This window comes from Notolepis coatsorum, assembly GCF_963971535.1.
Source record: "Notolepis coatsorum genome assembly, chromosome: 2".
NCBI lineage: Eukaryota > Metazoa > Chordata > Actinopteri > Aulopiformes > Paralepididae > Notolepis > Notolepis coatsorum.
The window spans coordinates 110,101,200-110,173,288 of NC_140166.1; the positions used below are offsets into that span (position 1 = coordinate 110,101,200).

Genomic DNA, 72,089 nt, shown 5'->3' on the forward strand with positions numbered 1-72,089 from the left:
GAACTGTTACTGAAATTACCACAGTCGACCAATCGTACCATTCAGGTTACTGAGATGACCAACCGTACCATTCAGGTTACTGACATGACCACACGACTGACATGTTACCGACATGACCACACAACTAATGTTACTGAAATCACCAGAATTTCTGAATTTGTCCGAATTTATTTCCTTATTCTTTTAAATTTTTCTTTTCATGATTTGTATTTTATTACTCCCCCCCCCCCCCCCCCCCCAGAGGAGATACAGGTAGGCCTATGGACATGGTAATAGTTGAAAGACATAAATATAGGCAATACAATTATAGTACAGTAGAACACTTAAAAAATAAGCAGTGTAAACAATATAATTAACTCTGAATATAAGTATATGAGCAAGTAGGCAGTGTAATCAAAGGTGCAGATGAGGGTCTGTCAGTGATATTATATGTTACAATAAATATGGTCTTATAATCTGAATATATACTATGAGTAAGTCACTTATACAGTATATATAAGGTACCCTAACTGGCCTGATATACATCATACGTTATATGTTGTAGTCCATGCAGTTTAGGTGAGAGTCAGACTGATCAGACATTCCTAGTATGAATGAATGAATGAATGAATGAATGAATGAATGAATGAATGAATGAATGAATGAATGAATGAATGAATGAATGAATGAATGAATGAATGAATGAATGAATGAATGAATGGATGACTTTTATTTATATAGCACAGTTCACAGCATGAATGCACAGGGTGCTTTACACTACAGCTTAGTATATAAAAAAAACACAACAAAATAAAATCAGAAATAAATAACAACAACAGACAGCAGTTTAAAAAAAACAGTGAAACCAGATAAAGAAAAGTAGAATAAAATAATTTGGATAAAATCATGAGTCACTAATAAAAAAACAAAACTATAGGAACAGTGAGGACAAGAAAGAGTGCCTATGTATGACCAAAGGCCTGTCTAAACAAATGTGTTTTTAGTTGTTTTTTAAAAGAGTTTTCAGAGGGGGCAGTTCGCAGGTCCAGGGGGAGAGCGTTCCAGAGCCTTGGTGCTGTCACCTCGAAGGCGCGATTACCCATTGTTTTTAGCCTGGACCTGGGGACCACCAGGAGGTGCTGATCGGCAGATCTGAGTGAGCAGGTGTTGGTGTAGGGATGGATGAGTCCAGTGATGTAGATAGGGGCCTGACCGTGGAGTGCTCTGAAAGTAAAAGTGAGGACTTTGAAGTGAATTCTATAGTGTACCAGGAGGAGTAGTTCTCCGTGAGTTCTGCTGCCGTTTCTTCTCCGGTTGCTGGCAGTGCACATCTAACAGAAAAAAAATCGAAATAATAATAATATATATATATATAATCAACATATTAGGTAAACAAACTCCAAACAGCTAACGTTGACGCTGCTATTGTGGTTGCGGGTGATTTTAATAGCGCTAATCTGAGAAAAGTGTTGCCGAATTTCTATCAGCATGTGACTTGTCCGACCAGAGGCGGGAATATTTTAGACCATTGCTACTTGCAATTTAAGAACGGGTACAAGTCTCAAGCTGCTAGCGCCTTCGGCAAATCAGACTGTATACCACAGTATAAACAAAGTCTCAAGCGTATTCCTGTAGTAACGCGAGAGGTTAAGCGTAGGACTGTGAAATCAGAGGAGACGCTCCAGGCTGCACTTTAATGTACAGACTGGGACGTGTTCCGAGATAACACAGACAATATTAATGACTACACTGAAACAGTGCTAGACTTTGTTTGTACTTTGGTAGAAGAAACAATCCCCTCTACCACAATTAGAGTTTACCCAAACCAAAATCCCTGGGTAGACAAATCCGTCCGTGAGGCTCTGAAAGCGCGCACCTCAGCATACAATGCCGGGCTTGTGACAGGCAACATGAATGAACACAAGGCGGCAAGATACAACGTAAGGAGGACAGTAATAGAGGCAAAACGGCGCTACAGAGATATGGTTGAACTTCAGTTCGAACAGGCTGACTCTAGAGGTATGTGGCAGGGCCTCAGAACGATGACAGATTACAAAGGCACCTCCCTCAAGCTGAACAGTGACATCTCATTGGCAAATTATCTCTATCTCAATACCTTCTATGCGAGGTTTGAGGCTGTGAATAACAACACCAGCCTACAAACCACTGCAATGGAGGGGGGCACCACTGCCGATGGAGACTCAGTGTTCAGGATAACAGAACATGAGGTGAGGAGGACCTTTAAGAAAGTGAATATCAGGAAGGCAGCAGAACCGGACGGTATCCCCGGCTGCATCCTAAAAGTCTGTGCCGACCAACTGGCCCCGGTATTCACTGACATATTTAACCTGTCTTTGGAACTGGCTGTCATCCCCACCTGTAGAGGAGGTCCACCATTATCCCTGTACCCAAAGGATCCAAGCCTGCTTGCCTCAACGACTACCGCCCTGTAGCTCTCACCTCCATAGCCATGAAGTGCTTTGAGAAGCTAGTGAAGGGCTACATCTGTTCCTCCCTCCCCATCAACCTGGACCCCCTGCAATTTGCATATCGCCCCAACAGGTCCACGGAGGACGCCATAGCCCATGTGCTGCACACAGCAGCATCACACCTGGACAAGAGGCAGGGGAACTATGTGAGAATGCTATTCATCGACTACAGCTCAGCATTCAATACCATAGTCCCCTCCAAACTCATAGCCAAGCTCAGGGACCTGGGCTTGAACTATGACCTCTGCCAGTGGGTCTTGGACTTCCTGACGGGCAGATCCCAGGTGGTGAGAGCAGGCAACTGCATCTCCTCATCCATCACTCTCAACATAGGGGCCCCCCAGGGCTGTGTTCTGAGTCCCCTCCTCTACTCCCTGTACACACACGACTGTGTGGCACAGCGGAACAACAACACAATCATCAAATTTGCTAACGACACAGTAGTGGTGGGCCTGATCTCTGCAAACGACGAGAGGGCCTACCTGGAAGAGGTAGACATTCTGGCGGGATGGTGTCAGGAGAACAGCCTCTCCCTGAATGTTGTAGTGCTGAGAGACGGGAGTCTGAGGCGATGTCCTGACGTCGAAGGTAACTCCTTTAATATTCATCAGCACAACTACAAGATACAATACATTACTAAAAAGCTAAACAGAATGCCCCCTGCCACCACTTAAATAGGAATGCTAGAAGTTCTAGAAGGTTCTACTATGACATCATCACCAACGTTCCAGCATGTTCTACTATGCCATCATCACGAACGTTCCAGAATGATCGGGCAGAATGTACTGCCATGACATCATCACAAACGTTCCAGAATGTTCGGGCGGCACTAATGTTCTAGAATGTTCCTAACAATAGTTCCGTGGGGGAATTATGTACCATTACCACCACTACACAAGCCCCCCCAGAGTTCACCGATAGTCAAAATCCCCCTGGCGGGGGGGAACAACTGCCCGGCCTCGGCGCGTGCGCAAAACCGGGGGCGGGGAGGGAGGAGCGGCGTAAGTGCTCTCGCCCTCCCCGACACCCGGGGGCACTGACATCGGTGAGGTCGCCGGTGACTCCGTGGGAGGCAGATCCCGGAGTAACGGCGGACGGCCTCTGCGGGGGGGGTAGGGCCAACTCTACGGGTTGGGAAACGTCCACGTGTGCGGGCTTGATCCTGTCTACTGACACGGTCTCCTTCCTACCGCCCATGTCGATCATCAGGTCCTTGTCACCGTGCTGCAGGACCCTAAACAGGCCATCGTAAGGGGGGCGTCGTGGCGAACAAAAACATACTCCGCCTTGTGCAGGCCGCGCGGCATCCGGGAAACAGGGGTACCATGCTGCGACGTGGGGATCGGGGCGAAGGTCTGCACGGCTTCCCGCAGGGAGGCGCGTTGGCTGACCGCGGACCAGGGGGTCGTCGCATCCGGAATAAAATCCCCTGGGACGCGCAATGTCTGGCCATATACCAGTTCCGCGGACGAGGACTGCAGGTCTTCCTTGGGGGCACTCCTAAGCCCGAGCATGACCCACGGCAGTTTGTCCACCCAATTGCTGTCTGTCAGGCCTGCATGCAGCGCTCTCTTCATGGACCGGTGGAAGCGTTCGCATAGCCCGTTGGCCTGAGGGTGGTACGCGGTGGTACGGTGCAGCTTAACCCCCAGGCTGCTGGCGACTGCGTTCCAGAGCTCAGAGGTAAATTGTGAGCTCCGGTCGGAGCAGAGGTCGGACGGGGTCCCAAAACGTGCGACCCACGTGCTGATAAAGGTGCGGGCCACGTCGGAAGAAGATGTTGAGGCGAGGGGAACGGCTTCCGACCATAGTAAACAGGTAGGTAAACCCGTGAGAGGAGGGAAGCGGGCCCACGAGGTCAACGTTGACATGATCGAATCTTCTCTCGGGGACTTCGAATGCCGCCAGCGGGGCCTTAGTATGTCGGTGCACTTTAGCCTGTTGGCAGGCCACACATGCGTCGACCCAGGTCGTCACGTCTTTCTTGAGCCCTCGCCACACGAATTTCTGTGAAACCAACCTGCTCGAAGCCTTCCTACCGGCGTGAGACAAGCCGTGCACCGCCTACGCCAGCTTTTAGGGACTAGCGGGCGGGGGTGTCCGGTGGAGAGGTCACAGAGCAGGGACGCGCCTTAGCCGCCAATCGTGACGTCCCTGAGGCACAGACTGGTATCCGCTGTCTTGAGGGCTTGGATGTCGTGGTCGGAGGTCTGTTCCGAGCTCATGCTGACGTAGTCGAGGCCCAGTTGCACAGCTCCGATGACGACCCTGGATAGGCAGTCTGCGACCACGTTGGCCTTCCCGGCGATATGTCGTATATCCGTGGTGTATATGCGAGTTGGCGCTGCTGCCGCACGGACCACGGCTCGGCCACCTTGGACATGGAGAATGTGAGGGGTTTGTGGTCCACGAAGGCCATAAACTCCCGGCCCTCCAGCATGAACCGGAAATGGTGCACCGCCAACCAGAGACCTAGGAGTTCTCTGTCAAATGTGCTGTACTTGCGCTCCCTAGGGGTCAGTTGACGGCTGAAAAATGCCAGCGGTTGCCAGGCGCCGTCCACATACTGTTCATGTACGGCTCCCACCACGTAGTCTGACACATCGGTGGTAATGGCGACCGGGGCCCAAAGCGCCGGGTGAGCCAACATAGCGGCATCACCCAGGGCCGTCTTGGTGGCCGCGAAGGCGGTCGTCCTCTCGGTCGTCCAGTCGACAGGCTGGTTGGGGGACTTGCCCTTCAGAGCCTCGTAAAGTGGCCGCATGATGTGGGCTGCCCGGGGGATGAACCGGTGATAAAACGTCACCATCCCGAGGAACTCCCTGAGTGCTCGGGCCGTCGGGGGTCGGGGGAAAACGGAAATGGCAGCCACCTTCGCCGGGAGGGGGCGGCCTCCCTCTTGTCGATGAGGTGTCCGAGGAATTGTATGGCGGTCAACCCGAACTGGCACTTAGCCGGGTTGAGGATTATGCCGTGTTGGCCAAGCCTCGTAAAGAGGCACCGGAGGTGTGCCAGGTGATCCTCGGGCGAGGAGCTGGCCACGAGGATGTCGTCCAGGTAAACAAAAATAAACGGCATGTCCCTGAGCGTCGAGTCCATTAGCCTCTGAAAAGACTGTGCCGCGTTCTTAAGTCCGAACGGCATCCGCAGGAATTCGAATAGTCCGAAGGGTGTTACCACCGTTGTCTTCGGCACATCTGAGGGGTGTACCGGCACCTGGTGGTAACCACGTACCAGGTCCACCTTTGAAAAGACCAGCTTACCCGCCAGGTGCACTGAGAAGTCCTGGATGTGGGGGACTGGGTAGCGGTCTGGCGTCGTAGCGTCGTTGAGGCGTCTGTAGTCACCGCACGGCCTCCATCCGCCATCCGGCTTAGGAACGATGTGCAGCGGCGAGGCCCAGGGACTGTCCGAGCGCCGGATAATCCCCAACATCTCCATGTTGGCGAACTCTGACCTAGCGACTGCTAGTCTGTCAGGGTTGAGCCGGCGGGCCCTCGCGTACACGGGAGCGCCTTCGGTCTCGATGTGGTGCTCGACCCCGTGTTTGGTGGTCGCGGCAGAGAACGTAGGCTGTGTTAAGCTGGGAAACTCCCGTAGTAGGCGTTGGTACACGTCCCCTTCTGCGAGCGAGCTGGCTAGCCTGTGGTATGCCCCTTCATCGCGCATGCATGTCAATGAAGCATATGTCCGGGTGTCTACTAGGCGGCCGTGCCTAACGTCCATGAGGAGCCCATGTGCACAAAGGAAATCCGCCCGAGTAGCGGGAACTCAATGTCGGCAGTGACGAAGTCCCACGTGAACCGCTGGCCCCCAAAACACAATTCCACAGTCCTCGTACCGTAGGTGCGGATAGGGCTACCTTTGGCGGTCGTCAGTCGTGGACCTCCCTCCCCGTCGGCGGTGTTAAATGTGTTATTACCACTCGCGTTTCGGCGCGAGGGCAACAAAGTGCCGCCCACCTTGCACTTTCATCAGAGCGGGAAACGCCAACACCCGTGCCCAGTAGCGGCTGTGGGCGCGGGCACGTCAAACAGGATGCTGTTTATCAAGGACACACTCTCCGGGCGGAAATTTCTCTGCAACACCGGGGCGCAGAGGAGCGTCCTACCCGCGACGGTGGGTAAATACATTTCCGCCCGGAGAGTGTGTCCTTGATAAACAGCAGCCTGTTTGACGTGCCCGCGCCCACAGCCTCTACTGGGCGCAGGTGTTGGCGTTTCCCGCTCTGATGAAAGTGCAAGGTGGGCGGCACTTTGTTGCCCTCGCGCCGAAACATGTGTGGTAATAACACAGGCCTGTGTCTTTAATGCCGTCGGCCGCGGCAGTGGCGCCTCTCTCTCTCTTCATCCCTCCCTCTCTGGGCTTGTGCGCTCGTGTCGGGGCCAGCATCTCTGGGGCTAAGCGCTGAGTGGCTAGGTAGAAGCGGTCCGCCTCTTCTGCCAAGGCACGCGGCTCCGTAATTTCCGTATTGGCGAGTGCCGTTTGCACCTGCGGCGGCATGTGCCTGAGGAACAGCTCCATAAACAAACAGTTAGGCTGTTCGGCGCCCAGTAGGTTCAGCATCCTTTCCATGTGCTCCGACGGCTTGCTGTCCCCCAAGCCTTGTATGGCTAACAAGCGTCGGGACCGCTCTGGTCACGACAGCTAGAACATTCTGAGCAGGTGCGTCTTAAAGGCCTCATATTTATCCTGGGCCGGTGGAGCTGTGATGAAACCTACCGTCCTCGCCGCCGTAGTGCTGTTAAGGCTCGAGACGACGTGGAAATATTTTGCGGCATCATCCACAATTGCCCGCAGGGTGAATTGCGCCTCCGTTTGGGCAAACCATACTGCTGCTGACTGCTCCCAAAAGTCTGAGGAACCCGGCGTTTGCCATGTTCGGTTTGGTCTCTGAAACTTCAGCGAGAAGTTTGTCGGGGTCACCAGTGTAGTGCTGAGAGACGGTAGTCTGAGGCGATGTCCTGAAGTCGAAGGTAACTCCTTTTAATATTCATCAGCACAACTACAAGATACAATACATTACTAGAAAGCTAAACAGAATGCAGGTGGCAGGAGCTGCCACCGCTTAAATAGGAATGCTAGAGGTTTTAGAAGGTTCTACTATGACATCATCACCAACATTCCAGCATGTTCTACTATAATAATAATAATAGATTCCATTTGTAATGCGCTTTACAGTTGCGGGGAAAATCTCAAAGCGCTACAGTTAAAAGAACTTAAAAACTAGCGAGAATAAAGGAAAGAAAGAATATAAAAATAGGCAAGACTAAAACATAGAATAACATAGAGAAACATAGAATAAATAAAACTGATAAAAGAAATTGGTAAAAGAACATAAAATGTGTGGAGCAAAACATTTGATAAAAAGTCAACAGAAGGCTCTACTAAAAAGGTGAGTTTTGAGGCCTTTCTTAAAAACATCCACAGTCTGTGGTGCTCTCAAGTTCAAGTTTCTTTAATAGTTGTCATACAGAAGTACAGAATACTTTTGTACAAAATGCTTCTTACTGTTGCGCTCCAGAGACTGTGCAAGACAAGATACTGTAAGTATGAAATAAAAACATAGTAAAATTAGAAGTAAAAAAAAAAGAGGTCACAGTGTTCAGTTTAGACATATGTACAATGTTCGATGCAGAATAGACGTAGTTACCATACAATATACAATACTGTGCAGTGTACTAATATACAATACTATATAGTGCAAGGCAGAAATGGAGAAATGGGACGAGGTGCAATTTAGGTACAATTCACAGTAGGTGTACGAGTTGTAGTGCAAATCCTTTATCAATAAATATAAAGTGTAAGTGTGTTTGTGTGATCTAAAGTGTGGAGAGTGGGTGCTGCAGTGTGTTGTTTGTTTGAGTGAGTGTGTGCGTGTGGGTGTGTGTGCTGTGTGCATTTGATGGTTGTTGCATAGTGATTATTGTTCGTTTAGCGATTATTGTTCGTTTAGCAGCCTGATGGCCTGGGGATAGAAGCTTCTTCTGAGTCTTTCTGGTAGTCAGAGAGAGCATTCCACAGACTGGGAGCGGAAGAGCAAAAAGCCAGATCTCCCATAGTGCAGAGATTTGTCCTTGGGCGCTGGAGGAGGTTTTCCTGGCCAGAGCGGAGATGTCGAGAGGAGGAGTGAGGGGTGATGAGTTCTTTGAGGTATAGGGGGGGGCGTTTCCGTAGAGGCATTTGTGGGTGAGCAGGGAGACTTTGAACTCAATCCTGAGTGAGACAGGGAGCCAGTGAAGGGACTTGAGGATGGGAGTGATGTGGTGGTATTTCCGCACTCTCATCAGGATCCTAGCAGCGCTGTTTTGGATACATTGTAGCCTTTGGATGTTCTTGCTAGGGATCCTGATGAGGAGTGTGTTGCAGTAATCCAGCCTGGAGGAAACAAAGGCGTGGATGAGCTTTTCGGCATCTGACAGAGTGAGTGAGGGGCGAAGTTTGGCGATGTTCCTAAGGTGGTAGAAAGAGTTTTTGTATAGTTGATTTATGTGTGCCTCAAAGGTCAGGTGAGGGTCCATTTTTACCCCTATGTTGGTGATTGTTGGTGACAGGGTGATGTTTTGGCCGGAAAAGGTGATGGTGGTGATGGTGGATGAGCGAACCTGGTGTGGGGTGCCAATAATAATGGCTTCAGTTTTAGAACTGTTTAACTGTAAGAAGTTGTGCTTCATCCACGCCTTGGTCTCCTCCAGGCATGTGGTCAGAGTGGAAGATGGCAGAACTGTGGATGGGGTAGGGTTTATTTTTAGGTAGAGTTGGGTGTCATCAGCGTAGCAGTGGAATGATATTCCATGCCGGCTGATGACAGAGCCAAGGGGGAGCATGTAGAGGGTGAATAGGGTGGGGCCGAGGACTGATCCTTGTGAGACACCACAGGTGACATGATGGGTGTCAGACCCTGCCTCTCCCAAGGAGACATACTCTGTTTTTCCGGTGAGATAGGATCTGAACCAATCAAGGACAGAGTCTGAAAGTCTGATGGTGGACTGGAGCCGGTGAAGGAGGATGTCATGATCGACAGTGTCGAAGGCTGCTGTGAGGTGAAGGAGGATGAGGATGGAAGGAGAGCCAGCACATCCGTCATCAGTAGGTCGTTGGTGACCCTGACCAGGGCAATTTCTGTGCTGTGGCCAGAGCGGAAACCAGACTGGAACTTCTCGAGAAGTTGGTTCGAGTTTAGGTGATCTTGAAGCTGAGCGGCAACTACCTTCTCCAGCACCTTAGACAGGAATGGGAGGTTGGATATAGGTCTGTAGTTGGCCAAGATTTCCGGGTCTAGGGAGGATTTTTTAATTAGTGGCTTTATGACTGCAGTTTTAAGGGCAGAGGGGACATGGCCAGCCTGGAGAGAGAGGTTTATGACCTTGGTGATGAGAGGGCTCATAGCGACAATATTGGATTTCACCAGGGCTGAGGGAAAGGGGTCCAGGATACAAGTGGAAGGCTACATTTTCCTGACGATTTCCTCAACCTCTCGCTGTGTGATGATTGAAAAGCAGCAGAGAGGTTGAGTAGTCGCCGGCTGTGGTTCAACTGTTTGGACTGGAGGGGCAGAGGGGCTAGAGAGGAGGGAGCGGATGGTGTCAACTTTGGTCCTGAAGAAGGTGGCAAAGTTGCTACACTGTTCCTCAGAAGAGTCAGAGTGAGGTGATATTTGGGGTTTGAGGAGGTGGTTGATGGTGGAGAATAGTTGCTTGGAGTTTCCAGGACTGTCATTTATGATGGAAAAGTAGTACTGGGGCCGTGCCAGACTGAGGGATTTTGAGTAGGCCTTCTGGTGTTCACAATAGGCCAATTTGTGTACAGTGAGTCCTGAGACCTTGAGTCGCCGCTCAAGGACACGCCCAGCAGTCTTCATACTCCGCAGCTCGCTGGTGTACCAGGGGGCTGAGCGTGCGAAGGTGACTGTTTTGGATTTGACAGGGGCATGGAGATCCAGAAGACTGTTCAGGGATTTATTGTAGAAGTCCACTGACTCAGTTGCTGATGAGAAGTGACTACTATGACATCATCACGAACGTTCAAGAATGATCGGGCAGAACTAAGGTTCTAGAATGTTCTGCCATGACATCATCACAAACGTTCCAGAATGTTCGGGCGGCACTAATGTTAGAATGTTCCTAACAATAGTTCCGTGGGTGAAATATGTATCATTACTAGGGGTGGGAATCACCAGTTTCATCACGATACGATATCGATTCTTTGGACAACGATGCGATATTTGCCGATATCACAAAGTCTGCCACGATACGATACGATACGATTCGATTCAGGTGCCTGCGATCGATATGAGGCGATATTATGTGCCCATTTAACACAATCAGTCACATTTAGATCAACTAAAAAAAGGCTACGGAAATATCAATTGATGTTTTTATTTTTGAGCTCTTCCAGACATTTAAATGAAAAACAATCTATTGTTTTTAATACAAATAGACCTCCTGTTAACTTTTTATATATTGAGCTTTAAACTTTAAAGGCCAACCTCTAGGTTAAACCCTACTGATCAATTATGGGTAGTTTACATCATTGGTATATAATTTCATTATTTATTTATTTCCATTTGACACCGGAAATGCCACTCTGAAAGAGTTAAAAAGGTCCACGCACGAATAACATGCACGCGCGAATCAAAAAAGCTTATCAAAACGCCGACGTCACAACAGGTGTGGCTTGCATATTAATGAGCCGAATCTAATGTTGCTTTTCCACTAAAATAAAGTACTCAGTTTGTCTCCGTGTGGGGAGGCGGGGCTGCTGGTGATCAGCATGAGAGCTCCAGAAATGACACGTGAAAAACTGCAGACCACTGATTGGTCAGAAGAGAGACGCGTGACGTCACTGTTTGGGGAGTCTGAACGAAAACAGAATGTCCGCGCCGCCATCTTTAATGTCTCGCGTAGGATATCTTTTGTGTTTGCAGCAAGAAACGAGTGCAATAAAAAAGGATACAGTCACTGTGTATTCTGCCTCATTTATTGATGAAACAAAACCGACATCAACACAATTTGCCACCGAGCGGAGAGTTTAGTCTGACAAAAAGATCGCTGATTAGTTACGCTTGTTGTTGGGGGTTAGGGACGTAACGTTAGTTAGCCTAATGCTAACGTTAGCAGATAGACACGAGAGGCTATCTGTGTAGAATAGACACAATGAGGTAACGTTAGCGTTAGCATAATAGACACAACGAGAGTCTGGTTAATGTTGTGATTGATTGAATGAAAACTGTGTTTTACTCTGGCTTGCCAAGCTCATCATAGCCCCTTTCGTGACTGATGCACCGAGTGAAGCTTGTGGACTCGACAACAGCGGCGGCCGCAGGGCGCCGGAGCCCGCAGCGCTAGTTAGCTCATAGCTATCGTGTAACACTAGCCTTTGCGGGCTCGGGCGCCCTGCGGCTGCCGCCGCCGTCGCGTCCATGGCCCCCCGGCAGGGCACCCGTGGGGTCGGGTCGGGGTGTACAGAGAGGAGAGAACCATTTTGGGTCGGCCGTTCATGCCGGCCAGCGAGCCGGATGTCGGGATATGTTGTTAGCACAATAGCTACCAAGCTAAGCTATGTTATCTACTAACGTTATAAACACAATGTGTACAACGACACAATGATTTACATTATTACAAATATGGTAACGTGGTTAGCTTTAGAGATGGATGGATGGCTATAATCACGGAGCAATAGTGAGGTGAAACAGATACATTTCCATTCGGCTAGTAGTAGCAAGCATATATCTATGGTAGCAAGGCTCTCTGCCTGCCACTAGCTGTGTGACTCTCAGCGCCCCCTGGTGATACCCCTGGTGACCAATACCTGTTGTGACGACATTACACGTGCACGTTATAAACCATTGATTAAAATATGCAAGTGCATGTTGATTGTGTTGGGCAGACAAAATGTTTTGATAAAAACGCTAAAACTGGGTCAATTTCAATACTTTTTTTTACAATTCTTCATGAAAGTCACTGTTGGCCTAGTCCACATTGTTTATTGAACAAAAATACAACGTGGAGGTTGACCTTTAAGTAAAATGTTTTGGAACTCACAACACGCAAGCTAAAACCCTTTCCTCTCCCAAACTTCCTACAATTGTTTTATGTTGCATGATGATCATGAATACATAATATATCAACATTATCTGTCCATCCTCAGTAACACACACACACACACAGAATGCCTCTCAACCCAGTCCCCCACAGAAAGGTAGACTGCCCAGTGCCCCCACCCTTGCTCTTTCCCAAGTCCCCTCTCCTCTCTCCTCTCCTGGTTAGCTACTTAGCATAGTTAGCTCACGCTAACGCAACGTTCATTTCAGTATTTAACGCGACATGTGCATAAAGGAATGGAGAGGATGGAAAGCATGTTAGATGCATTTAACCCCTTGCAGGGAAAAAAACAACAGGCACTTATTTCGGGCAAAATAGGCGGACTCTGAAGCAATACTATCTAACGTCTACACACGGAGCTGCGCTGAGCTATGTTGTTGGTCCGGCCGGGCGGATATGCTCACGAGGGGATTTTCAAAATAAGAGTATCGCAATATGAATCGATCTTTTTACGTTGCATCGATCCTATTTGATTATTGATAATAGATCGATATATCGATCTGGATCGATGTATCGTCCCACCCCTAATCATTACCATCACTACAATGTCAGCAAAACAAAAGAGATGATTGTGGACTTTAGGAGGTCGGGGGTCAGGGACTACAGCCCCCTCAGCATCGACGGGGCACCGGTCGAGAGAGTGAACAGTTTTAAGTACCTCGGAGTCCACATATCCGAGGACTTGACATGGACCACACACATTGACAGTGTAGTCAAGAAAGCACGACAACGCCTCTACTTCCTTAGGCGCCTAAGGAAGTTCAACGTGAGTCAGAAGATCCTTAAGAACTTCTACTCATTCACAATAGAGAGCATCCTGACTGGCAGTATCACCTCCTGGTTGGGGAATAGCACCGCACAAGACCGTAGCAGACTGCAAAGAGTGGCCTGTTCAGCCGAACGCACAATTGGAGGTGGGCTTCCCACTCTCCAAGACATTTACAACAAGTGTTGTAAGAATAAGGCCAAGAGAATAATAAAAGACTCTAGCCACCCAAACAACTGCCTCTTTGAACTGCTGCGGTCAGGCAAGCGATACCTGAGTCTCATGGCAAGCACAGAGAGACTCAGAAAGAGCTTCTATCCCCAGGCCATCAGGATGCTCAATGACAATTAACACTATGTAACAAACCATCAAACACACTCACAGCACACACACCCACACGTACACACCCACCTTAAATGGACAACTCACTGTAGCACCCACTTTATACACTTTAGACACTAACACACTTTATATTTATATATTATTGGCAACTCATTGCACATAGCCAAGCCTTGCACCTTACCTTACCACCACAATGTGGCACTAAAAGCTACCTCATCCCATTTACCTCATCCCATTTATACTGTATTGTAACCTCTGCATTGTATATTGCACCACAAGCTACCTCATCCCATTTACCTCATCCCATTTATATTGTATTGTAACTACTCTGCATTGTATATTGTACATATGTATATTGAAAATGTTTGTCTTGTTTACACTTGTTTAAGTACTTGACTTTCTATTTTATACTTATTATACTTTTTATAATTATCTATTTTTACCTAGCACACTCTCAGGAGCAAAACAGAAAGAAGCATTTCATACAAAAGTATCCTGTATTTCTGTATGACAACTAATAAAGAAACTTGAACTTGAAACTATTATCAAACTTCCCATCCGATCCTCGGTTCTCAAGAATGTAATGAGTTAGGAAGGCTCAACCATCTATTTAGATCTTGGTGTATTTTATTATGTGCCTGTGAAGTTCTATTTAGTTGTCTGATTTAGTGTGGGGAAAATCTCTATGCCTAAGTATTTAAAGTGTTATGGTAATGTCAGCCGGTAGTTGCACTGCTTTGGCCAACTCAAGCTAAACAAGCTGATTTGGACCAATTCATTTTGAAGCCTGATAGTTTACCGAATTCATCAATTATCCTAAGTAAATTTGTGGCTGATTGGGAGGGGTCTTTCATAAAAATTAGTAAGTTGTCCGCATAAAGAGCAATTTTGTATGGTGTATCATTGATTGTTATGTTACTGTTGTCAATTACATGCAATAATCTTCTGTGGTTATCTGCAGCTAAGCGACCCAGAATAAATCCGGTTTGATCACTATGTACCAGCATAATATACTTCTGTAGACGTCGGGCCGCGTCTATATTAATCCCAGCCGAAGAGTGCTTCGTGTTTCTCTGATTGGCCACGACGCCCATGTGACCGCGGTGCGCGGCAGAGCGGTAGAGCGGAAATAGGCTGCTGCCTCCGCGTCAAGAAAGACGGACAGGCATTATATTGCCATGCTCTGCGACAAACTCTAACCTTAACCAACTCCGAAAGAATGCCTAAACTTAACCCTAACCTTAACCAACTCCGAAAGAATGCCTAAACTTAACCCTAACCTTAACCAACTCCGAAAGAATGCCTATTAACCCTAACCTTAACCAACTCCGAAAGAATGCCTAAACTTAACCGGCGAAAGAATGCACGTTTATAGCGAGAGATGATAAATTAAACGTAAAAAAAAGAAAAAAAAAAAATTTAAGTGATTCAAACTTGTCACCAACGCACCGCAGGCTCCACAGCAAGGCGGCAAACGAGTTGAGCTAACCGTTGATGGCAAAACAGGGGCGTGTCGCCGCAGGGCGTGTCGCGGCCAATCAGGGAAAATGCGGAAGCACTCGGCAGCACTCTTCGGCTGGGATTAAAGAATAGGCCGTCGGGCCAGTACTTTGGCAAACATTTTATGATCGGCCAGAGAAGACTCAAGGGCCTATAGCTGCCACAGTCATTGGGGTCCTTTTTGAGTAGTAAAGAAATTAAAGCCATAATTACCATCACTCGAGAATACCCCCTGTTCAATGGCGTGTTCAATCATCTCAAGCAAAAATGGGCCCAACTGGTCCCAGAATGCTAAGTATAATTCAGGTGGAATCCCATCCCATCCGGGTGCCTTACCCCTCTGCATCTCAACAATTGTCTCTCTGAGTTCTATAAGAGTGATTGGTCTCCCCAATTCCCCGGCCTCTTCCTCTGATAACTTTGGTATTTTAAGCCCCTTAGTAAATGCCTCAAATTTAGAATGATAAAAGTTGACCTCTGAGCTATACAGTTGTGAATAAAATTCTCTAAACGTTTCATTGATATTTTTTTAATCCTACTACTCCTTGTTGAGGGGATATCTGAAAATGTATCATTCATGCAAATTCTCATTGATAGTAAATGGCTGGGTCTAGAACCATGAAAGTAATAATTTTGTCTCGTCCTATGTATTAAAAACTCAAAGAAGTATGGAGTTTATTTCCTTTTTAACTATCTTCCGTTGTGTGTTCATTTGTTCATTGTAGTTAGTCTGCAATGAAGCATATAGGTCCGCATATAGTGTTTCCAATTTTTCTAGTTTATTTAAACGAGTTGTATGCAAGTAGGAAGCGAAAAGTGTGACATGACTTCTGATAAAGCCCTTTACTGTCACATCCCACCTGACTGCTCACTTCCCTCCACCTATGCAAGGACCTATTCCGCTACCTGCTGGACAATTCCCCTCACCTACTACCCTCACTTGATCATATCCTCCTCGTGCACTTGTGTATCTCTAAATTATCCATGTTCCTCAATGTTCTCCCCATCTTGTTATCTCTCCCAGTTTGCTTGTTACCCTTTGTATTCCCTTGTCTAGTTTAGGTTTAGTCTTGTTAGTGTTTATGTCTCCAGTGTGTTAGTTAGTGTTTAGGTTTAGTCTTGTCTTGTATTGGTCCTTTAGTCTGTCAGTCTGTTTCCCCTCCCAGGTGTGCCTCGTTGTAATCAGCCCTTTCGTTTGTCAATTATCTTGTGTATTTTTATTATTATTGTGTATTTAAGTATTTTCTGCCCGATTGTGCGTGCATTGTTCTATGTTCCTGGAACCCTTTACTATGTTCCTGATTCCTGTCGATGTACCTTGTCGTTGTTTCCTGTCCATGTTCCTGTTTGCTATTCACCCCGCCTGCCATGCTGTTTGTTTCCACGCAATGCCACGTTAACCTCTTAACACTTTCAGTGCCATAAGCTGTCCCCATCTCTGCCGCTAGTGTTCCACGGTGTTTCACGATGTTTGCAGAGCTGTGTGTGTGTTCTTTTTTTAATTTAAATTTTTTATTATTGATCTTTTTCCCCCTCCTTTTTCCTCCGATTTTCTCCCATCCCAATGTTAGTCGTTATGCCAATTCCCAATCCCCTTCCTGGTCGCTGCGCACTTACCCCCCACAGTCGGTCTGGGAGAGTGGAGGCTATCACGCTCACACTACCCCCCTTAGATCCTATCCGCGCTGAGCAGGCGCCCCGACCGAACTGTAGGAGTCGCTGTTTACAACGACCCGGACCCACCCCTCCAGCTTTCCCACCCTCTAATACTGCCAATTGTATTAGTGTGAACGGCCAGCCAAGCTGGTGACAACGCCGGGAGCTGGATTCAAACAGGCGAATCCAGCGTCTCCGGTGTTGGTGATGAACGCAATCTCCGCTACGCCACCTGACCGCCCTGCTGTGTGTGTGTTCTGTATTATAGCTGTGGAGACAATGGTGTGGCTCATTTGACAGACACTACTTGTAGTCTAACATGGAAAAAAGTTTGTTTCTACACATTGTAGTTTGTAGTTTATTACACGCTAAACATTGCGCATTTTAAATATAATCCTGTATTTTTCCATAGATCGCGAGATAAAACACGTTGTGTGCAATAAGCCTGAATCGTTCTGGTTGATTCCCTGAAACCCCAAATACTCCCAAATCAAAGGTATATAACATGTACATATAACATGTACCTTCACAAAATCATCAAGGGGGGGGGGGGGTGTCGTTTTAACTCAAAACTGTGATCGTGTTTGCAGAGCATGTTTTACGTCCGGTAAAACACAAAACTGTGATCATTAGAAAAACACGTTTCAGGTTCGGTAAATAGAAAGAATATACCTTACCTTAGCCAGAAGGTATTCCAAAAAGAATAAGTCCAAGTGATCGCATTGCCATCGCGATTACCAGTGTATATGTCAATACACGTTTCGATGGTAAATAGGCTTCGGCCACGGAATTTTCGAGGCGCTCAATGTGGATCTCTGTTCAAGCAGGAGGAGGAGCCCTTACCAAAAAAAATAAATAAGGAAAATGTGTATCCACGCCAATGCAATTCCAGTTCAGACACAGACGATAGTGCCACCTGGTGATATTCAATCTGCATTGCAATTCCAATGTATACAAATGAGCCAGGGACGGGTAGAATGATCCGGATGATGATTTAGAACGGGGATCAGAGGAAAAATATCAAAGGATGTAAAAACATATTATTACGTGTTTGGCGCTCAAGAGTTGGCGAGCAAGGCGGCTAGGTGGTGTAGTGGGCAAGGCGCTCGCCATCAACGCTGGGTTCGAATCCAGCTCTCGGCGTTGCTATCAGCTTGGCTGGTCGTTCATACTAACACAATTGGCAGTGTTAGGGGTGGGAAAGCTGATGGGTGGGTCCTCCTGGGCGTTGTGGACAGCGACCCCTACAGTTCGGTCGGGGCGCCTGCACAGTGAGGGTAGGATCTGGAGGGAGGTAGTGTGACCTTCCACACGTTACACTCTCCCGGTGAGAATCTGCGCTGCCAGGCTGGCTGCCGGCTGGCTGCACATGCGTCGGAGGAAAGCATGTGACAGTCTCCGGCCTCCCGGACCAACAGTAGGGGGGAGTGCGCAACAACCAGGAAGGGGGTTGGGAATTGGCATAACGACTAACAGTGGGATGGGTGAAAAATAAAAAAAGGAGGGGGAAAAAAGATAATAATAAAAAGAAAATACAAATAAAAAAAAGAGTTGGCGAGCAAACACGTATTATTACGAGTTAAGTGAGCCGCACACGGCGGGCGATTTTTGACAGGCAACCGACTTTTTAAGCGAGGCGACCGACAGAATTGTACATTCTCTCTCAGCAGGTGCATAACAATACTTGTCCAATCGGTGGTAGTGAATGTATTGTAGCGATCAGTCATGCAGTAATGTCAGGAAGAATGAGGAGAGTTTTTTTTTTTTTTTTTTTCAACATGAAACAAAACATATCACAATACAACAACAACAATACATAAAAAGACTTCCCAAGACAGTAACTCAACACCACATGACAAGACAACAACTGTGTTAGGGTTTTGCATGAACAGTATTACGTCGTCCGCATATAAACTAATTTTATGTTGTGTGCCCTTGATTGCGATTGGTTCTATGGATTGGGATTGTCTTATATATTGTGCTAAAGGCTCTAATGATAAATCGAATAGTCCGGGACTAAGAGGGCAACCCTGTCTAGAAGAGCGTGATACCGGAAAGATTTCGGAGGTGATTATACCTGTTGTAATCATGGCCGATGGGTCTTTGTATAATACTTTAATCATATCAATGAATCCTTTTCCTAACCCCATCCTTTCTAATACTGCCCATAGATAAGACCATTCCAACCTATCAAAAGCTTTCATCGCATCCAGGGACAGCATCACCTTAGGTGTGGTGTCATCCTTGCTGGCATCTAGTACGTGTAGTAATCGTCTTATATTATCCGTGATCAAGCGGCCTCTTATAAAGCCAGTCTGATCCGGATGAACTAAAGACGTCATATGCTTTTGAAGTCTGATGGCTAATACCTTAGAGTACAGCTTGATATCGGTTCCGAGGAGGCTTAAGGGTCTATAACTACCGCAATCAGTGGGGTCTTTGTCTTTTTTAAGGAGGACTGTTATGAGTGCAATATTGTTGTTCTTATGGAAGTTCCCCTCCTTGATTGAGTATAAAATCATATTAAGTAATAGGGGTCCAATTACGTCCCAACATGAGAGGTACATTTCTGGTGGGATACCGTCTCTTCCAGGAGCCCTACCACTTTGCATTTCAGATATGGCCTCCCTAAGTTCATCTAGTGTGATGGGTGTTTCTAACTGTTTAGCGTCATCCTCTGATAGTTTAGGGAGGTTAATTTGATTAAAATATGTGTCCATTTTGTTTTGATCGAAGGTCGTTTCTGATTTATACAAGTTGGAGTAGAACTCTTTGAATGTCTCGTTGATTTTTTTAGGGTCTGTAACAAGTCCTTGTTGTGCTTTAATGGTAGTTATATCTGCAAATTTTGCGTTGACTCTTAACCGCATAGCTAGTAGGTGACTTGGTTTAGAACCATGAAAGTAGTGCTGTTGTCTTGTGCTACGTATTTGTACTTCAGATTGTTGTTTATAAATGGCATTAATCTCTTTTTTTAACACATTAATTTGAGTTTCCAGTCGAACCGAGTAGTTGTATTGTAAAGAAGAAAATAACGTAGAGTAAAGCGTTATCAGCTCTGCCAGTTTTGAGCAACTATTCTTGCGTATTTTGGAGGAAAAGTACCCGGTAAAATCCTTGATCAATCCCTTTACCGACATCCATAATATTCTGGGGTCCTGTACCGATTTCGCATTCTCCAGTAGGAATACAGAAAGAGCTTCTTTGAGTTGTGTAATGAATTCCTTGTTATTCAGCAATATCGAGATAAATCGCCATCTTGGGGCTCAGGATGACAGTATACCAAATGATCCTTTTAGGAGTAAATAACAGTGATCTGATGCATTGGGTACCATTTCCACGTCATAGTTATCAAATAGTCTCGGGGATGCAAAAACAATCTATTCTGGAAAGTGTGTTATGTCTTGCAGATCGACAAGAGTACTTCCGGGTCGTGGGGTTGAGTGATTGAGCCATAGATCATTTACACCTGTATTCTTCTACCAATCCTTTAACGCATTAGATGAATTTTTCTGTTCGTTGGAAAAGGTGGGATAAGATTTATCCATCCCAGGATCCCAAATGGCATTCAAATCTGCACCAATTATAAATGAGTATTCAGGAAGGTTTAACATTGTTCTGGTAAGTGTAGTGTAGAAATTAGCTTCGTACAAATTTGGGGCATATACCACTACCAACGCTATTTTCCTATTCCTGTATACAATTTTAGCTATGGTTATCCGACCATCTGCATCAGACCATACTCCCTTCAATTCAATATTCAACTTCCGTTTCACGACTATAGCAACTCCACGAGTTCTCGTTCCAAAGGAAGAGTGACTAATGTTATGGTATATGTTGTCCGCTAACGTAGCTTTGTCTTCCACTAAAATGTGCGTTTCGCTTAGAAGAGTTTGTTTTTGTTTTTCATCAGTGTGAGCACGCTTTTGCGTTTATGTTGATTATTTATTCCCCCAGTATTCCAGATCATTATATTCAAACTAGCCATAATCTATACATGTTGTTTTGTAGTTGTTGGTAATGCTTCTGGAGTGCGAATTCACAATGGATATATATCCTACTATTGAGGTCCCGTTGAGAGCCGAGCATAAAAACATACATATATACAAATAAACCCCTGATCCCCCCTCCCTTAAAGAGCCGTACAAGGTACCTATTTGATACCTCCTTTGCGTACAACTCCATCCTATCTTGCATCATCCATATTTGTATGGATTTCATCTGCTAAGTCATCTTCATCTGTTTCTTCTTCTGCCAAGACATCGACTTTGGGGATGACGTCACCCTCAAACCACAGTGGTTCTAGCTTGCCAGTCTCCGTGTTAATGTGAAATCCATAATCGAGAGGGGATGGGAAGTTTCAAGTTTCAAGTTTCTTTAATAGTTGTCATACAGAAGTACAGAATACTTTTATACAAAATGCTTCTTACTGTTACGCTCCAGAGACTGTGCAAGACAAGATTAGTATGAAATAAAATAACATAGTATAGCATGTAAATTAGAAGTAAAAAAAAATGAGGTCACAGTGTTCAGTATAGACATATGTACAATGTTCGATGCAGAATAGACGTAACTGAGTTACCATATAATATACAATACTGTGCAGTGTACTAATATACAATACTATATAGTGCAAGGCAGAAATGGGATGAGGTGCAATTTAGGTACAATTTACAGTAGGTGTACGAGTTGTAGTGCAAATCCTTTATCAATAAATATAAAGTGTGTTTGTGTGATCTAAAGTGTGGAGAGTGGGTGCTGCAGTGTGTTGTTTGTTTAAGTGAGTGTGTGCGTGTGGGTGTGTGTGCTGTGTGCATTTGATGGTTGTTGCATAGTGTTTATTGTTCGTTTAGCAGCCTGATGGCCTGGGGATAGAAGCTTCTTCTGAGTCTTTCTGTGCTCGCCTTAAGACTCCGGTATCGCTTGCCTGACCGCAGCAGTTCAAAGAGGCAGTTGTTCGGGTGGCTCGAGGGATCTCCGGGTAGTGCTCATGAGCCCTCTTCCAGACATGTGCCTGGAAGTTGACTCTTCTCATGTTCTGTAAGAGGACCCTCTTGCAAGGTGGGAAGGTGGAGAGGTCAACAGAGATACCCTGTCGAAGCTCAAGGCTTGAGCCACACATCTTGACTTTAATCTCTCTTGCCTGATCAACCTTCTTGATTCGATGACTGAAACCATAGAGGCGACAGGTGAACTCTTCAACACCACTGAGAATCCGCTCATCAAGCTCCCAAGAGTTCCCCACTTCAGCAAAGATCTGGATAAACTTTGAGTTCTAATTCAGAATCTTCATCGGTCGCACCTTCCCTTTGCCTTTGAATGCTGATGTGCAGTCAGCACCAGTGAATGCGTGCAAGGCCAGGAGAGCTGAAATGTGTTCCTCTGAGTAATCTTCAGCCAGCTGGTTAATGTTGATAAGTCTATCTCCCATGTCAAAGAGGATGTTGACAGTTGATGACTTGGCATAATACAGGAGGATGAAGAAAATGTCAGTCTTTTGCTCTGACTCTGACTGTTGTGATGTGAGGCATTTTGGTTTGGATATACTGCATGTAAATGATTACCCTCACATCCGTTTCTTCATGTTTTGAACAGATCTCAGGTACAGTAGAAGCTCTTTAGACATCACTTCAGCATTGCATTCTATCTTAAAGGCTTGACCAGCCTCTACAAAAATCTTCAGAGCTCCAGTGATCCAGAAGTAAATGAATGAGGGCCTTCTTGTTTTCATCATTTGTGATAAAACCATTCCAATCAGTGGGCTGATGAACATTTAGCCCCTTCACCACAACCTCTGCGATCCCTCTCAGCTGATTTTGGTGAATGAAGACGGTCAAGGTAAGTGTCTGTGCTGAATACTGTTTCAGCTGCAGCCGGTAGACTTTTGAAGGTGCACTCTGATATATTCTTCATTGTTCGTGGCACATCACGCATGTAGAATGAGGAGTTTCCATCTTGAATGAGAGCACATTGGCTTGGGGAAGGAAGTTGGGCATTCTCAGCATCTTTGATCATGCAGTTCATTCCGTTTGCTTTGTTGGTTTTTGCGAAAAAACGATCAATGGTTGAAATGTAGTATGGCGTCAGAGTCAAGGGATAGGTCATTAGGTCAGAGATGCTTACAGTATTTGTGACAAAGTTGTTGTGATTTGACAAAGATCTGAAAGATGAACCCACTTGGGTTCAGCAAAACAAAGGAGATGATTGTAGACTTCAGGAGGTCGGGGGTCAAGGACTACAGCCCCCTCAGCATCGACGGGGCACCGGTTGAGAGAGTCAACAGCTTTAAGTACCTCGGAGCCTACATATCCGAGGACTTGACATGGACCACACACATTGACAGTGTTGTGAAGAAGGCACGACAACGCCTCTACTTCCTCAGGCGCCTAAGGAAGTTCCAAGTCAGTCAGAAGATCCTTAAGAACTTCTACTCATGTACAATAGAGAGCATCTTGACCGGCAACATCACCTCCTGGTTTGGGAATAGCACTGCACAAGACCGAAGCAGACTACAAAGAGTGACACGTTCAGCCGAACGCACAATTGGAGGGGGGCTCCCCACCCTCCAGAACATTTACAACAAGCGTTGCAAGGGCAAGGCTAAGAGAATCATTAAAGACTCCAGTCACCCGAACAACTGCCTCTTTGAACTGCTGCGGTCAGGCAAGCGATACCGGAGTCTCAAGGCGAGCACAGAAAGACTCAGAAGAAGCTTCTATCCCCAGGCCATCAGGCTGCTAAACGAACAATGAACACTACACAACAACAACCACCAAACGCACATAGCACACACATCCACACGCACACACTCACTTTAAACAAACACACTGTAGCACCCACTCCACACACTTTATAGCACACACCCACTTTAAACAAACACACTGTAGCACCCACTCCCCACACTTTATATTTATTGATGAAGGATTGCACTACAACTCGTACACCTTACTGTAAATTGTACCTAAATTGTACCTCATCCCATTTCTGCTTTGCACTATATAGTACTGTACATTAGTACACTGCATAGTATTGTATATTATATGGTAACTCAGAACATTGTACATATGTCTATACCGAACACTGTGACCTCATTTTCTTCTTCTAAATTACATGCTATACTATGTTATTTGATACTATCTTGTCTAGCACAGTCTCTGGAGCGTAACAGTAAGAAGCATTTTGTATGAAAGTATTCTGTACTTCTGTATGACAACTATTAAAGAAACTATGAAACTTGTGGCCTTGTACTGGATCACTTTCTGGTTTGATGCCACAAGCTTCCTTTTAGGTGTAGTAGATGACATTGTCTTGAATCTGTTCCTCTTGATAGGTTCAAAGAAAAGGACTTTTTTGTCTGAAGTCGATCACAGATGAACTTCTCTTTTTGAGTTTTGCCATTTTTCAGGGCATTCAGCACATCATTGCGCCCTCTTCTGGCATAGCTGCTCCTGAAGTCAAACTTGTCAAGGGCTGAGAAGTATCAAGCTGAAATGGGTTGATAAAACTCTGAAATGCTTCAACTGTTTGCTGGACTTGCTTCTCAGACAGAGTGATTTCATGTGGTCTTAGATCTCTTTGCTGCTTCTCTGTATGTTCACCTCGGTCGCTTGTCATTTTCCACATCTCTTCTACATACTCTCCTTTGGCATGGGCAGTCAGGATATGACGTTGGCTGGCTTCATAGTTACTGGTGATTCCACAGATCCCTGCAGAATATGTTCCAGACCCTGAGTTTGACTTGAGCCATTTCATAGCAGTCTCTTCTATTGTTTTGTCAGTGTGGCAGTGGTTGGCTGGGATATGTGATCTGGATACACTGATTGCTCCAGCACGCAAACGTTTTTCAGATCCTGGATGTGTTTCCTCAATGTGTTCAAGATAGTATCCCAAGTATGTGAGGAATCTAGCATAGTTCTGCTGGTCTGAGCAGAAGAAGAGGTCTGGCATGTTGTTTAGGGTGGCTTTGTATCCTTCATAGTCATTCATTTTGATTACGAATTAACTTACAAATTAAAGGTAATGAGTCCTATATACACTATTATACAATACTATACAATATACAGTTATGCTATATGTAACTATACTATACTAACTATACAAAAACATAGTTATGTTTTTTAAAGTGACCTTTGATTTTGTGTTTGTGTGTGAGAGAGTGCAGGATGTGTGGTGAGTGTGTGTGTGCTTGTGTGGATCAGTGTTCAGTGTTCTGATGGCCTGGGGGAAGAAGCTGAGTCTGAGTCTCTCTGTTGTTGCTGCATGTATGCAGAGGTGCTTGCCTGACTGCAGCAGCTTGAACAGGCTAATGTGCCAATAGACATTCATTTAGATCCAATGTTTCACATTTCATTGACATCTAACCTCAGACACGGACTAATATCCCAGACTGGAGGCGGTGGCTGATTCTTCTTTGAAGCACTCTGGCAAGGTATCCAGGCATCTTGTTGTCTCTTTGGCACCTTGACTATATCGTAGCATTGCAACCATCAGAAAGTCAGTATATTCATTACAACAGCAAAATATTGTACACACACACACACCATAATTTATATCCCACTTCTGCTCTCACTAGTCTCCCGATCTCACTAGCTAGCTACATTGGGCTGGCAGCTAACAATCTACAAGCTAACTAGCTAATGTGATCACTCTAGAAGTAGAGTTGCTAATAATTATAATTTATTTTCTTAATAATTACAATTTCATAATTTCTCTCCCACTTCTACTCTCACTAGCTATCTCCCGCTCTTGCTCTCACTAGCTAGCTACATTGGGCTGGCTATATTAGCTAACAATCTACAAGCTAACGTTAATGTTATCACTCTAGAAGTAGAGTTGCCACCTTTCATGTAAAAAAATATTGGACACTCAATCTCTTCCCACAGCCAGAATAATAAATCAACTTATCCAAAATTGTCTTTGCTGAATAACTTCAGGTGGGATGTGACATGAAACAGGGTTAGGGTTTTGGTTGGTTGGTGTGTGTAAACCGGTCAGCACTGCTTTATGTTGCACTGTGATAACCCGGTCCACCAGGGGGCGTAACATTGTTCACTTTTCATGTAATTAACTTCAGATAGTATAGCATTACATTACTTAAGTCTCAACTCTTGTTTAATATTATATTAAACAAGGGAGAAAAAAAAGAGAAGAAAAAAGGGTAATGCTTGAATGTTCTATTTTCTCGATTTGAGGTCCAATGGAGAACTTTGGTCATAGCACGTGTACTATTCTAGATAGAAAGGTCATCTTGGACTTAAATTGAGGCTTATACATGTGGGACGTTTTTATATCCATGTGAGGCAGCAACATGTATAATAAAATACTTGAAAATGATCACTTTTGAGGACAATTTGTCAGGCGGACAGAAATCTTTTTGTCTTTTGGGGTATTCTGAGGGGGATATTTGACAATAGAAAGTTAGTAAGCCCCAGAGTATTATTCTGATACTTTCCCCCTATGTGTCAGGATACACCATGCAACGTTTCAGACTTATCTGACCAATTATGCAGTTGCAGTACCCTCATATTTGCAATTACATAATTTTGCCAGAAGCTTTTCCCAAAAATAGTTTTTTTTGGCCCCTGAGGCCACACGGGGCTGATTTGGGGGTGGTCATTATCAACTCATGGCCCAAGGTATGGGAAAAAAAGGTAGCAAAAAACATCCTGAGGGGTAGACCTGGCTCCCGGCCTGCCCTACTGTAGTCCGCTGTCAACACCACCATTCCATTATGGTGAACTAGTCTAAATACATAAACATCTGAAGTATAAACAAATTGCTGCCGTGCATATTTTAAAAAAACATACAGGTCTGAGTCAAAGGTATGTGTTTGTTTTGGAATTTTACGTGTCTTTACAGATTTATTTCCTTTGAAAAATAAAAGGAGATCTGGTTGATTTGTCGTAGGTTAGAGTGTGCCGTGCATGGAATGTCTGAGGAGTGGTTACCATGGTTACCTGCTGCCTCGGTGGAAGAAAGATTCTAAACATTCTATGAAAAGTTGCTCAAGTGATAAATTATATTTTTTTATAAATTGTATTTAATCTTATGAATTAATTCATGAATAGTTAATTTACTGAATACTTGAAAATGGCAATGCTAAAATAAAAATAAAAGTAGCATTGACATGTAAAAATAAAGTATGCAGAATAATATTGCTGTATAGTTTGTTTATGCCTCAGAAGTATGATATTTAAAGCAAGTGGATTACCCCTGATTCTAGTTTTAACCTTTATTTTACCAGGTAGTCACTTGAGATCAATGATCTCTTTTTCGAGCAAGACCTGGCCAAAATGGCAGCAAAACAAAAACAAACATACAGTACAAATACACAAAACACAGACAGAGACATAAAAGGCAAAGTGGGGCAAGGGGATTGTTGTGGATATCAAATGTCCCCCCTCCCATCACCATTGTCCCCTATCCTGTGTTCTCCCCCCCCCCCCCCCCCCCACTCGTTTGACCTATCATATGAGTGCCCCCCCCTCCCATTTCACTATAAAGGGCTCCTCCCGAAAACAATCGGTCTTCTCTACCTATAGGTCATTTAGCTGATAACCTGGGCGAGAGCCACTCAGCCTATCTAACTATCTTGTCATTTCTATCTGTCTGGCTAATAAACCTCATTAACTGGATATCGGTTGACTGAGCACGTTATTCATGATATCCACTATATCCTACAGGATACATTTGAGCTGCAGAAAACAAGATTGAATAGGATTGGGGGAGATTGGAGGGTATAGGGTAAAACGGTAGAAAGAGGATGGAAGGTGAGGCTTTGCAGGAGGTTGCTGGGGAGAGAAGGTCAAGTTAAAAATATAAAATATAACACCACATTATGCAGTGAAGCATCGACATTCTCCCATCTCATTCTTTAAAATACCCTTAATTTGAACTTTAAAATCAGATATGGTAGTGAGGGCCTGCAGTTTCAACGTTTTTTGAAGTCCATTCCAGGCATAGTTCATACCCTGTTACATTCCTGTATGTGAATCTTTTTACATTAATGTAATGTATCATGTCTTTGGTGTGTGTAGTTGTTGAGTGTTTTTGTGTTCCATTTTTTTGTTTGAATTTTTTTTATTAAAAAAACAAGTATGATATTTACTAGACTAGGTCCTCAAAATGAATGGAAGTGAATGAGGAGCTTGACACCTGGGATGAATGGTGGTGCAGACAGCAATCGACAGGGGCAGTAGTGGTCGCTAGCTTACTTGTAGATGACCTTAGATAGAGGCGATATAGACAGATCGATTTTGCTGTGATGTTTACATACACATTCAAATAAATAATTTATAGTTTCAAAATAAATGTCTCCATTACAATTAAATTACTCAATTATTAAACAAAGCCTGCAGTAGGGAGATGGTGTTTCAATAGTAGGTGTCAAACTGCAAGTACAGACTGGGACTTGATGCAACCTTATGACAAGACAACACCTGGGAACTCAATATCTTGAAACTGGAGATATGTAATCACTTGTTCTCTCTCCCTCTCTCATCCTATCGCTCTCTCCCTGTCTCTCTCTCTCAGGACAGATTTCCCACCCCACGAAGTAACTAGGCGCCCTGCCCGTCAGAAAGCAGAGTATCAGCCAAGTCCTCAGAAAATTGATTTGGGGACCACATACAAACAGGAATTCCACCCTTATGAGCTCCAGCCCTTTGTAGCAGTCAAACCCAGAGAGAGACCACGCAACACAAATGCAAAACTGGACACTGTCCCCACCTACAAAGGTGATTTGTACCTTTGTACAGATTAAATGTGAGATGTTTCATTACAAAATGTTATATCTATTAGCTTGGGGGTATCTAATGTGCATTGCTCAATCTTTCAGAAACACAACTGATTGTAACTAAAATGTTACAACTTGTCATTTATTCTGAAATTAAATAAAATTATGAAATTAGTTTTATTTTCATCAGTTATTTTGTAAAACTATTTTAAATGGTGGATATCCTTGGAGATATCTTACAGTATTTTTTGTGTCCATGTGTGAAATTACTTCTAATTCTAATATGGGCGTATGTCTCGTAGACGACTTCAAACCGTGGGAAATCTACAAGCGGGAACAGACCAAGCCTGAGCAGAAATTCCAGCCTCCCTCCACCAAGTTTGGAGGTTCCACCACCTTCCAGGATGACTTTGTCGCCAGAGCTCTGGCCCCCAGGAAGAGCTTCAAGCCCTGCAATGTGGCAACGCTCTCCGACGTTCCCTTCCACACAGAGACATCCCACCAGCTGTCATTCGTACCCCACCCAATGGAGGCTCGCTACGTCAGACCGCCAGACACATACAGGCCCAGCAGCCAACCGCTCCAGGACATCACCACAAACCGACAAGACTTCAGAGGCGTGCCAGGAAAGCTGGCCCCAAGTTGCAAGCCAAGTCCTGATAAGGTACTGTCAAAGATACTAAACAAGGGAAGATAACATATTAACTCTTTGACTGCCATGCTGTTTTTCCATCTGTACTCCCTGGCAGCAGTGTTTTTTTTTACCATTTTCACGATGTTTGCAGACCCATCATATATTCTATATTATAGCTATGGAGACAATAGTATGGCTCATTTTAAAGGACATATGTATACTCCAACAGGGAAAAAAACGCTTAGTTCTACATACCTTCGTTCCTGCGCTATCCCATGCTAAAAATCGTCCTGTTTCAAAATAATCCAGTTCCGTTTCCTGGAACGCGAGTTATGACGTGTTTTGTGCGTATACCGTTAATCCTCAAATATAGGACGGGTCTTGTATTTACCTCAGCTGCAAAGAGCACCAGGCCTTTATTAGAGAGAGGCTTATATAAGAGGCAGGCCTTAATTTCACAAACTGGCCAATTGTAATTGTGATTGATTGATTGATTGATTGATGTTATTTAGACATAAACATATACAGATCACATGAGTATTTGCTTTGTCAGGGTGAAACTGTGGTGGATTAACGTAATTCACACACTGAAGTTGGAACTGTCTATAGGTTGCGGGGTCCGGGGATGATTTAGCATGTGGTACCTTCTCGACTACCTCAGTCGAATCGAATTGCATTGATACAGTAACATGCAGTAGCTTTAGCTAACGCTATCATAGCCATCATGATCTGTAATGTCAACTGGACAACACCAGCCCCGCCTGCCAACGCCATATAGATAGCAAACGTTAACGTTTGCAAACGAAGCCAAACGTCATCCAGCCGACACCACAGATCTGACATCGTTAGCTAACGCTAAAGCTAACGCCAACGAGAGGGAAATGTTAATATAGTCAGTGTAGAGAGAGGCAGCACTTAATTTGCATTGGCAAGAGTTTATCTCATTCTATATCACGGCACGAAAAATAAAAATTTAACTTTTTTTTCCGACCTTGTATTGGAAGCCGGCCTGTATTTGTCTGCATGTATCAAACCCCCAGCTTATATAAGAGGCCCATCCTTTATTCGAGTACCCTCCACTATTAGAGGATTTACGGTATGCACATTTCATGCGGGTTGCTCGCCTGCCACCTATATTATTTCCAGGTCAAAGGTAACATGACCATAGTAGAATGATTCTCAAACCATGGGGGGGGGGGGTCCCTTTGCGGAATCGTTTTCTGGGATCATTACAAAGGCATGTTTTATGATGGGGTTTGGTAAAATAGACATTACCTTTGTCAGCAGGTCCACCAAAACCCTGTCCACTCTTGCTCCGAATTGTCTTGGGTCAGAACAATAAATAACGTTAGTTGGCCCTGGCAGCGCCCAACAGATAATGTTATCGTTACATCCAAACAGCCTATTTGAAAATACTAGAATCCAACATAGTCTGGTGAAAACGCACCTTATGCTATGGATGGATCGTCACCGTTTGTCTCCAATAGTTCGCTCGACTAGGGCGATCGCCATTGCCGAATGTTAGTTGGCTCTAGTCTGGAGTGCTCTCACTTCTAGTGTCGGCGACTACCGCGGAGCAGTGAACAGATGTTACATGCTCAGCCGGTTTGACTATAGTATTTTTCTGATTTACCAGAAGTGCTTCAGTCCAATGTAGTCTGGTGAAAACGCACCTTATCATCCATAAGTGTGATCATTTTTGTCCTTTTCATAATAATCTCCAATAGTTTGCTTGCCATTGCATAGACAGTCCGCATGCTAGTGGTAGCCAGCAGTGAGTGAGCAACCCTCTTCCCCACAGTAAACTAGCTCAGTTCAAAAGGTAGGCGATACTGCCACCTATCGGGATTCAATCGTCATTTCAATTCCAATTCAGACAGAGCTCACACAAGAAGGTCCGGCGGACTGTTTATAATAAAAAAAAAAAGAAAAAAAAAGGCTATTTACGTTTTTGGCAGCCAGCGGTTTGCTTTGAAAAACGAGAATACTCGTTTTTGGCGTTCAATGAGTAAAAAGATGTGCAAATGGAATGAAAATGGAACAGTTCCTGTCTCAAAAAGTGGGCACGACTTTTACACAGGAACTATGTAACACTTTCTATGGTAAGGGTAAAAAATAACCACATTTGTCAACGGCTACTACACCACTCTGTAACGACTACTCCACCACTCTATAATGACTATTCCACCACTCTGTAACGACTACTCCACCACACTTTGTATGACTACCCCACCACACTCTGTAACGACTACTCCACCACACTCTATAACGACTACTCCACCACTCTGTAACGACTACTCCACCACACTCTATAATGACTACTCCACCACACTCTATAATGACTACTCCACCACTCTATAATGACTACTCCACCACACTCTATAATGACTACTCCACCACTCTATAATGGCTACTCCACCACACTCTATAATGACTACTCCACCACTCTATAATGGCTACTCCACCACACTCTATAATGACTACTCCACCACTCTATAATGGCTACTCCACCATACTCTATAATGACTACTCCACCACACTTTGTATGACTACTACACCACACTCTATAATGACTACTCCACCACACTTTGTACGACTACTCCACCACACTCTATAATGACTACTCCACCACTATATAACGACTACTCCACCACCACTCTATAATGACTACCCCACCACACTCTGTAACGACTACTCCACCACACTCTATAATGACTACCCCACCACACTCTGTAACGACTACCCCACCACACTCTGTAACGACTACCCCACCACACTCTATAATGGCTACTCCACCACACTCTATGACTACTCCACCACACTCTATAATGACTACTCCACCACTATATAACGATACTCCACCACTCTCTATAATGACTACTCCACCACACTCTATAATGGCTACTCCACCACACTCTATGACTACTCCACCACACTATATAATGACTACTCCACCACTATATAACGATACTCCACCACACTCTATAATGACTACTCCACCACTATATAACGATACTCCACCACTCTCTATAATGACTACTCCACCACTCTATAATGACTACTCCACCACTCTATAATGACTACTCCACCACTCTATAATGACTACTCCACCACTCTATAATGACTACTCCACCACTCTATAATGACTACTCCACCACACTCTATTATGACTACTCCACCACTATATAACGATACTCCACCACACTCTATAATGACTACTCCACCACTATATAACGATACTCCACCACACTCTGTAACGACTACTCCACCACACTCTATAATGACTACCCCACCACACTCTGTAACGACTACCCCACCACACTCTGTAACGACTACCCCACCACACTCTATAATGGCTACTCCACCACACTCTATGACTACTCCACCACACTCTATAATGACTACTCCACCACTATATAACGATACTCCACCACTCTCTATAATGACTACTCCACCACACTCTATAATGGCTACTCCACCACACTCTATGACTACTCCACCACACTATATAATGACTACTCCACCACTATATAACGATACTCCACCACACTCTATAATGACTACTCCACCACTATATAACGATACTCCACCACTCTCTATAATGACTACTCCACCACTCTATAATGACTACTCCACCACTCTATAATGACTACTCCACCACTCTATAATGACTACTCCACCACTCTATAATGACTACTCCACCACTCTATAATGACTACTCCACCACACTCTATTATGACTACTCCACCACTATATAACGATACTCCACCACACTCTATAATGACTACTCCACCACTATATAACGATACTCCACCACTCTCTATAATGACTACTCCACCACACTCTATTATGACTACTCCACCACTATATAACGATACTCCACCACTCTATAATGACTACTCCACCACACTCTATAATGACTACTCCACCACTATATAACGATACTCCACCACTCTCTATAATGACTACTCCACCACTCTATAATGACTACTCCACCACTCTATAATGACTACTCCACCACACTCTATAATGACTACTCCACCACACTCTATAATGACTACTCCACCACTATATAACGACTACTCCACCACACTCTATAATGACTACTCCACCACTCTATAATGACTACTCCACCACACTCTATAATGACTACTCCACCACACTCTATAATGACTACTCCACCACACTCTATACTGACTACTCCACAAACACAGACACACTATTACACAGCCACAGTACTGACTGCTCCATGGAGAGGCCATTAACTCCTGGCATACACAAGACACTTTGTGAATAATTGACTATTTTATCTTACCTCATTTTATATTTTATTTGATGTTACTACTATTACCCATTGTTACCATTCTTGTATTCATTGATGTTTCTTAATTGTGCACTGTTGAGTCTAAGCTCGAAACACAATCATTTCATTACCTTCAATGCCCCCTGTATTGTTGTGTATTTGACAAATAAAGAACTTGAACTTGAATGAGTTACAGGGGCTTAGGTGCTGGTGGGCACGCTGCTTTGGTACACTATGCTATATCCCAACTTAATATCCTATGAAAATAATATGTTATCCTAGAATAACATTGCGTTCTATCCTCCAGTCTTCCTTTGATGTGCCGTTCCAAGGCAGCACAGAGAACAAGGAGAAGTTTAAGGTTTGGCCCATCTGCCTGCCTCAGCTCCAAAAGAGGGAAGAATATGTTGGTCCTACGGAGCAGATGGACCTGAGCACCACCTCTGCAGCTGCTTACATCAAACACTGCATCCAACCCCACATCTCTGCCAGGCCCCCTGCACCAGCCAAGAGGTCCTCTGCACCCTTACAGGTACAACCAGAGCCATTGTGGTGTTCAAGGGATATACACCTGTTATAATCCTTCATGGCGAAAACTGTACTGAACTGGACAGCTTGTTTCTCCAAATTCCAATCTGAATTGTGTCTAAATTTAAAATCAATGCAGATGTTTGTGCATATTCATATGTTCTAGAAATGTTAAATAGAAAATGTATTCACAAAGAAAGTGTCTGCAATTACCAATTTAAACAACCTTTAAAGTTATAAAATACATTAAACATATTTTGTAGTGTATAGGCGTATTTCAAACGTTTGTTTGTTTATTATTTATACATGTATATTTAGCTGTAAAACGCTGTCAGTTCTTGTATCAATCAGTGTTCAGTGGTTAAGTTACATGTATCTTTTTGTTTAATGTCTGAATGATAAATTGGGCCTTCAAATTCAGCTAATTTAAAGGATAACTCCACTATTTTGGGAAATTAGCTTATTTAACATCTTCCCTGGAGTTAGACAAGAAGATGCATACCTTTTTTGTCTCTGTGCGTGCATTTTAGCTTTGGGAATAGATGCTCCGTTAGCATAGCTTAGCTTCATCACTGGAAGTGAGGCAGGACAGTAGCCTTACAGTGCCTTACAGTGTATTGCAAGGTCTGACATTGACCAAACTTGATATGCATGACCTTGGTGGGCTCTAGGTCAACTCCTGAAAAGGGGGTCAATGTCAGACCTTGCAATCAAAAGTTAGGGGCGCACTGAAATTATGGCAAGGGTTATTAGCCCCCTAACTTTTGATTGCAAAGTCTGACATTGACCCCCTTTTCAGGAGTTGACCTAGAGCCCACCAAGGTCATGCATATCAAGTTTGGTCAATGTCAGACCTTGCAATACACTGTAAGGCACTGTAAGGCTACTGTCCTGCCTCACTTCCAGTGATGAAGCTAAGCTATGCTAACGGAGCATCTATTCCCAAAGCTAAAATGCACGCACAGAGACAAAAAAGGTATGCATCTTCTTGTCTAACTCCAGGGAAGATGTTAAATAAGCTAATTTCCCAAAATAGTGGAGTTATCCTTTAAAGGAACACTCCAACTTCCTCAGAAGCTCTGTGTCCAGCAGCACCCCCACAGGTGCATGCTAGCCTAGCCTAGACTGGAAGCAGTAGGGATTAGCTAACCTAGCTCTGTACAAAAAATATAAGAAATTCAACAACTTCCAACAACTCCAAAACGGACACACAGAAAAGAAACGTGTATCAATCGTCTTGTCTGGATCTGTGGAAGCATTTCCCAAAATGTTAGGAGTGTTCATTTAACCCTTTCACTACCACACTACAAAAGGTTAACCTTTCACTACCACACTACAGACGGTTAACCGTCTGTAGTGTGGTAGTGAAAGGGTTAACCTTATGTATTGTGGTAGTGAAAGGTTTAACCATTTGTCATGTGGCAGTGAAAGGGTTAACCTTATGTATTGTTGCAGTGAAAGGGTTAACCTGTTGGTAGTGTAGTGGTGAAAATATAAAAATGTCAACATGAACTTCAATTGAATTGAACCCAAAGTGGACTATCCCCTCCCCTTATACACTGCTCTCTGGGATTCTAGAAATGTTCCACCATGCGGGAGGACTTCCAGCCCTGGGAAGTTCACGCCAGACAGCCCATCATCAAGATGAATGAGCAGATAGACAAGCCCAGCGGGAAGATCGATGACCTCACCACCTTCAGGGCAAATATACAAACAATTCTTTATTACAGTCTCAAAAGAAAAGCTGTGGTGAAATAAGAGAAAGTACTGTTTTTTTGTTTGTTTTTTAAGGGAGTTTCTCCAGACTTGTATAGTATAAAATAAATCATGGTCAAGTGAAAGCATAATCAAGTGGCCACTTCTCTTCTGTCTTTCTCTTCTCTCCTCTTCTCCTCCAGACCCACTTTACTGTCCATGATCTTAGGCCAGGTGTGAGCTTCAAACCCTCCAACCAGTTCATGAGAAGTGAAGTTCCCATGGAGACCTCTACCATGTACAGCACAGAGTTTACCCCAAAGAGGTCCTACTACAATTTTACATCATACACCAGCGTATATCATTATCATTATCATATAACAATGGTGGTTCATGGTCATTGTGGCTTTAGTTTCACATCTGTTCCATGCTTTTGGTCCCAGTTTTGGTTCTGGTATGGCTTTGCTAAAATGTTCCTATTCAGATCCCTTATGGTGAAAAAGTGAATGCACTCAGACCAATACTTATGGGTTTGAGGGGCGTCCTAGCAATTCCCAAGCGCGTTTAGCTCCAAACCCCACCTCATTGCATTACAAACGTTAGGTTATGACTATAACCAAGTTCTGTTAATTAGGGGTGACGCTTGGCATCACTACTGCACTATCTCGCGTACGTGCACGCGTACTGAATAAACCACAAATGTACCTCTAATACCAGTATTAGTCTGACCACACCCCTCATCAGCTTACCTTCATAAGCAGGTGTGTGGTCACCTGCTCTCCTCCTTCCCAAGCTTTCACCACAAGGTGAGGTCAAGGGCTGCAGCGGCCGTCTGATGCCAAGCGTCACCCCTAATTAACAGAACTTGGTTATAGTCATAACCTAACGTTCTGTTTCATTAGGGGCTCTGCTTGGCATCACTACTGCACAAAGGGAGGCCAAGCGGAGCCGCTGGCTGACAAATACACCCCGCTGACAGCCCCCCAAAACCATCAGAACAGGGAGGGCCGAGCCCCCCCGACCCCCCCTAATGGAGGGTATCCCCCCTATTAGAGGCTTCACGGGAAGGCGACGGACCCGACCGTGCGAAGAGGCACTCAAGCAACTTAACGCACAGGGTGAGCAGACCGTGGCTTGACCCCACGACTACACACACGCACAACCCGCATGCCACCCGGGAACGAACGGAGGAACAACCTCGTTACTGCCCCCAGAATCACGGGGTCAAGGGCAAACCCAACCCCGTGGCAAGGCCGTAGCAGCGGAGCGCGAAGGAAGACCCAGACCCACCAAAAGGACTGGACTCCCTGGAATGGGGGCCCGGAGAAGTCCATGATGCCAGCATCAAGACCCCACCAGGTGGGCACGTAGTGCCCCGCCCCCCACATCGCCAGCGTATCCGGACAAAGGCCCCCCAGTTACTGCACCTGGTAATCCCAGGCGGTATCCAAGTACTAACCAGGCCAGAACCTGCTTAGCTTCCGAGATCGGACGAGATCGGGCGTGTTCAGGTCGGTATGGCCGTAAACCGAGCGGGCCCCGTCCCCCCAACAGTACACCGCCTGGCACACTAACCCTGCAGAACAGACAGTCAGCATGGCCGTAAGCACACAAAAAAGGTTAACCAACGGAAGCAGGCAGCGCACCGGGGAAAAACCAGGCAACAGGCTGTTAACCCTAGCCTGGAGACTGCGGACGAGACAGGCGCCAGAGGGGACAGCTGAACACAGCCGCCCCGGCGGAAGGAGCGTAAGCTGGCGGTGTTGCATGACCAAGCCTCCATTTAAAAACCCCCACCCAGAGGGGTCGAGGCAGAGAAGGCTGACACGATTGGCAGACGTCATGAACGTGCAGGGGCACCCTCAAACGGTGAACCCGGGAGTTGACACTGCTCCAACACACCAGGGAATCAACCACCTCGGTGTTACCCAATGCGGTGGTTGTTCCTATAACCCCTCAAGAAAAAACTCCAAAACACACCTGCGGGTATACACCGGCTATACCGCAGTACAAGTGTTTCAGTTTCCAAAAAAGGGTTAACCCAGGCCTACGGGTCGCAAACATCACTTCGGACCGGGCCTGGCGGTACGGGAAGCACAGGGTCACCAGAGGAGGTCAAAAAACCACCCCCACAGGCCCCTCTTCGCCATGCGTGAGAGAGGAGCGAAAAATAATGGAGAACCAGCCCCTAAGCACACCGTACCTGGTATTCCCCGGCGGTCTCCCAACCAAGTACTAACCAGGACCAACCTGTGTAGCGGCCGAGATCCGACGAGATCGAGCGCGTACAGAATGGCATGGCTGTAAGCCATGACGACAGTGCTGAGTAAAAACATACCCAACCAGGGTCTCCATAGCGCTTAACCCTGTGACACCCAGACCGACCTGGCATTTTTCCCCCTGAAAAAAGCCCAAGTCCCTCAGGGTACCAGAACAGCAGATCTGCATCCCCGGCGGACAACGGGTTCAACTGATCTGGACCAGCGTGACCAGAACCAGTCCCGTGCCCTAACCACGCCGACATGCCTACTCCAGGAGAAGGGCAGATATGCGTGTTGATCTTAACATGAAAAGAAGGCGCCACCCAGACGTTCGGACGAACCGCGCCTGGTGGCCCACCCCAAGGGCGTGAGACCCCACTACATATGTTCAGATCCATCCCGTCATCATCCCCCAGACATGAACGAGAATCCGTCGACAACCCACCCAGGTCATGGGATGTGGTCGTCGGAAGAGGAAAAACCCCCATCTCAGTTGCTTTATAAAAACGCTGTTTCAACCACAAGCAACCAAGGCGTGCCAGTCAATCGCCTGTTTACAGCGAGCTAGCACTATACGTGCGTCGGGACACACCCCCATCAATGAACAGGCTATTTAGACCTGTCATTGAATCCCCAAGGCGCCCAGGGGAACGACAAGAGGGGTGTGACACTCCCTAACTCCAACACTTCTGGAATAGAAAGAAGGAAGCATCAACAGTATGTATCCCAGTCTACACAGCCGGGGTAAAAAATGTTCACATTTTTACATCCCACCACCCTCCCATAGGAAAGAGACGGGGATCCCCAGAGAGACTTCCCACGCGAGCTGTACAGATTGAAAAGAATATATTGCACCTTGAGCCATGTAAAAAACTGGTTTTAGGGCCTCCGGGGAAGAGGCACTGAACCCATACACACTCAATAAACGAATTGAATCGAATATACATACAATAGAAAAGGACCCTTCTAGAGGCTCCACTCACTTTGACAATCTGAGGAGGAAGGCTCTGTACTCTGATGGAGGCTTCCTCACATGGAAGAAGGAGTCCGAACTCACAGAAGGCCTGAATAGGCGCTTGGTGAGGAGGAGCCCTGACCACCCCCCCTGAAAACAGATCCATCACATGGACCTGAACAGCACACGGAAGTCCTACCAACAGAGACGCGCACGGTGACGTACTCTATGGCGGGGGAATTCCTGCGGTGCACACGCCCCCCCCCCCCGTAACGTGCCGAACCGCCACGTGACGGGAACCTTGAAGTACAGGGGGTGTACCCCTGACCGACAGAACAATGGGGAGAGGAAAGGTTACCAGTTCACCCCTTTACGACCCCACACCCATGATACGACGTAACGACAAAAAGAGAATATGACACAGTCATAGTCAGCTCTATGAAGCGTTTCACAGCTCCACACAGCGCATGAGCTAACCTGCTATCTGATTTTTACTAAGGAAAAACACAGAATAGAGAGGGCTCTAAGAACCCCGGTCCAACATACACATGTGCTTCTGTGGCCAGTACAACCCAGTTGTAGGTCACATGACACACACAACCCATCATCACCTACAAAAAATGGCAAAAACACTCAACAGAGGAACGCTGTTTTTTTTTTTTTTTCACAATGAGAGAATACATCATTCTTGATTAGTATCGACCACAGGCCTTGCTAAGCACACATGACAGCAACCAAACCAATTTCCCCTTAGGAAATAAGTTTCTCCAGCAGATTTAGCACAACCTCAGCAATCAAGCTAAGAGTTACATCGTATCCCTACCACACAAAAGACACAATTAATGCACAACATGTCTGATAGGAGGTGATAAAGTCCCCAGGGAACCGGGGGGGAAAACACAATCCTCCTATTTTACCCTCAATACGGCCAGTTAAAACAGGAAAACCTGTTAATGTGTGAACACACTGTTCATTGTCATTACAGTCTGAGAAAGAACATTCTTTTACTCACTTGTCACCAAGCATAGCTTCATAGGTTAGTTACCTTAGTTGTGAGTACACGGCCGTGTTACTCACACAACAACCAGATCATTACATCCCGTTTGCACGGAGAAGCTAACTGCCAGTGACAAAAACAGCTCACACATAACCCGCAACGTATCCTAAATGCATTGTAGCAACACACGTTTTTGGGAAAAACACCGTTATTCACAATACATTTAGCAAAGTAAAACCAGAAGACGTGTTATGAGGTCTGGTCAACCCCGTTCCTACCCGGAACGCAGATCAGCGAAGTGCAGTCACAAGACACCGTAGAACACAGCCGTCCTGTGTTGTTCGATCCGGGCAGCGTCGCCGCTCCAACCAGTCGCTACAGTCCTCTTTGTTGACGCAATCCCCGTCCAGGCTCAGGGCAGGGTCGACGAACATCCCCTGTCAAGGATGACGTCGTGGTCAAGAGTGTAAAACATGTTAAAATCAAAGCACGTTCAACAGAATAGCATCAAGCTAACGGCTGCTCCAACCGTTCGGGTGCTATTGCTTCTGCTCGCGAGACGCCGATCTAACGACGCACGCGATCAGAAGCGAGCTCACGGCGGCGCGCGAGAAGCTAAGCTACCCCGCGCCAGGCCATGGCCATAGCAGCAAGCTAACGTTACCTAGCGACCACGACATGCTAGCCCCGCAGCTAACAGCTGACTGGCTAATAGTAGGCCTTAAGCAGGCCATGCAGCGATCCAGCAGGCTAACGCAGCAGTTAACAGCTGACCGGCTAACCGTAAGTTATGAACATGTAAACAATGACATAACACTCACCCAGACAGGCCGCCGTTCTGAACCTCTCCTCACTTTTTAAGAGAAAAGAGAAAACAAGATGTCAACACCGCTTCACAACGGTGACATTACCACATCCGACGGAATCAGCACAGTACCAACTGGCCTGTGTAGCTGACTTTGAACATGAATCTGCCGCTATCGCACATTACATGCACATATCCCCTCGTGAAGGAATACTCTCATTTGGATATGAAAGATGGGGCCTTAACACGGTGACAGAGAGAATCCACTCGTCCAGAACACACAGGGATCACCAGTGTCAATGGTCGCGGCCCACTAGTTAAAACTATAATGGTCTCCAGACCAAGGCCTTCTGTCGCCTAGGTGGCTGAACAAAGGACCCTAGTCTGGGGCCGGTTTCCATAAACTTTGTCAAGTAGCCCCCATAGCACTAACAGACAAGTGGAGCCCGCCAGCAAACACTACTCACCCAACCTGGAACGCACCGCTTCTCACAACAGCGGCATGTCCGACAGTTCAGCTGTGGCCTGACAGGTTTCACCCCAACAAACACAGCAAGGAACTGCAGTTGAGAAGCATGCAGCGGCGTGCTCCCAATACGAAAACCGGTGGAGGGTTTTTAGAATGATCATCATCTTCCAGACACTCCAGTACGAAGACAATATCGCCGTATTTTCTCGAAAATAGTGAGAGAGAAAATAAAGATATGATGTCAACGTATCCTTGTTTCCCAAAGCTGCTCCTAAACCTTTCTTCCATCATGGTGTCAAGTGTGGGGATCTACCGAGGCACTTCTTCCTTGTGGTGAAAGCGAGAAGGAGGAGAGCAGGTGACCACACACCTGCTTATGAAGGTAAGCTGATGAGGGGTGTGGTCAGACTAATACTGGTATTAGAGGTACATTTGTGGTTTATTCAGTACGCGTGCACGTACGCGAGATAGTGCAGTAGTGATGCCAAGCAGAGCCCCTAATGAAACAGAACTGCTGTGGCCTCTGATATGGTGCTGTGATTGGCTGAAGTGATCTCCACGCTGGCTTCCCTAATGTTTGTCAGCATCTGTTCGAGTAGTTTTTCAGCCTGTCGTTGATCGTTATCAGCCTTCATCGCCTCTGTCTTATCGATCCTCTGTGTTGTGTTTGTTGTGGTTCATGGCGGCAATCGTTTGGTGGAATTCACGTACTTTCTGTTATAACCATAATGAAAACCAGTCGTATCTTTCAGCATCAAGCTGTTAGCTAGAAGCTAACGTAATGCGTAGCCAGCCTTATTGTCGCTAGTCTTATGCGGTTGTAAATCAGTGAATAATAATTCAACAGAAAGTTTGTTAAAATAGCCAACTAGTTACTTCATTGTCTCAGCAATTTTGGCCAATATATTCACGTTAGGGTGAGGTTTCAAACAATAGATAACCACCCAAAAACAGTAGGTTTTGTAGAGAAGAAATAGGAGATTGGATCTGTTTCTCAGTGCGTTCAATTTATTACAAGATCACATCAGTTCAGTCAAGTTCTCCAACTCACACACAATAACACCCCCTCTCTCTGTCCGTGTTCCACATTTTAAACTCTTCAAACTCGCCAAACTACTTCTCGTGGGCGTGCCTTTTCACACTTATTAGCCAATGGGAGTCAAAGTCCCTCCTCTGATGAATATTACTCTCTGTTTCCCTCTTGTGGTACTAATAATGTACAACACAACTTTATAAACTTCAATGACATTATTTTAGGTTGTATACCTTACTGTATGTTGCACTGAACGATACGGGACCCAAGTAGGTGACTCTGAGACAGTTGTAAGTAAGAAGCCCGTGGGCACGTTTATTATAACGTAGGGAGGGGAATTGCGGGAAGTGTATGGTGCGTCCTTGGAATGTTTGTGGAGTGTGTATCTAACCTATGTGTTTTACTTACCGGTGTTGCAAAGTAAATGGCTAAGCGGGGTGTTGTTGCGATGTAAACTAAATTGTCCAGTCCAGAGGATATCTGAGGGGCAAGCGAGAGGTGATAACTGGGGGGTCCGTCCGCGGGAGTGACAGGAGCCAGAGTGGTGAAACACAAGGGAGCGTCCTTGGAATCCTGGGAGGGGAGACAAAACGAGGTCAGACAGTTTCTCGGGAATACATGGGGAAAGAAGAGCAAGCAATATATCTCTACACCTTGTACCTAGTTCTAATTACATTCTGGCAACGTGTTGAAGGTCTGGCTGGTTCTTGTAGTGCAGGTCCCTCATCAACGGCAGGTGTTCAAGTTCAAGTTTCAGGTTTCTTTATTATTTATTATTTATTTATTTATTATTTATTTATTTATAAAATACAGAATACTTTTACATGAAATGCTTTTTTCTGTTTTTCTCCTAAGAGTGTGAGATCATAGGACGCTTGGTTCATACACATACAGCTCATTATAGTAGTATTCCACAATTATTACATTTTAGATAGTAATAATGGCACAGAACATACGGTTATCCTATAACCATAGTTATATGAGTATAGCGAGCGCTCTGCGCTCTATGTGGAACATATCCCATAACAGCCTAAATACTGAATACATTTCTCCACATGTACATGTACACACCCATCCGCCTGGCCACACCCCCATCCGCTCCTCTACATAAGCAGGGGTGTGGCCATACTAACAGCTCCTTCCCAAGTCTTTCACCACCGGAGGCGAAGACCACGGGGTCCTCAGTGAGTCCAGCGCAGAGCGCTCGCTATACTCATATAACTATGGTTATAGGATAACCGTATGTTATATTTCGTTATAGCTTACGCTCTGCGCTCTATGTGGAACACAGGAGCTGAGCAGAGTGGAAGCTCGACAAATGTACCCGCTGAGGCACCCCACAACCATCAGAACCGGGGAGGACCCGAGCCCCCGGACCCCCTAGTGGAGGACGGGAGGGAATCGGATCCGACCGTGCAAAGAGGGTTTAGCACAGGGTGAGCAGACCGTGGGACTTACCTTCCCACAGAAGAACCCACGACTACACAGGCGCGCAACCCACATACCACTAGGGAATGAATGGGAAGAAAAAAACTCCTGTTACAACCTCTAATATCACGGGGTCAAGGTCAAGAACCCAACCCCGTGGCAAGGCCGTAGCAGCGGAGCGCGAAGGAGGACCCAGCCCCAGGAAGGGACTGGACCCCCCGGAAAAAAGGGGGCCTGGTGAGGCCAACGACGCCGCAGCATCGAGACCCCACCAGGCGGTCACTAGTGACACCACCCCCCACATCGCCAGCGTATCGGACAGGGCCCATCCAAGAGCAGGCCCTTCCCCCCTACAGCACGCCGCCCTGAAGCACTCAAGGGGCTACACCCCCACAGCGGGACCAGGCAGCGCACCGGGGAGACAACCCCCAAAGACGTTGATCCCTCAATCCAGGCAACAGGTCAAAAGGACTCGACCTGAGCCTGGAGCACTGCGGACTAGACAGGCGCCTAAGGGGTCTGCTGAAACAGCACCCCAGCGCAAGGTGCGTTCGGTATGCTGTGCACCATGTTGCAGCCTCCACAAAAAAAACCCTGACCCTCTAGAGGGGCCGAGGCAGAGAAGGCTGACACGATTGGCAGACGTCATGAAGGGTGCGGGGGCACACTCGCAGGCAGACGGGGTCAAGCCCGGCCTAACCCGAGAGTCGACTCCGCTACCAACACACCTGGAAACCAACCACCACCTAACAGGAGGCGTTTGTTACTATAACCCCCCCAAGAAAAAACTCCAAAACACAACTGCGGGTATACACCGGCTATACAGCAGTACAAGTGTTTCATTTCTCAAGAAGGGGTTAACCCAGGCCAACAGGTCGACGAGACAGGGATGTACACAGGGATGCCAGAGGGGTATAAGAACCACCTTGACAGCCCCCTCCCAGCCCCGCCAAGCAGGAGAAGAGAGGGGCGAAAAAAGAATGGAGAAGGACCAGGCTCCTTTAGCACAGCGCAAGGTACAACACAATATGGACCAAGCAATAGTGAAGGATAATACGCAGTGACATAACCACGAACACCTCCATAACATCAACCCCTGCAACGCCCGGGCAAACCCGGCATTTTCCCCCCGAAAAAGCACAAGTCCTTCAGGGTACCAGAACAGCAGATCTGCGCCCCAGCGGACAACGGGTTAACTGACCTGGTCCGGCGCGACCAGAACCAGTCCTGTGTCCTAATCACTCCACCATCCCCAGTCCTAAGAGGGGGGCAGGTACGCGTGTCGATCTAAAACATCACAGAGGGCGCCACCAAGACGGTCAGAACTATAAAAGCACCGCGCCCGGTGGCCCACCCCAAAAGCATGATACCCCTCCGCCAATGCTTTGATCTATTCCCTTATCTCCCCCCAGAGATGAACGAGAATTCATCGAGACTAACCTAGTACACTGGCGCTCGGAAGAGACAAACTCCATCCTAGTTGCCCCATAAAAACGCTGTTTCAATGATGAGCAACCAAGGCGTGCAAGCCCATGCTTGGTTCGACACAGAAGCACCCAGGGCCAGCACTATGTACACGTCGAGACCCAAAACTCCCTCCCCCCCCCCTCTCCCTACCCTGTGAAGCGCTGACCCAGAAGCCCGAAGGACAGGAGGTCCAACCCCCTGACCAATCAGAAAAAAGGGGAGGGAGGGTTTATCAGTTCACCCCCTCATGACCCCTCACCCCTGATACGATGCAATGACAAAGCAGAGCCACGACACCAGTCATAGCGTGCTACATGAAGCGCATGTATACCTGTTCAAGGTAACAGCTTCACATAGGCTCATGTGCAAACCTGCCACCTGAATTTTTACACCTTTACCCTAAAGGAAGAAAAAACACAGACCAAGAGAGGGGCCAAGGGCCCTGGTACAAGAGCTTACACATGTAACTTCTGTAGGCCAACACCTAACCCAGTTGTGGATCTTAAACGTGAAAAGATACACACAACCCTCCATCACAACAAAAAAAGGGCAAAAGTACACTCTCACCACTGTAAGATGAACGCCGTTTTTCATGACGAGAGAAGACACAAGTCCTTGATTAAGTACTGGTCACAGGCCTTGCTAAGTCCACATGACAGCGACCAAACAATTTTCAGAAAAAATTGCCTCTCTAAGCAAGAGCACAAGCCCAGAAGAAGCTGAGGGATTACACCGTATCCCCAAAAACATAGTGAATCAACACACACCCCTCACCACCTTACCCCTGATACGACGCCAATGTGTAGAGTAAGCTTTACATCATGCACGCCAGCACAGCCGAAGGCCTTGTTTGAACAGGCACAGCCCTGCTTATGTGTGAAAAAACCTTGCCACTTGTTATTGTCATCACAAGCTGAGAGAGGGACTCATCCCTCGATCACATGCCACTATGCACAGTATTGTAGGGTAACCCAGCCAGTTGTGGGCTCAGCCACGTTGTCTAACGTTACATGAACACACACAACTTTTCATCATACAACAAAAACCTGTCAAATATGATGTCGTAGTCAGAGTGCCAGGGCCTGCCATTCTCACGGCTAATGCCAATGGTTGTAGCACAAGCTAACAGCTAACTCTAGGCTAACTGATAGCATCAAGCTAACGTTCCCAGCCAAGCGAAAATGGGCAGCTAACGTCGTAGCTAAACAGCTAACTGGCTAACAGTTAGCTCAACCCGGCTATCGCTAACCACTAGCTAACGCAGAAGCAAGCTAAGCGGCTACCACTGAAAACTGTACAACGTGAGAAAAGCAATACAGGCCAACACTTCAGACAGCCGCTGTCTTTTCCTCTTCTCATCCGAAGAGAGAAGGGAAAAAGAAGGCAACACACGTCCCTCTTCAGACCGGTGTTTACCAAACACAGCGTTGCCGGCAACAAGTCCCTCGCAGACTATAGCCAACTTGAGCATGGAGATATTCTCATAATGAAACACCAAGCTCACCTCCCTCGCACCGGGTGCTTTTAATTTTTTTTAAAAAACGGGGCCAGCACGGCGACAGTGGGTGTCCGTTTGTCCAGAGACCCGGGGAATTGAACCGCAGATTCGGAATCACGGTCCCAGGAAAAAAAAGCTCTCGATGAGGAGCTCATGTTAACGTGGGCATCAAACCAGAACCCCTTCCACGCCGCTAAGTGGCAGCGAAAAAGGATACCAGCCTGGAGCCGGACCTTCGTAAGCTGTGTAGTTGTTCCCCCCACAACCAACACACCTGGCGCCCGCGTTGCAAAAACATCACCCGCCCCAGAGAGGCCGTCAGCCCTCACACGGCAGAGCACCTCCCAAGCAAAGTGTCCAACTGCAAAGCCGGAGATAATGCCGCCGGGGATTGCTCAGCGACGCAAGCCCCTAATATGAAGCGCCGGTGGAAGTCAGAATCATCATCATCTTCTAGACACTCCGGTGGCGAAGACATTATCGCTGTATTTCCTCGAAAATAGTGAGAGAGAAAACAAAGATATAATGTCCACGCAGCTCCTTCTCTTCAACGTAGCTCCTTTCCAACAACTATTTCGGTCACTAAACTCAAGTGGTGTATACAGACACTTGTCGGTGGTGAAAATAGGGAAGGATCTGTTAGTATGGCCACACCCCTGCTTATGTAGATGAGCGGATGGGGGTGTGGTCAGGCGGATGGGTGTGTACATGTACATGTGGAGAAATGTATTCAGTATTAGGCTGTTATGGGATATGTTCCACATAGAGCGCAGAGCGTAAGCTATAACGAAATATAACATAAAATCACTGACATGCACTTTGTTGATGCATGCAGGACTAGCCTTGAGACAAACTTATGCGTATTCACTGCCGCAAACAGAGTGGCAGCCGACAGCGTGGCGCCATTATGCGGAGGGAGGGGGGAGGGGGTGGGGGTGTTGCGAGGGCTGTTGGAGGGGGGGGGGGGTGGATGGGAGGGTTGGGGGATCTCCCCCGCACACAAGGCAGCCGACAATGCAGCGCCATAATGCGGAGGGAGGGGGGGGGGGGATGGGAGTGCACGAGACCGCGTGGTGGGGGGGTGGGGAGGGGCTGGGGGATGGGACGGCGCATACCAGTCCTATCTCCATTTGATCTCAGTTGTTCATCCGCCTGATACGCAGCGAGTGTCTTAAACAGTTCAATGTGGGAGACTTCAATCCTGGCTAATGCCATCGCCAAATGATTTACGTCCTTCCATTTTTTTTTTTAACAAAACCAGTCCCAGATGATGATCGCTCCCAAACCGATCAGCATGAATGCGAGGAGATAGATATCCTCCACATCCTCAATCTCAAGAGAAAAAAGACATATGGCATTCTATTTTCCCCAACTGTCAATAGAAAATCCAAATTGAAATGTTCCATGCGGGTAGATCAGATCAGCCGTATCCTGCTTCCTTGAAGAAAATATGCGATCAATGGCTGAAAATGACCAGCTTATTAGATCCATATCGAGTAGGTTTGAGTAGGGAGTTGATTCCTTTGAAAAAAGTAGAGTCGACACATCAAGACAGGCTTCAGGGAGGCAATTTGAGGCAGCGGTAGGAACGGCCTTGAGACCTAGGGAGAGGGAGAGAAAATGCGATTTGTCTCTGCGAGAGGTGGGAGGAAGGCTGATTGCTGATGGGCGGCTGATTGCGCTGATTGCGTGCCGGTGCGCCGCTGCCCGTGCTGCGCATCCGTAGAGGTAGAGGGCAGGGGAACGAACGCTGGTGACTCCGGCCGACCCACAACACCTTACTCAGAAAACTGTCCTGGCTAAACAAAGGATTTTACCTCAGGCCTGTTTTTAACTGACCTGAGAAAACATAATAAAGTAAGTAAGTAAGTAAGTAAGTAAGTAAGTAAGTAAGTATTTATAAAGCACCTTTCATACATGTCATGTAGCTCAAAGTGCTGTACACAATTATAGGCATATATAACGATAAAAGCAATAAAGTCATAGTGATCAGTTAAGATAAAAAAAAAAAAAGAAAAAAAAAAAAAAGAAAAAATAATAATAATAATAATAATAATAATAGTAACGTAAAAATGAAAATAACGTAAAAACAGTCATTTGCTTACCAGTTTGGGAGAACAGGTCCGCACAAACATTTCCGCTCAGTGGCAACCGGAAGTGCACTAAACCAATGCACTTGTATGGTAGCAATGTTTAGCTCTTATAACGCTAGTGTAGTTACGTTTTTATCAGTGGTCATAGTTGGGTCCATAGTGCTTTACCAAGTCCCATGGATCCATCAGTGGCCGTGTATTGTGGTAGAAAGAAAGAAAAAGAAAAACGTATAAAGAAAACAGTCTAAAGTTTGAAAGTTTGGGAGGTCCGCAAAAACACGCCTTCAGCTCAGAAGCTGAGGCGTGTCAAAAACTTTTGAAAAAACTGGAGGCGTGTCTCCTATTGTACCCATTCCTTCATCTAAAAAGTTTGAAAGTTTGGGAGGTCCGCAAAAACACGCCTTCAGCTCAGAAGCTGAGGCGTGTCAAAAACTTTTGAAAAACTGGAGGCGTGTCTCCTATGTACCCGTTCCTTCATCTAAAAAGTTGGGTCCACAAGGCTTATCCTAGCCTCATGGATCCATCAGGTTTTTCCAAGCCATAACTATTTGTAAGCTAGACTGTATAGGTACGTTTTTAATTTTCCTTTAAAAATTTGTATAGAGCTGGCGTTTCTGATGTGTGTTGGTAGTGTGTTCCATAGTTTTGGGGCATAGTTGGCAAATGCCATACTTCCTATCCTTTTTTGGTTTCTGGGCGTGTCTAGTAAACCTGTAGTGGATGACCGTAGCGTTCTTGAGGGCAGATAACTAACTAGGGAATTTGCTATGTATTTTGGGCCTTGCTCATTAAGAGCTTTATATGTTAGGAAAAGGACCTTAAAATCAATTCTATGAGTTATTGGAAGCCAGTGCAGAGTGGCCAGGACTGGAGTGATATGTTCTCTTCTCCTTGTATGAGTTAGTAATCGAGCTGCAGAGTTTTGGATAAGCTGAAGCTTCCCAATGGTTGCTTTGGGAAGACCAGTGAACAGTGCATTACAATAGTCAAGCCGACTTGATACAAAAGCATGAATAAGTTTCTCTGCATCCTTTTTATTTACGAAAGGTCTTACTTTCGCTATGTTTCTTAGGTGGAAGAATGACGTTTTCATGGCCTTATTTATATGAGATTTAAAGGTCAGGTCTGAGTCCAAGATGACACCTAGGCTTGTAACCTCAGTCTTTACATAGGATGACAGACTCCCCAGGTTTTTACAAAGCACTTCCCTTTTCGCTTTTGGGCCGATCAATAGGATTTCGGTCTTGCTTTCGTTTAATTTTAGGAAGTTATTGTTCATCCACTTGTTTATTGCTAACAGACAATTTGTAATGGACTGTATGGCTGTAGTGTTATTTGGTTCTGCGGAGATATATAGTTGTGTATCATCAGCATAACTATGGAAGCATACATTGTGGTCTCGAATGATGTCCCCGAGGGGCAGCATATATAGTGAGAAGAGTAATGGACCAAGGCAGCTTCCTTGTGCGACTCCAAAATTGCTGTCATATTCCTCGGATACATTATCTCCAAGCTTAACATAGAACCTTCTCCCCTTAATGTATGTTATGAGCCAATTTAGTACATGATCGGAAAAGCCAACCAGTCTTTCAAGACGACTGATCAAGATATTATGGTCAATCGTATCGAACGCTGCACTAAGGTCCAATAGGACAAGAATTGAGACTTTGCCAGCATCGGAGTTTAGCCTGAGGTCGCTAACTATTTTGGTAAGGGCAGTTTCAGTGCTGTGATTTGTTCTGAAGCCTGATTGTAGTTCCTCCATGATGTTATTATCTTTGAGAAAGGAGTTTATTTGTACTGAGACTATCTTTTCTAATATCTTGCTGATAAATGGAAGGTTCGATATTGGCCTATAGCTTTTTAGTTCGTTTACATCTAAGTTTGTTTTCTTTAGTAGTGGTTTTACTACAGCCGTTTTAAATGCATCTGGAAAAGTGCCTGTTTGAAGAGACATATTTATGATTTCAAGGACATGATTTGAGACACTATCAAACACCCGTTTGAGAAATGCTGTTGGTATAGGATCGAGGCAGGAGGTGGCGGAATTACACTCAGAGACAATCTTACAGAGGTCAGGTAATGTAATACATGTGAATTCCCCCATTGTTATCTCAGGTGGGTTTTCACTCACAGCCAGATCTATATCAGCGGTAATGCTTGCTCTAATCAATGATATTTTTTCATTAAAGAAAACTGCGAACTCTTCACATTTTGTGGCGGATTGCTGCGGTATATGGGGGGGTGGTATGTTAATCAGCCGGTCAATGGTGGAAAAAAGTACCCTGGAGTTACCCATATTTTCTGAGATCATTTTGGAAAAATATTCCTTTCTCGCAAGTTGTATTGCTTTATTGTATGCGCCCATGGCGTCTTTGTATAAATTAAAGTGAGCTGTGAGTTTGAGTTTCCTCCATTTTCGCTCGGCTATCCTACATTTTCTCTTGTTATCTTTAACATTGGTTTTATTTAGCCATGGAGAGATTCTATCAGTTTTTACCTTTTTAACCTTTAGAGGGGCAACAGTATCTAACACTGTTGACAAGGTGCTGTGGAAGTTTTGCACTTTCTGATTTATGGAGGATTCACTGCATTGGTCATATGATTTCATCATACTAGAGAATTTTGCTTCAGCTCTAGCGTCCAGAAGCCTTCTGTGAACTATGAATTCGCTTCTGGTCTTATGTAATATTAGGCTTGTACCACCAACACACAATAATGGTCAGAAATTGGAATTTGTTTTACTGATACATTCTCAATGTTTAGCCCTGTTGTTATTAGTAGGTCCAGAGTGTTGCCATGTTGGTGGGTGGCCTCGTGAACATGTTGCATCAGTCCAAAACTGTCCAGTAGGTTCAGAAACTCACAACCCCTGGGGTCATCCTTTTTGTTGATATGAATGTTTAGATCTCCATTAAGAATGATTCTATCATACCTGGTAATGCAGATCGATATGAGTTCTGAAAATTCCTGTATGAAGAGTGGCGAGTACCTTGGTGGTCGATACAATGTCACACATATTACTGGCATTTCTGTTTTCAATACAATAGCAAGGTATTCAAATGATAAAAATTTTCCCAGGTCAATATCATTGCACACAAATTGAGTGGAGATGATTGCTGCTATTCCGCCTCCCCTCCCACTCTGTCTGTTTGATTGATAGAATTTAAAATTGGAAGGGCAGGTCTCAATCAGTGTTGCTACTCCAGTGATATTGTCTAACCATGTCTCTACTAAAAACATACAATGTACACCATGTTTTACTATGAGTTCATTTATCAGAAATGATTTTTGTTTCAGCGCTCTAATGTTGAACAGTGCTAGTTTTAGCTGTACGGGTTCTGTAGTGGGGTGTGAGATAGTCTGTGGTTGAACACTGATATTGATAAGGTTAGATTTACATATGGGACGTGATAATGAGTAATTGATTAGTCTTTTGGTGATCAGAATCGGGATGACACTCAACGTGTTTTTTTGTAGTTTAGGCTGCTTCTGTATATAGTCTACAGAGCTATATATGGTTGGTTGTCAGGCCAGTGATGCTATACTTTGTATGACGTTATGTATTAGCACATTTACCCCTGATATGTTTGGATGGATGCCATCGGGTCTGTAATGGTCTTTCCTGGACCAGAGCAGATCAAAGTTATTTATATAGCAAAGTCCTATAGTAGTACAGTGGGTCTGTAGCCATTTGTGCAACCAGAACAGACGGCTAAATCGCTCAGATCCACGACCTATGGATGGAATGGGGCCAGACACAATGCATATTTTACCCAGGCTTTCAATAGTGAGTATTAGTGATTCAAAGTCAGATTGGAGTTTAACGGATTGTCTAGCCATTACGTCATTTGCTCCGATATGAATGATAACAGTGTGGGCGGACGGATATCTCTCGATGATTTCGGGAGTACACTCAAGTAAGTCAGTAACTTTTAAACCGGAAAAACAATACGTAATGCCGTGTGGTATTTGCAAAAACCTGGTGATGGAATTTCCGATGAGTAGGATCTCTGGCTGTTCCTGGATGCATTCCCCGTCGTAGATTTTTGATTTTTATCTGTAATCTAAGTTAGTTCCTGTTCCCCACAACTCAAAGTGTCTCTAACAGATGGTTGTGGCTTTTATGACAGCGAGGTCCTGTGACATCAACGCCTTAAAGTCTCAGCAAAGACATTATTTTCATCCTGTAATAAATGAAAAAGGATACTTCAAGGTGCACTAGTGTAATGTTAGCTCCCATCAGCAGTGCTACTGACAGGGTCCACTGACTGACAGCCACCTGTAAAACAGCAAGGAGTATGACACTTTTATACATTCCTCTTAAAACAGGCACAAACACAAAGTCCCTATTAAAACTCTGTGTTTACTCACCCAATAATTAATTGCTGCGACTGGCGGTCAGCTCTCAAATTTCTGTGCGTCCCCCTCCATCTCCACACTTGAGACCTGAGTATTTAACCACACCCCTCCGACACAAATGTAGTTCTTTCGAAATACTGTCGGACAATCTAACAATAATTAACACATTTACAAGTTTTCCAAATAAGGAAACAGATAAAGAACATTTCAAAGCACTCAAAAATGCCAATGTCAAAATTTTGACCTATTTCTGAATCATTCAACGTTTTTGGCAATTTTGATTCTCTTGCGATTGAGATATGGCGGCCTAGATAATGCCGGGTCGCGTGTAGCCTTTTTACAACGCATCCGCGTTTCCGGCGCTCTGATTGGTCAGGTCATGTGACATGTGCGCCCAATAGCGTGTTTGCCCATTTCCGCGTCGAACAGCCTGCAAACTACCTGCCGTTCTATCGTCATGCTCTAAGACAAACTCTAATCTTAACCAACTTCGAAATTAGTGCTTAAGCTTAACCGGCGAAAGAACTTGCCGTCACGCTCTAAGACAAACTCTAACCTTAACCAACTTCGAAGAGTGCCTAAGCTTAACCAGTGTAGAAACTTGCCTTCCAACGATTGGCGCTCATGTCACATGACCTGGCCAATCAGAGCCCAAAACGGGAACCCGGAAACGGTGATGCGTTGTAAAAAGGCTTCAAGCTGCCGGGTCACATATATTATCAAATTCCTTTGAAAGATCTGGCAGAGAACATATATTTAGTAGAATATCTCCACTTCTCCATGAGATTCACACAGATCACATTCTGTGCACGCAACAGGATGTCAAACACAGCAGCACCAATCATTAAAATGTCCATTGATGAGCCAGGTGCGTATTTGTGATTAACGTACGTTTTCATGTGATTGGCGCTGCTGTGTTAGCCATCTCGTCGTGTTCACATAATGTGGTCTGTGTGAATCTTGTGGGAAAAGTGGAGATTTTTTTACTAAATATACATTCAGAATGACAATAAAGTTTTGAATCTTCAATCTCCTGCAGGATCAGCGTCTGTCCCGCCAGGTTCGACTCCCCTCCAGGCTTTGTGTTTGAGGACAGAGACGAGCGAGGACACATATACTACAGGAAGCTGTCCTCTGAGGTCACCTTGGTCCCTGTGCAGAACACCCTGGCAGTTCATTAAAGTCAGCCTCCCTGTCTATTGTTGTGTTTATTTGTCTTTCTGTCTCTCACTCTTGGCTGTCTTTCTCCCTCTTTCTTTCTTTCTCTGTCTGTCTTACGATACACACACATCACCTTCACATCTAAGTCAGTCGACTTGTAGCCTCAAGTACATTCATTGTTGCGAATGGAATTGCAAGGAGTGGAGATGGAGAGAAGAATCCTTACACAAATAATAACCTAGTAGCCAAGTCTATTAGTCAGTCTAAAGAGTGTTAATTTTTTTTTTTTTTGTTTTTTTTATTGTTGCAAAACAAAAATTATTAAAAGTCAGTACTCAACACATAATGCATAATGAAACTAAGAATTAAGGTGGCTAAAATGACATGCAAGTACAGAAACAGAAAACAAAAAAAAAAGTATATAATAATATTTTACCGTATACAGTGTATATCCAACGAAATTACCAATTATACCAATGCCTTATACAGGATATACCCCTAATACCTATTATCTAAAACCCTACACACATATGCTCCAGCTCGAACCCCCCCCTCCCGGACCCCTCCTTGGATAGTACCTCCATTATCCCTCACTCCTAACCAGACACTACCATTATAAGCTAGCTTTTATTCTCTCCACCACTTCTAACCACATTGACATTTTGGATTCGTTGAGACCCAGAATTCTTGCTGTAGATATTTCTTGATAAATCACATCGAGATATGTAAGAAACCAAACCTTCCGGCACATTTTTTCCGGTTGAAACCAGCGTGATGCGATCAGTTTTTTAGCTACTGTGATACCCGATAAAACCAATCTCTTTAGCTGTGGATTTACTGCAAACTCAAAAACATCATTCAATAGTAATACAGAGGGGTGTACTGGTATATTCCAAGATACGAGTTTTGATAATTGATGGGTCACATCTTTCCAGAATGCCTTAACTGGTGGGCAGTCCCAATACATGTGCATAAATGTCCCTTCGTCTCCATTTGTACATTGGGAGCATTTTGAGTCTTGTTTAAGACCCATTCTGTTCAGTCTTACAGGAGTCAAGTATGTCCTGTGAATATAGTTAAGATTGATTTGTTGATGGTCCGGGTTCCTTGATGTAAGACGGACATTTGCCCATGCTCCTTGCCAATCAAAGTCACTTTCCAGGTCTGGTATATCCCTCCTCCAGACAGAGTCTGGAGGGTTTCATACGAGGACGTTAGTAATTGATAATAAAAACCTGATACAAAACCTCTCGATGTCTCTCTTTCATAGAAGAATTTGTGGTATCTGTGGTGTTCAACTGGTATGTCTAATGGAACACTGTGAGACTTCAAACATAGCAGTAACTGTATGTAAAAAAGCCATGTGGACCCGGTGAGATTAAACTTTGTGCATATTTCTCCATAACTACAAAAACCCTGGTTGTTAAAAACATCCCCTAATGAGTGTATGCCTTGCTCTTCCCATATAGGGAATCTTATATGACGTTTTTCAATTAAGAGTGCATTGTTATTGAATAAGGGAGTGTGATTATGCCATTTTTGTGGGTTAGGATATTTATTTTGTGTTTCACGCCATATCCGGATCGCATGGGTAATTATGGGGCCAAATTTCCGCTCACAGTGCTTGATTGGTACTGGACTGCATTTATATAGCTATAAGTGCTTTGTAATTTTGTTCCTCACATTCACCCATTCACTCACACACCGACGGCAGACTCCCTCTCCGCTGCACCCCTGCAACCCGACTCTGGAACACTCTCCCTCAGACCATCAGAGACTCTCCTTCACTCTCCACCTTCAAATCCTGTCTCAAAACCAACCTGTTCTCCCTAGCATTTAACCTTCCCTACCCATAACCACCCTCCTCCATCCTGTTGTTATTGTGGCTCTATGTTCCTGTGTATTTCATATTGTTTCCCTGTTTCCCCTGTGGTTCTATGTTTCTTTGTTTTTCTTTTCTTTCTGCCTACTGTCAGCGACTTCAGGTTACTGAGAAGCGCTCTATAAATTAAATTTATTATTATTATTATTAACACTTTGGACGCCGGGGCGATATGCGTGATGTGTGGTTAAAAGGCCAGCGTTCTAAAGTATAGGAATATGTGGCGGTGTTTGTAGGGCTATAACTATATTATATATTATAGCTATGGATACAATACTATGCCCATTTGACATCGAGTATCTATCGTTCAATATGAGAAAAAGAAATAATTTTTTCATCCATACATTCCCGTTTTATACCGTGGTGAATATGACTATAGTTTTAGAATAATCCTGTCTAATCCCAGGATTATTAAGTAATATTATGTGTATGGCGCTGAATGAGTTAAGGTGCCAACCTGCTCATCGGGAGAAATTAGGGGTTAAGTGTAAACCTCTGGATTACCAGATGAATGCTCTACCTCCCGAGCCACTGTAGCCCCCCAACAATTTGCTGACCATGTAGGATGTGCTAATGTACATCTCACTCTGACATCAGTGTGCTTACATCAAACACCATGAACCAGGGCTGTACAGTGCGACATATATCCCACGTGCTATGGAAAAATCTGTCTGTGCGCAGAATGAATTTACTGCACTAGCACCCGTGCGATAGGCATTCGGTTCATATCGATACTCTTATTTTGAAAATCCTGTGGCAAGTCTCATTTCCACCCAAGCGCAGCTCCGGCCATATATATATGGCTCCGGCAGCCCAACAACAACAGCGTGCTATGTTACAGCATAGCTCCAGAGTGCGCATTTTGCGACCAGGAAATAAATCCCTGCCTGTTTTTCCCCGCAACGCGTCCAATGCATCTTACATGCTTTGCATCCTCGCCAAAACTAACGTTAGCTGCTACCGGTAACTAAGCTAAGCTAACCCGGCTCAGAGGCAGAGAAAACAGTGAGGAAAGGGAGGGGGCGGGGGAGCCTCAGCCTCTCTCTGTCCCTCTCTCTACATCAATGATTTTAAGTAGGTGAGGTCAAAGGAGTTTGATAGTATTTATTGAGGATGGCCAGATAATGTTGATATTTAAACATAACAAATATAATAGATAATAAATGTATACATGATCATGCAACATAAAAAAAATTAGGAACAGTTTGGGAGAGGGAGGGGTTTTAGGTTGTGTTGTGAGTTCCAAAAAATTAAACTTAGTTATTTCAAGTTTAGAGCTCAATATATCAAAATGTGGTCTATTTGTATTAAAAACAATAGATTGTTTTTCATTTAAATGTCTGGAAGAGCTCAATAAATTTTTTTCAAATTATATTTTCGTTACCTTTTTTTAGTTGATCTAAATGTTACTGATTGTGTTAAATGGGCTTATTATATCGTCTCATATCGATTGCAGGCACCTGCATCGTATCCTGTCGTGGCAGACTTTGTGATATCGGCAAATATCGTATTGTTGTCCAAAGAATCTATATCGTATCGTATCGTATCGTGATGAAACTGGTGATTCCCACTAGTGGTCTGCAAGGGCCTTGAAATTAAGCCCGAGCCCATGACGTTCAGGCCCTGCCCGACAATAAACCCGACTGTAATGCAACATTTGAAGCCCTAGCCCGAATGAAAACCAGAAAAAATTAAATTTATTTAGACTTACATTTCTTTAATATATATCTTTTTTTTTTTATATTCGAAACACGGTTTTATATGAACTTAATAAATAAACAAAAACGAACATTTCCAATAGGTCTGCCTAAATAACAGATAGGCGCATATCGTGCTGAAAACTAACAAGCATTATATTATAGCCAAATATACATTTTTGTTTTTGTTTTAGATATTCGAAACACTGTTTATATATTAACTTAATAAATAAACAAAAACGAAAATGTCCAATAGGTCTACCTAAATAACACATATCACGCTGAAAACTAAGAAGCATTTACATAGCCTGTTTCGCTCTTATTAGAATGCCGTCCCAGTGCTCGCTTAGACTGACTCACACGGCAGCCTCGTAAAACGTATTGAAGGCTATATGGAATCTTCTTTGACACACACACACGACACAATAGCCTACCCAGTCACTATACAAACAAACAGAAAGCAGAAATCAGATTTCGAGCAGAGCAACATTTATATAATGAAAGCACAACAGAACAGGTCAGCGGCAACCCCACACCAGCAAATAATACATCAGACTCACCACTTCGCTGTTGATGTCAGCAACGCGTTGAACAACGTTAAGAAAACTTCGCCAACCGGCTACATACATCCAAGAACAAATTAAAACGTTCGCCAACTGGCTATATTCCAACTTCAAACAACCAATGCCACTTCGGTCCGGTTCATTTGTTCATCATCCACCTAAGGGCTTCATCACTGTTCTACGCCCCTCGAGTTCTCCCTGCGGGCTGCGGTAATTACATCCAAATGTTTCCAAAAATGCAGCTTTCCCTTTCCCTTTACTATTTTATCTGTTAACTTATACATCTTGAGGGCGGCTACGTAGCGTAGTGGGCAAGGCGCTCGCCACGAATGCAGAGACACTGGGCTCGCCTGTTCGAGCCCAGCGCTCCACATTGCTTTCAGTTTAGCTGGTCGTTCATACTAATACACATTGGCCGTATTAGGGGGTGGGAAACTGATGGGTGGGGATCGGGCGTTGTGGACAGCGACTCCTACAGGTCGGTTGGTGCGCCTGCGCAGTAGAATCAGGAGGTGTCGGGGGCAGCGTGAGCCTCCCACGCGTTACTCCTCGCCACTGAGAGATCGAGCTGCGCAGGTGAAAAGATGCGACTGCTGTTACCTCAAGTACCGGAGGGGACTTGTGCTATGTATGACTTAGTCCACATTGCAGCCGGCTTGTGGGAGGCAAGAAACAGCGTTCGTGACAGGGGAGGGTTGAATTGGATGATACGAAATTGGGATGGGAGAAAATATAGAAAATGGGAGAAAAAGTGGATAAAAAGAAAAAACGTATACATCTTGACTCCTCAGACACAAGGCTTTCACTCTCTGATGTACATGTTAATACCTTTGATTTGGGAGTATTTGGGAGTTCAGGGAATCAACCAGAACGATTCGGGCGTATTGCACATAAAGCGTCCTATCTCGCAATCTTTGGAAAAAGACTGGATTCTTTCGGAAATGGGCGATGTTCAGCGTGTAATAAACTACAAACTACAGTGTGTAGAAACAAACGCCTCTTTACATGTTGTACTGCAAATAGTGTCTGTCAAATGAGCCGTACCATTTTCCCCATAGCTATAATATAGAATATACAAATAGCTCAGCAAAGATCATGAATTATCGCGAAAACAGTCACGAAAAGGTGGCCTACTGACCGCAGGATGTGCGGCCAGCGTGGCAGACAAAGAGTTAAGAGGAGGTACCCCAAAACATTATTTTCCTCCTATCTGAATGAAACTTCACATATTGAATGTGGATCCAAAATAAACAATATTTTGTATTATGACTTTTATATATTTAGTTATTATCATACTCAAATCAGCTAATATTTCATAAAACATTGTTAGAGAACAAGTTTTTTCTCAGTGCATTAAGTCAGAGTTAATTTCTCTGTTTCAATGTGATGAATAACTAAATTGTTGATCAATCTTTTCAAAGTGTGTTTCTATCGTGAGTTATGTAAGAACAATACTGTATAAGGTGAAACATCAATTTATTTTCCTCCACATAAAATACACAATACACCAAATATAGATTTTAAAAAGCTTCTGTAAATTAGCTATTCTTGCTAACCACCATTTAGATGAAAGTTTAGATGAAAGAAAAGTGTTTATAATGGGAATGTGTGTGAAGGGAATAGGTCTGTGTCATTCTGAGAAAATGGCCGTCGAAGTTTGTTCAGTAGCTTGGTGTACATGATGCAGCTCATACAAAAATCCAAACACACAATATTTATAGTTGCTTTTGATGATTGCTTTATATGTTTTATGAAAGTGCTGTATCTCAAAAGTGTCCTATCCAGCCAAAAAGACCATTTCCAACTGTGTGCCTTGTCAGTTAAAGCAGAGCAATTTGATTGTCTTTTCCACACAGAAGGTTGTTAGATCTCGCTAATGGAGAAAGATACATTACAACCTATCTGTTCCCTCACCCCAAACTAATGGCTGAAGTCAGTAAACATCTGTACTTTGATCAGTATCAGCTGATCAGTCCTATCAATTAGTATCAGCTGATCAGTCCGATCAATTACCCCACAATTTACCTCCTCTTGTGTTGATCATTTGACAATCTTAGATATGAATCGTAACTTGAATCTTACCATGCATGTAATGTGTTGCACACAATGATGACCTTGCTTTATAAATTGTGATTACAAATTAGAAAACTGTTTTGTCAAATAATCTTTCAGAGCAGTAGCTTACAATATGTGCCAAGTGCAACAAAGTTGGCCATTAATGAATTGTTACCAAAGTCCAATGATTTATCTAACATTTATGAATGTCACTCAACAACATAAAATACTTAAACAGAGTTCAAAAAAATAAAATAAAATAATCAATGGGGAAATAACGAGTCAACAAAATAATGTTAAGTGATCAAACTGTCTTTATTTCTCTGTATTGTTATCTACAGCACTTGAATGTTTGTTAAAATACTTAATGATCCTGCAGTCAGATTATGATCAGTATGAATGTCAAGAAGAGTACAGATATGCTGTAGAGCAGTGTTTTGTTGCAGTGGTGTTTTTTTTTTGTTGTTGGTTCAGCTCAGGATGGGACATTAGCACCGCGAGTAGCTCTTGGCTTTACCCAATCTGTTGGTAAAAGGATACATTATGATTAAAGTCTAAATCAAAACATTGGTCAAATACTTGTTTGGGCTGTTGTTTTTGTGTGTGTGTGTGTGTTTTTTTTTAGATGCCGGCAGTGGGTCTCATTCCCGAAACATTTTCAAAGATATATTCTGGAAGATTTATCTTGGAACCACTGAGACATAATCTATGACAAGTTCACTCTGAGTCCTGAACGTGCTGGTAATATGTCTTAAGTGGCTGAAAAGGTCGCACAAATTATATGATCTGATATCTGCTTGGAGAATGGCATTCTGTCTTAAACTCGAAAGCGCGTTCCCGTTCAGGTCATTTGCATACAAAACACCGCCTCCAGAGCTCCTTATAAGGCAACTAGTGACGCAGCTGTGTGCAAATGGAATGGCGGAAGTGCTTTGGGAGTCTTGCGAGCCGCGTGATTCCGAAACCTAGCGTCAGTCAGTGCCAATCAGAGCGTCTCCGAGAAATGCGGCTAGGTTTCGTAATCACGCTTGCGTGCCATCAAAACTAGATTAGATTAATGTATTGGCATCATATACAGCTCGCGGTACACCTGCCGCAGCGCGCGCGCACACACACGCTCGCGCGCAGTACTGTATATGAATGAATGAAATATAATATATATAGCCTACGGCGGGCGTAATGAATGAACGCAGTATGGTGTAGTGACTACATTATTGGTTTGTGTTCTCCTCTGACTGTGTTGTGTAGTGGGAGGGAACTACTAATCTGGCACCGCGGCCAGAGGGGACATCTATTGCGGTGGCACTCGCTGTTGTCATTCATTACTGTGCTGGCGATTGTGCTGTTGTTCTGTGTTGACTGACGTGGCTTTGTACATTAAACAAGCATTACGTTACCTCCGTTTATTCCTCTTTCCTCCGGGCACTACAATGGCTTATTATTCCATAATTAAGCCTATAGGCTACTGTTCATTCGTAGGCGCACACAAGACTTGTTATGGAATATTAATGCAGTCTATTTCCACCGATTAGCTTTAGTTCTTATTTATTTATCCACTGTCATTTCAGTGTTGGTGTATAGGCTATATAGTGTATTTCAATATAAGTTTAATTGATTAATGATATATTCGAAGGAATGCAGGTTTATAGCTATATCAACCCCCTCCAATGTACAGTGAATGACCAAGTATGGTTTTGTCAATATTCCAATGTACAGTTTTGCTTGTACAGTGTAAGTCTACCACCCCTCCTACCCAACCTCCTCCAACAGTTTCTACGTCAAATGTACTCTTTTCTGGACTCTTTTTGTATCACAAACAGTACTGTATTTGCAAATCTGGTATGTCATAAATGTATAGATGTAGCAGTACTGTCTATCTGTGTCGTGTGTGTCATATATGTTACGATTAATTGAAAATGGGGGACCCTGATGTAAACAAGACGAAATTATTTCTCTGGTCTGCATCCCCTTATGTAATTGAGCTGTACTGTACCCATTCTGCAATCTGTTAATAAAGTTTTCAATCAATCAAACAAAGGTCTGTCCCATTGTATACCAATCAATGGGATACATTGCATGTTGACCTGCATTCTTTCAAATGTATATAATTAATCATTAAAACATGTGTAACAAATAAGAAATACAAATTCCACAGAAGGCATTAAATAATTATTATTTTCAATAATTTCACAATAATTGCATAATTGTGTTTGAATATCTGAGTAATTAAAGTAATTATACATTTGTCCAAAAAAGCTGGTTCAGATATGGTTAAGCAGCTGCCCTGTGATCAGATGAATCCATATTATTTATTTTTCCGACATCAAATGTGTAATTTCTTATCGTACAAATATTGTCATATTTATTTTAATTATGATTAAGTAATTAATTCCAAGGAGGCCTGTAGCGTTGACGTGAAGGAATCACTATGAGAACACAGTCTGTCAAGTTATAATGAAATTTTAAATTAGTCAATCAATCATGAGATTTGATCGTGGCTGAGAGCAGATTTAAGAGTGCTCCTCAGCACTCTTAAATCTGCTCTCAGCCACGATCACATCTGATCTCAGGAAAATTTGGGGACTCCCACTCCCAGCCCTAATATGTCTTAAATGGGCCGAAATCTGGCTAAGACGAAATTTTTTGTCGTAACTTCGTTCGGGAATGAGACCCAGTGTCACTAACTCACTCACTCAACCAGTAACTCACTAACTCACTGATAGTTCTCCAATGTGTCCTTGCTTTGTTTTTTTGTGAAACATTTATTAATCAGAATATCAGGCCTTAAAAAGTCTTAAAGATTTCTTTATATGATTTTGATAGGTCTTAAAAATGTATTGTATTAGGAAGTTACTTCTATGTTGCGATAACGTCTCTGTATCTCATTTAAATGTGTTTGCGTCCAGGCTGAAAACTAAGCAGCATGTAATAGCCTATCAGTTGCCCCCAACAATTCATATGGAATCACTTCTTCCATAGTAATTTTCATAGTAATACTTTTTTGCCAGTATAGGCTGTGAAATCGGTATTCAATTATATTCAAAGAGGTCTCAAAAAGGTGTAACTTGTTGAAACCGGCAGGAACCCTGTGTTATATTCATCAAGGTACCATCACAACTATTCAAGCCGGAGCCACGAGACAAAAAACAGAATGCCGAGCGGGGCCGTGGGACAACACTGTTCCGGCTGAGAGCCACGTGGTCAGTTACGAGGGCTCAGACCCTCGCAGGCACACTGACCGGCTTGTTCTCACGCTCACCACTGCTGCACAAATACAGAGGAAGCACTGCTATACAGTCATTATCAGTAGTCGAGAAGAAACATTTAGTGTGAATATGAAATGTTATTGAGTGGTATGTCATCATGTATCATTGGAACATCTGAAACTGCACTTGAAATACATGCAAATAAAAGCAGGAGAGGAGCGGCAGTGACGACGCCACTACGTCAACATCGACAAGTGCTTTCTGTCTTCTTTACATTCTTCAACTTCTGACAGACTTTGACGACTTTCAACCCGTTTCATGCTTCTCGCGGCCTGTGCGGTCTTCGCGGTGCAGATGGTGCTTGGTCAGGTTGTTTCATGGTTATTGGGGTCACAGCGGCTCGAAATATCGCCGTTGATCAGTGGTTGAAAGGAGCTAAGTATTTTTATTTATTTTTTTACTTAAGTACATTTTCAAGCTACTTGTACTTTACGTGAGTATTTTCATTTTAGGGAACTTTACTCCACTACATTTCAAAGGAAATGTTGTACTTTTTACTCCACTACATTCATCTGAACCCATCAGCTATTAGTTACTGTACTTAGAAGAAAATGTTTTTGCATGGCAAATATTTATGAAGATTATATAAATTACTTTCACATTTGAAGCCTGCAAACGTCAAGAGGACGTAATCTGAGCAGCATAACTGGATCACATACCGCTTTAACAAAACCTATAGAGGTCAATGGATCGAGGATTGAATGCTCCCAAGGACTGGAATTCACAAACGTCATGTAGAATGCATACTTTTACTTTAGATACTTAACACTAGCACAGCCGACAAAGGGTCAAATGACCCCTAGGCATTTTCAATAAATGTATCCTCGTCACTCGGTCGAGCTCCAGCTCTGTCACTCAATGACATTTCCTAAAAGTACCCGTTTTATCTGGCACGGTTTCTGAACATTCAAAATGACTTCAGGAAAATGTAATTAGAACGTTATTCCACATATGGGCCGTTGGAACAGACGAAAGTCACAGCACATTGCGAGCGTCTAGCACAGGGGTGGCCAACCCGTGGCTCGCGAGCCGCATGTGGCTCTTTGCCCGTCAATGTGTGGCTCTTCCATCCAAAAAATAAATCCCTTTTTGAATATCTTTTTTTCTTTTATGTCACTCAAACCTACATTTCATTGTGGTAAACCTCATATTTTTATATTCAGAGGTAATTATATAGTTTACACTGTTTATTTTTCTCATATAAGCTGTCGGGTCATCTGACCCGTTCCTGGCGGGAATTAGTGGCATTACTGTAACATGGCTGTGCTAGTGTTAAGTGCATTCAATAGCGAATAGTTCTCTGAACGGAGGACTTTTACCAGAGTACTTGACTTTTAGTAAAGGAACTGTGTACTTTTCCCACCACTGCCGTCGATGGACAGTAGACCGCACAGACCGCAATAGAAGTATAAAACGTGTATAAATAGAAGTATAAAGACCTTTTTAAGAAGGTGACGTCAGTTCTACCCAGCAACCAGAAACAAACGCAGGACAGATTTCGGGTCCTCAGCCATAGTTGAAGAAACACTGTATCCAAGATGTTAAAACCAGAGTTAAAAACACCTAAATCATGAATGAAGAGGTAAGAAAATAAAAGTCTCACAAAATCTACATACACTCATTGTACAATATTGCACTTAAAACACAATTATATACAAGACGTATTTTACAATGCAGCACACTGGTAGAGTAACCATGACAAATGTAAAATGAATAGACCCCATTATTCATAAAGAATGTTGGTAGCATGTTAAGGTGCTACCAGAATGTTCTGGCTAGCTCTTAACTCGAGAGCCGATGCTATCCCGTCGTTGAAGCGGCCTTTAGAGTAGACAACAACACTTCAAACCACATGATATTGAGCTACACCCACAAGGACACTACCTCTGTCTAAGTTTGGAATCACAAAGTGGTGTTGATAAAACTGTGGAAATGGCCCACAAAAATTATTACATGCATTGCAAACCTCTTTCCCCCCCAACCGACACTGTGGCACTTGCCTGGATCCAGACCCATGAATCGCTATGTTTTCTCTTGGCCCGTTAACTACTATGTAGTTTTGGGAAGAAACATTTACCTCTAGAATAATTAATTACAGATGATTATAACTGGGTTCTAATCTCAATACAAATGTAAAAAGTATATCTTTTTAAACAAAGTGAATCAACATTAACGTTTTGCTTAAAACAGTCTCTGGGATTACATTTTCTTGTTGCGACACTTTGGTTATTCAGTACAATAGACATTTCATACACTATTTTGACTTTTCCGAAGTACACATTTGTTAGAAAATAGCAAATAGTGCAACCAAGCAGTTTGATGGCACTGGCCAGGGTCTCCTCTGGAGAAGCACCCACAGGTTACCAGGAATTTGTTTTAGTGTGCTCACACTGACGAGTCATCCATTTGTGGGCTGGACACCGTTAGCCTGTGTTAACATGGTACCTGCAAGAGTGATTGGACAGGAAAGATCGATGAGACTTGAGGGTTGAAATGTGATTGGCCAGGAAAGATCGATGAGACTTGAGGGTTGAAATGTGATTGGTCTAAGGGACAATCCAATCGCTGATGGATTTCTTTAAAAAGCTCTAAGTTTGATGTCAAAAGACCGGCTGTGTCAAACACGTCAGAGATTCACAAAGTGTGGCACTTGACTATCGAAATAATGCAATACAATTTTCTTCTCTGAATGTTTACAAATGCAGTCTCTGTAAGTTACCAATTGACCAAGATTGAACGTAGATAGAAAACATATTTTGTGTCAGTATTTCTGTCCCTTCCCTCTGTGATGTTTACAGTTTTTTATCATTGTCTTCAATATGAGCTCATAGAAAGCTAATATAATGATTTCATTTTTTTTTGTTTACGTAATGTATTTTCTGAATCAAGTGGAGGCCTCTCATAGGCCAGTTTGGGTCTCTTGCCTCTGCTTTGGCACTGATCTCTTGTTGTTATTTTAAACATGCTAAATAGGTTTCACTCTCTCCTCTCTTATCTCCCCACCTACGGTGTAGACTAAATCTAAATCCTATCCAGCAACATCACATGGGGTACCTAATAAAATCAATCAAATGGGAGTCATTGGAAAAAAGTTTGCCATAAAAAATAAAATGTTGACCACTGCCATAAACTTGAAACTGGTCGGCTGCTTAATGCTTAATGAGCTAAAACAAACATGTAAACAAGTGAATCAGGGGCTCCTAGATCCAGGCAACTCTAACACACAGTAGAATATTTCATGCTTTTCATCATGTCAGGGACATGTGACTATACAATCCACTCCAACATCCCTAAAATATACCTTCACACGTGTGAATGGTAATTTCATTCCAAAAGTCTTTCTGCTTTATGTACACATACTGTATAACCATAGCTAATCATAAATAAAACAACAAACATAGGATACCCACTATCGCATTCTGTTGTACATCAAGAGAGGATTCTGTTGACCCATTGGCACACACTCTTTGACAAGTACAGTAACACCAGTTGCTTCCTCTCTGTTGCCCCTGTTGAATCTCACTGTGGTTACCGGTACATTACAGATTTAAATTTAAAACTGGTAGTCAGTAATCAGTTTTAAACTGGTAGTCAGAAATCAGTTTTAAACTGGTAGTCAGTAATCAATTTTAAACTGGTAGTCAGAAATCAGTTTTAAACTGGTAGTCAGTAATCAGTTTTAAACTGGTAGTCAGAAATCAGTTTTAAACTGGTAGTCAGAAATCAGTTTTAAACTGGTAGTCAGAAATCAGTTTTAAACTGGTAGTCAGAAATCAGTTTTAAACTGGTAGTCAGAAATCAGTTTTAAACTGGTAGTCAGTTTTAAACTGGTAGTCAGAAATCAGTTTTAAACTGGTAGTCAGTTTTAAACTGGTAGTCAGAAATCAGTTTTAAACTGGTAGTCAGTTTTAAACTGGTAGTCAGAAATCAGTTTTAAACTGGTAGTCAGAAATCAGTTTTAAACTGGTAGTCAGAAATCAGTTTTAAACTGGTAGTCAGTAATCCGTAACAGGTTACATTTAAACTGGTAGTGAGAACATGTTACATTTAAACTGGCAGTCAGTAATCAGTAACAGGCTGCATTCTGAAAGGAACCTGGCAGATTGGTTTAGCTGCAGACATAGGTCCATATCTGGGGGCATATCTGGGGACATAGGTACCGGTTGGGGCATAGCTGGGGACATATGTCCATGTTGGGACACAGCTGGGGACATATGTTGAGGTTGGGACATAGCTGAGGACATAGGTCCCGGTTGAGACAAGGAACATCCCAATGTACATTAAAATGAACCCCTGAGACTAAGGACCATACTGTATAACCTGCAGGTGAACAACATTTTCAAAGTGAACGATCTGAAGTTAGTAATACCATAGAGGTTTCAGATGATGTGTCACATTCATCCTCCAACGTTATAACTGCAGATACACGGCCGTCCAGAACTGACTCATTATGGTTCTTCGCCTCAACAGTTCAAAGGTCAACTCATATTCTTGAACACCTGTCCATGTTCAAGGTCGGAAATTAACACCAACAGTATGCTGGTAAATTAGAATATTATCTAATGGTGCATTTGCCTATTTTACCAGCCACTTTGGAAGTTTCTCAATCCTTTTGTCTGGAAAATGGTTTCAGGTGATTTTAGGAAAATACCAGCCCCTGTGGAACAAAATATTTAGTTGCCTGATTAGTGACATTGTGTGTCCAAATCAGATGTGCCGTTATCTGTTAAGTGTCTTCAAGCTGAAATGGGTCCAGTTTACTGGGTGCAGTTTACATTATCCAGTTGGGGCATGGTGTATTGGGTGTATTTGGTACAGTATATTGGGTTTGTTGCGTCTATTGCGTTTATTGGGTGTACTGGGATGATTTCTACACTTCTGCTGAGACTTCTGACCAGAGCTTGACATTTATGCCTGAACCCGATGGGACCTAACTGGATCAAACTGGGTCGGGTCAGTCTAAATTGATCACTTAATTGCTCAGGTTTGGTTTGGGCTTGGGTTAAAAAATATTGAAAAAACACTGTTATTAGAAAATTATCAGTAGAAAAATATTAGGAATTTCTGGCTTTACTGGGTTTGGGCTCACAACAAGCTATTTACCCTCTTGGAATCTGTTCAGGTTTGAGGGGTTAAGGTCGGGGCCAGGATCAAGTCAAGCTCTACTCCCAACCATCCAGCTTCTGTCCAGTCTTCACTGCTCCGAGGTCCCGCCATGTCAACCCATGGCCACTAGGTGGTGTCCGTCTCCTCCAAACAGGACTCGCAGCACCTCTGTTTGTATGTCTCCACGGGACAAAGCTTCAATCTCTTCACCACGCCACAGTACTGTGTCGTGTCCTTGCATTCACCTGCATGACAGAAACAGAACACAGCTGTCAAATGTTCCACTGAACGGTTAGGAATGCTTTTTTTTATTCTCTCTCCATTCTGTATGGAAGGTAAGGTTTATGTGTGTGTGCGTGTGCATGTGCGTGTGCGTTGTGTGTGTGCCGCTGGCATGTGCGTGCGTGTGTGCGTGCGTGTGTGTGTGTGTGGGGGGGGGGGGGGGGGGGGGGGGAGAAAGACTCAGGAGCATAACTGTCAATATGAATGTATATCTGGGTTCTTATAAAAACACATCATACCACCAGCAAGCTGCCAGTAATCGTCCTGTTAGGACCGTGTGTTCTGGCTGTTTTCTCCACTATCAAACATGTCAGACTTCAACTGTTGTATTATAACCTACTGCAGTAGTTTTCAGGCACCAATAATATGGGTATTAATGACGTAGTGGTAACGACTTTAACAGAGACGGGTCTGATTTACTACCGGGCCAAGGTCACTCCAGACACACATCAACTTGATTCATTTTTACATGCACCTCTATGATCGAACATTTAAGAAGATTACTTTTATTGTCGATGTACACAAGGCAATTGAAATGTGTCTTTTTGCATATCCCTTCTACTGTAGTTGCACACATACACACAGTCCTCATATCCCTCCTAGTTACACACACACACAGTCCTCATATCCCTCCTAGTTACACACACACACAGTTGCCCCACACATGCATTTCATCAGAGAGGTCAGAGTGCAGGGTCACCTGCTGTGCAGCACCACTGGAGTGGTTTTGGGGTTCAGTGCCTTGCTAATGCCAGGATGACCTTTACGGTTACTGGCCGGCCTCTTTACCTCTCTAGGCCATCTTGCCTCCCTCCTGACATCCTGACATGTCACTAACTCACTCACCGGTAATTCACTCATGGTTTAGCCGCTCTGCCCCTAGTGATGACTCAGAGGAAATGCACTTTGCATCTATGACACATTTGTTTCTTCTTTTTCATTATTTATTTTTTACTTGACTCATGTCTGTCCAAATGTGCACATGCATGCACGCACACACGAAGACACACCAAGCATGTATGAACGCACACGTGAAAATGAACTGAAGTTAAACTATAGTATTCCTGTTTGTTTAGTTTTTTCATGCACCAATTACTATAGAAATACTTTTTAACATTAAAGAAAAATGTATGTTAACCATAATGACTACACGCTAATCCCTAACCATTAACCATAAGGACTACACGCTAAACCCTAACCCTTAACCATAAGGACTACATGCTAATTCCTAACCATAACAACTACATGCTAATCCCTAACCCTTAACCAAACCATAACATTTCACCCTAAAATAGCTCCATATGTGACGGGCCAATGTCCCCGCAACGGCAAGAAGAATCTAGACAAGAATCATCACTTGTGGAGACATTCGGTCCCCACAACAGTAGGAAAACAAGGGGACACACACACAGGGACATACTTCCGCAGGTGTTGCTGCTGCAGTGTTGCCAGGTGGTGGGGCGTTTGATCCAGGAGCAGGTCTGGTCCGATAGGGTCCTGCCGCTCCGCCGCTGGGCGCAGTCCACCCGCCGGGACTGGAAGCCGCTGCCGCAGGCCACAGAGCATGCACGCCATGGACCGGCGCGCCACTGCACCTCACACAGCTCAGAGGAACAGTTACGCACCGACAGGGGTCTGAGGAAGAGAGAGAGGAACACAGATGGTTTGATCTGCTGAGATGTCGCTCTCTTTCTTTCCACAAACCGATATCTGTATTTCTCCAGGGACGGTTTGCTGAGCCCACATCTTAACGTAACATAACATGAGACCGTGGCTCACAACCTTTTCCACGTCAAAGACCCTCATTTGATGAGAGGGACCCCAGAGTACTGAAGCTGTCTGCTGTGGGGTCCGTGGACCCCAAGTTGAGAACCACTGAGATCAGCACTAAGAGAGAACCTAATGCCCAGAGGGTTAGAGCTAGTTCCCTGAGGGTTAGGGTTAGAGCTAGTTCCCTGAGGGTTAGGGTTAGTTCCCTGAGGGCTGGGATTAGGGTTAGGGTTAGTTCCCTGAGGGTCAGGGTTAGAGCTACTGTAGTTCCCTGAGGGCTTGGTTTGGGTTAGTTCCCTGAGGGCTGGGATTAGGGTTAGTTCCCCCGATGGTTAGGATTAATTCCCTAAGGGTTGGGGTTAGTTCCCTGTACTGCAGATCTGCAGATCAAAAAAAAATGTAAACACAAGATACTTGTGCCCTAATGATGAGGATAAGCACACAATGAAGAACCCGGTTTAGAGTAAGATGTGGGTGCATGTGTGAGGAAATGGTTCAAATGTGAGCAGCACTCAATGAAGAACCCGGTTTAGAGTAATGGATGTGGGTGCATGTGTGAGGAAATGGTTCAAATGTGAGCTCCAGATATTGATAATGCCGATGCTACATAGCCTACCACATGGCCCCTAATGGCCACCATAACCCAACATGTAGATAGATAGGCAGCGAGAGCCAGCATGTCACCGGGGTTATCAAGTAAGCACCTCCCTCTGCTGGTGTTTAGAACAATAGAACAATATAACAATTCCTGAAAAACAATATCACACATGAAACGGCAACAACAGAGAAGAAAAGGAATAATCGTATCCTTTGTTAACATTATTTCTCCTCAACCAAATCCACTGACTCCCTTTCAATGCTTCTTCTGACAACTCATTTACCGCTTTTCTCAAAATCCGCCCAGAAACCCCAACTCTCCCAATAATTATGAAGTGAATCGTGCTATAAACCCTCTACTGTACATCCTACTTCCACCAGACAAACCCTAGCTTTCCATTCTCGCTGTTCAGTTTCAGCTGCCAAATCTGCATATCTAAGCTTTTTCCTTTCATAAGCCTCCTCCACTGAATCCTCCCAAGGCACGGTCAATTCTATAAAGTAAACTACGAGACCATACTACTAGGTCAGGCCTCGTGGAATAACAGGTTTTCCTCCCAAATCTTACAGGCATCTCACAATCATTAGCTTCATTTAGGTGGCCTGCCTAAAA

The 72,089-nt window shown here is 44.4% G+C and overlaps 2 protein-coding genes across 2 annotated transcripts in view; one reads left to right on the forward strand and one right to left on the reverse strand.

Moving 5' to 3' along the window:
• Positions 1 to 9,481: 9,481 nt before the first annotated feature.
• saxo2 (stabilizer of axonemal microtubules 2) lies at positions 9,482 to 54,278 on the forward strand (the record flags this gene model as incomplete). Its single annotated transcript, XM_084308273.1, has 7 exons — positions 9,482 to 9,651; positions 28,368 to 28,570; positions 28,872 to 29,233; positions 33,814 to 34,038; positions 35,613 to 35,735; positions 35,933 to 36,054; positions 54,137 to 54,278. 7 exons carry the CDS (start codon positions 9,482 to 9,484, stop codon positions 54,276 to 54,278), a joined length of 1,347 nt encoding a protein of 448 aa, XP_084164399.1.
• Positions 54,279 to 68,903: 14,625 nt separating this feature from the next.
• The window catches only part of adamtsl3 (ADAMTS-like 3), a gene marked incomplete at its 5' end in the record, with an annotated part of 671,346 nt that continues 668,160 nt past the window's right edge, over positions 68,904 to 72,089 (reverse strand). The window contains 2 exons of the mRNA XM_084308274.1: positions 68,904 to 69,072; positions 70,530 to 70,744. Coding sequence (XP_084164400.1) covers positions 68,954 to 69,072; positions 70,530 to 70,744 — 334 coding nt within the window. The 3' untranslated portion in view covers positions 68,904 to 68,953. The remainder of the gene's footprint in view (positions 69,073 to 70,529; positions 70,745 to 72,089) is intronic.